General features: G+C 43.9%; 1 protein-coding gene across 2 annotated transcripts; it reads left to right on the forward strand.

Annotated features, from left to right (window-relative positions):
- The first annotated feature begins 8,540 nt into the window (after window positions 1-8,540).
- LOC112252511 (excitatory amino acid transporter 2) lies at window positions 8,541-55,843 on the forward strand. 2 transcript variants are annotated; one of them, XM_024423790.2, is made up of 11 exons: window positions 8,541-8,796; window positions 35,183-35,322; window positions 45,434-45,586; window positions 45,866-46,116; window positions 46,312-46,462; window positions 46,769-46,895; window positions 47,084-47,317; window positions 47,507-47,701; window positions 48,080-48,214; window positions 48,967-49,204; window positions 51,210-55,843. In XM_024423790.2, exons 2-11 carry the CDS (start codon window positions 35,193-35,195, stop codon window positions 51,294-51,296), a joined length of 1,701 nt encoding a protein of 566 aa, XP_024279558.1. In that variant the 5' UTR covers window positions 8,541-8,796; window positions 35,183-35,192; the 3' UTR covers window positions 51,297-55,843. The 2 variants fall into 2 exon arrangements, with proteins under 2 accessions (XP_024279558.1, XP_024279559.1); XM_024423791.2 differs by having other exon boundaries at window positions 8,542-8,796; window positions 48,967-49,155.
- The last annotated feature ends 12,707 nt before the right edge of the window (window positions 55,844-68,550 follow it).

The following is a 68,550-nucleotide window of genomic DNA, read 5'->3' on the forward strand; positions in this document are numbered from 1 at the left end:
CAGACAAACAGAAAACACAGGTATAAGTACACAGGTGATAATGGGGAAGATGGCTGACATCTGGAGGGGGTTGAGAAAAGCACAAGGACAGGTGAAACAGATCAGGGCATGACAGTCACCAGTGAACACAGTCATGGATGGTACTGGTAACTCTAAGTCTAGCTCAAAATGCACTGGGAAATATGCAAATAAGGCTTAAAACCCTACAGCATGGCTATTCAATTCCGGTCCTGGAGGGCCGAAAAATATCCAGTTTGGGATTTTTGTAAGAACCATCCCATTTATGGTTCTTCAGAGACCCTAAAATGGTTCCCCTACGGCATTGCTATCAAGAACCTTATTTGGTTCCAATTTGCACCTTTATTTTTAAGAGTGTACGTGCACACGTAACACACACACACACAACACATACAAACATGCAACACAGACATTGGCGCTCCAGGGACAGGGAATTACACAACAAAGAGATGGCTCTCTTTCCTGACAACACAGGAGAGCTGTGGCAGTAGTCTTGTGATGTTCTCAGGGTTTTGCTGTGTCCATGGAGACCATGCATTTAATCTCTTCTCAGGTGTTCTGTGATGTGTTTACCTCCCCTCGCTATATCTACCACACGACACACACACACACACACTTAACCACCACCACCCTAGCTCCGGATCTACCCCTCCCTCCCCTCTCCATCTTCACCTTCACCCTCTGCTTGGCAATGAGGGACTTTAGGTACCAACAGAACACATACTGTACGCAGTATATTATTCAGTCTAATACTGTACATGCACAGACAAATATATTTGCACACACAAGCACAAGTACTGTATATTCACATATTACTGCACACACACGCACACACACACGTTTTGTTGTGCGTTTTAAGCCCAGGATGTGATTTCACCATCATCCATATGCAGGCCTCTGATGGAGGTTCCCAGGCAGAGGCAACAATGTAACTTAGGGCTCTATTCAAGTCAAATCCCAGAAGGTCAGCTTTAAATCGTGATAAAAATTTAAAGGCAATGTTCCCACTTCAGCATTCACGATAAATGCTGCGTTTGTCGGCTCAATAGGAAATTACCTTCATATTTCAATCGCAGAATCTGTAACGCTTCAGCTTTACAGATTGAATAGATACCTTAGTTTATTTGGCTTCCACCACAGCCATGTATGGAATTCTGAAGCAGGTAACTGCTGCTCACAGAGAGGGATAGAGAGAGAGAGAGCGAGAGAGGCCCTGGATACCTTGAATATAAACACAGCAACAAACCAGAGGTAGCCTAGAGCCTACCCTTGTACTGGTTAACAGTAATACACTCTGTACTCCTGATGTTGGTATTGGTTTTAAATCACCCATTCAAAGATGCGGCTTAAGCTTATGGTTCAGTCTTGAGCTACACCCACCTCACAACACAATATCTATATCTTCCTTCCCTAACCACTACCAGAGGCATTCCCCGGGAAACGATGGCTTTATTCCTCTCTAAGGCACTTCCGTGATTGCCCCTCGGAGGCCACAGGCCATGGGGGCCCAAGCCCATTAAGGCTAAGGTTACTTTTCCTTTCATTACAGAGTCATCTAGACTGAGTATACAATACATAAAGAGCTCTTTCTATGACATAGACTGACCAGGTGAATGCAGGTGAAAGCTATGATTCCTTATTGATGTCACTTGTTAAATCCACTTCAATCAGTGTAGATGAAGGGGAGGAGACAGGCTAAAGGAGTTTTAAGCATTCATGCAATTGAGACATGGATTGTGTGTGTGTGTGTGCCATTCAGAGGGTGAATTGGCAAGATCCAACTCAATATCAGAAAGATGTCCCTAATGTTTGGTATACTCCGTGTATATAGCTGTGTAGCCTTTATCACCCCTCCCCTTAGACATACAGTACATTAAACATATAGGATATTCAACAATTATTATACATTAGTAAAATCAGCACAAGGAACAGTACACCTACCTCACCCATAAAGCACTTGCGCATGAACATTGCTCAACCGTTGCCAGCCGTTGCTCAACTAGCTTAGAGACGGAAATGCCAATGAATATCCACCAACAAACTTTATTCTCGATCTGGCTGAATATGAAAATGGAAATCCATTCTTGAATAAAATCCTGAAGTGGTATCGATATTGACCACATTGTTTCCATATGGGGAAGAATGGTAGAAGAGCTGTCAGACTTTATTACATTACTCAATGACATTGACCCTAGTCTCAAATTCACTACTTAATGTGACACTAAGCGTGTTCCCTACCTCGCTATGTGGATTGAGAAATCAAATGGAACCCAAACTCTGTACCGAAAAGAAACGGAGAGAAATACTATATTACAGGGGGACAGCTTTTGCCCAGAGCCATTAAAAAGATGACTTCAAAGAAGCCAGTCTTTCAGGCTGCTCCATTTATGCCACTCGACAGAGGTCTATCTAGAAAAAGCAGTGGAGATGCGCAATAGATGCGCAATTTCTAATAAGAGGCTACCGTACAAAATGCTGGATGAAGCTCTTAATATGGCACTAGGGAAAACACGAGATGAACTGATACAAAAGATACCCACTAGCGCTAAAGAATATTCCGTAATGTTCAACACCACATATATTTTGAACCCGAGCAAAGTGGGAGGGAGATGCTGTCAAGAATCACTGGCGTGTTTTTATCATCTGATGCAGCTTTGCCAGCTAAATTTAAGAACCCACAATTTACAGTATATAGGAGAGGTTGCAATTTACGCGTCGTTGGCCCAAGCTAACCGCCAGCCACAAAATAAAATGTATGCCCTCTTCCGAACAGTAGCTATAAATGCAGAGGCATAGTGCAACAATATGAAGTGTGAATATTTCTGCCACCCACATACAGGAAAACGGTTCCAAATAAATGGCAGTATTACGTCCAACCATGTTATCGACATGATTAAATGTTCATGTGGGCTATGTTATAAAGGAAAAACCTCTCGTTCTCTCAAACAGAGAAATAGTGAACATAAAAGTTAAACTAGGAGAAATGACAGGGATTGTCATGTCGCAGTAGATTTTAATGACCTAAAACATGGCATTTCTACCTTTTTAGATTTTGTGGCATAGAGAAAGTTAAGATATCAGACAGGGGAGGTGATATAAATAGTACACTGAGCAAAAGAGATTATTTAGGGATTTTCACCCTCCAGGCATTATTCCCAAAAGGTTCTTAATGATGATGCCCATGCATGTACTGTTCTAAATGTGAACATGAGCTAATGTCTTGTCATTAATCATTTCAGCCTACTCTATACCAAATGATTTGATAGGGTGAAGTCCTCGTTGTGGTTTTACAAACGTCTTTGATACGTTTTATATACACACTTTATTCGAATATTTATGAAATGCACATTGTTATAGTTGGTAACACGTTCATATTTCCTTGATTGTGGGTGGAGCAATGTCTACATAAGGGCGCAAATTAAAAATACCCACAAAAGCTCTGACAACAGCCTTGAGGCCAGTACATAAAGCTTAATAAAGAACAGGGATACATTGCACCTGCAACAAAGTAAGTTCAGATGTGCAAGTGCAGTTTGAATTCAGTTGCAAATACAGTGATTTTACTGCAAATACAGTGATTTTAGAAAGTATTCAGACCCCTCAACTTTTTCCACATTTGGTTATGTTACAGCCTTATTCTAACATTGATTTGTCACGCCCTGACCTGAGATATCTCTGTTTTCTTTATATTTTGGTTAGGTCAGGGTGTGACTGGGATGGGTACGCTAGTTTTTTGAATGTCTAGGGTTTTTGTAGATCTAAGTGATTTGTATGTCTCTGGTGGCCTGATATGGTTCCCAATCAGATGCAGCTGTTTATCGTTGTCTCTGATTGGGGATCATATTTAGTTAGCCATTTCCCTTTGGTGTTTGTGGGATCTTGTCTATGTGTAGTTGCCTGTCAGCACTTGTTTGTATAGCTTCACGTTTCGTTTTGTTATTTTGTTTGTTCAGTGTTCATTCTTTAAATAAATAAGAATGTACACATACAAGGCTGCGCCTTGGTCCGATCCTTATAACGAATGTGACAGAAGATCCCACCAACAAAGGCCCAAGCAGCGTGTTCAGGAGGAATGGACCTGGGAGGAGATTCTGGATGGAGCAGGACCCTGGACGCAGGCTGGGGAGTATCCCCGTCCTAAGGAGGAGATAGAGGCAGCGAAAGCAGAACAGCGATATTACGAGGAGTTGTACCAACGAGACAAGCACGAGATTCAGCCCCCAAAAAGTTTTGGGGGGCGGCACACGGAGTGGTCGACGGAGCTGAGGGCTGAACCAGAGCCAGTCAGGGAGTCGAGTGAGGAGCTCGATGCAAGATTCTGGAGAGAAGTGCTAGCATTGAGAGGTTATGCAGTGATGCGCACGGTGTCTCCAGTGCGCATTCATAGCCCGGTGCGCTCTATTCCAGCTTCCCGCATTGGCCGGGCTAGAATGGGCATCCAGCCAGGAAGGATGGGCTCCTGGTCTCCAGTACACCTCCTTGGACCAGGATATCCTACGCCGGTTCTATGCACTGTGTCTCCGGTGCGTCTGCACAGCCCAGTGCGTCCTGTGCCAGCGCCCCGCATTTGCAGGGCGAAAATAAACATCCAGCCAGGACGGGTTGTGCCAGCTCTACGCTCCAGACCTCCAGTGCGTCTCCACAGTCCAGTACATCCTGTGCCTCCTCTCCGCACTCACCCTGAGGTGCGTGTCATCAGCTCGGCACCACCAGTACCGGTCCTACGCATCAGGCCTCTAGTGCGCCTCCACAGGCCAGTATGTCCTATTCCTGTTCCTCACACTCGCCCTGAGGTGCGTGTCATCAGCCCGGTACCACCAGTGCCGGCACCACGCATCAGACCTCCAGTGCGTCTCTGCAGTCCAGTACATCCTGTGCCTCCTCCCCGCACTCACCCTGAGGTGCGTGTCATCAGCCCGGTACCACCAGTGCTGGCACCACGCATCAGACCTCCAGTGCGTCTCTGCAGTCCAGTACGTCCTGTGCCTCCTCCCCGCACTCACCCTGAGGTGCGTGTCATCAGCCCGGTACCACTGGTACCGGTCCCACGCATAAGGCATCCAGTGCGCCTCCACAATCCAGAGCTTCCGGCGACAGTTCCCAGTCCGGAACCTCCAACAACGGTCCACAGTCCGGAACCTCCAGCGACGGTCCTCAGTCCGGGATCTCCAGCGACGGTCCCCATTCTGAGTCTCCAGCGAAGGTTCCCAGTCCATAGCCTCCAGGGATGGTCCGGTTCTACAAAGGCGGAGTGATCAGCGTAAAGAGGGGGGGCTGCGTCCAGAACTGGAGCTGCCACTGAGGGTAGATGCCCAACCGAACCCTCCCTTATAGGTTCAGGTTTGTGGCCGGAAGTCCGCACCTTTGGGGGGGGGGTACTGTCAAGCCCTGACCTGGTTAGGTTTTTGTAGGTCTAGGTGATTTGTATGTCTATGGCGGCCTGATATGGTTGCCAATCAGAGGCAGCTGTTTATTGTTGTCTCTAATTGGGGATCATATTTAGGTAGCCATTTCCCTTTGGTTTTTGTGGGATCTTGTCTATGTATAGCTTCACAGTTCGTTTTGTTATTTTGTTAGTTTGTTCAGTGTTCATTCTTTAAATAAATAAGAATTAACGCATACAACGCTGCCCCTTGGTCCGATCCTTATAACGAATGATTAAATCGTTTTTTTCATCAATCTACACACAATACCCCATAATGACAAAACAAAAACATTTTTTTTTAAACATTTTTAAAAATGTACATAAAAATAAAACTGATATCACATTTACATAAGTATTCAGACCCTTTACTCAGTACTTTGTTGAAGCATCTTTTGCAGTGATTTCAGCCTTGACTCTTCTTGGGTATGACGCTACAAGCTTGGCACACCTGTATTTGGGGAGTTTCTCCCATTGTTCTCTGCAGATCCTCTCAAGCTCTGTCAGAAAAAAAATCTGTCAATGTGCCCTTGAGCAAGGCTGTTAACCCTAATTGCTCCTGGGTTGTGGTTGATAATGGCAGATCCTTAATGTGACCCCATTCTCCAAGGGTATCTCAGGGAGAGTGGGATATGCAAAACTCTCATGTCCAATTAATACACACCTAATTATGATAACTGTCTTTTCATGCTAGGCAAGGATAATATATTCTAACTGTATTTCCAGGTGCACCATTGAAGCCATGTGTAGACTGTTAGACCATAAAACTTCTTATAGCACAAGGGTGTTTATGGTACGCTGTAGTTTGCAATTTTGGCTGCTGTCCATTTTGTATTTAGCACATGTCCTTTAGTCCATAGGCACCTGAGCAATGAGAAAACGGAGCAGCTGCATCCCCCCTTTCAAAATAAGGGAGCAAACATATGTTTTTGCACCCCCCACTTTTTACCAGAAAATGATCATGATCTGTTGGGTCATCTGTCATTTTCAATGGCTAGTAATGTTTTGAGCTAGTCTGTATTAAAATATATATGTCCATTTTATTGATGATATAATAATTAACAGATTGCATCAAGATGAATGGTTTTGCTTTGCTCCTGCGCGCTGCTGTTATTGTTCCTTGCAGTCAGAATGCACTAGTTGTACCACTGGTGTTTAAAATGTAAATGGCACCTGCAAAAGAAAATTGTCTTTTGTCTTTAAGAACTATGATAAGCACGGGTCTGATTACCCTTTGCTGTAGTGCAGACTACAGCCTACCAAAGGATGCACCTTAGCAGAAAACTGCATGCTCCGTAGCTGGCAGGCTGTCAATGAGTAGCTCACAAGTAGATAGTGAGAAATAATCAGTAGGCCACAGGAGGCTGCTGGGGGGAGGATGGCTTGTAATAATGTTGGAACGGCGCGAATGGAATGGCACCAAACATACAGTACCAGTCAAAAGTTTGGACACAACTAGTTATTCAAGGGTTTTTCTTTATTTTTACTATTTTCTGCCAGCTACGACCTTTCGGTTACTGGCCCAACGCTCTAACCTCTAGGCTACCTGCCAACCTATAACCTAGGGGCGATCAAACACCCCATTGGGCCCCTAGCACTCACTCTCACATCAATTGATCATGTTTCCTTCATCATACTCCACATAGCTAAAACGACTTTGATAAAGTTTCTTCTGCACTCAACATGTCTGTGCCTATCCCACTGTCATCAACCCTTTCCTTCTTTCTGTCCATATTCATTACCACCAAACATCACTGTCTCCCCAGAGTCTTTGTAGGACCTATGAGTTATCACATAATCTACATGAGGCCACATTGTGTGTGTCTGGTAAATATGTTGTGGTTCCTGCACTTATGTTTTCCTCTATGGTCATGGGTCAGAGACGGAGGATGTGCCAGAACAATGTCGCAATAGACCATGTGGATGTTGTTGTGCTACTACTGTAATTGAATCCACATGGTAAAGTACCAATGAAATCCACCTGTCAGGAATCAGTACTGTATGTCTGTGTGAGGAACCACCAAACTGTCGTACTATTTATTTATTTATTTTGTCAGTTACGAAATAAATTCTTACTTTCAAAGACGGCCTAGGATCAGTGGGTTAACTGCCTTGTTCAGGGGCAGAACGGCAGATTTTTACCTTGTCAGCTCAGGGATTTCATCTTGCAACCTTTCGGTTACTAGCCATACTATATGGCTATGATAATGACAAATGTGACACAGTGAATCCACTGAGCTAAAGCTTTCAGGCAGTAACAAGGTAAGCTAACACGAGTCATCAGGCTGCCTTAATCAATGTCATCTGCGCCCGGTGAACAGTTGTTGTTGGGGGTTAACTGCCTTGCTCAAGAGAAGAAGGGCAGATTTCAAACACCAAGCTACCTACCACCCCCAAATACATATTATAATAATGTACACTGCCTTATTGCCTAATAAGGTATACCAACTTATTGTATCCCAACAATGGGATTTACACAGGGTATTAGGAAACTCATATACTTCTGTAATCATCATTGAAGGTACAAAAATGTAAATAAACAGGAATGACATTTAATCTCATGGGTGGCCAAAAATAACTATCTGAAAGCCACGCCCCTACTAAACTACACCTCCAGTCTTCTGATCTGAACGTCTGGGTCATATCTCAATAACCCAGCACCAATAACCCAGCACCAATAACCCAGCATCAATAACCCAGCTGTTTCTAAAGAAAACAAATTAACTAAGTAACCCAACGCCTGCAACTCAGTAGTTGAGTCAACCAAACAACCCAGCATTTTTTAGAGTGCAACTGCCAGTTCATTCCATACCCCCAATATAGCCATTAGTGCTTGCAATAGAGAATAGTGAACTTGTTGTTAACCTGACAACGCTACACCTGACCTCATACTGACACCCCTAGAACAAACACACACGCACACACACACACAGAGATACACACAGACACAGAGGAGCAAAAGCATGTGTTTCAAGAAGGTAAAAGTGTTTTAAACATTAATAAAGATGGGTGGGGGCATCAAGATTGTACCGTCAACCAACGAGGATCGGCATTCAGAGAAGAAAAGGGGTGAACAGGAGGAGGGGAGGTGGGGGAAGTGAAAGCGCAAAGGAGCAAAAGGAGCAAAGTAAGGCAGAGCTCATTCAGTGGGATTGTTGAGCACAGAGCTCCACGGATTACTGTGATAGAAATCTGTCTGTTTGATTTCTGGTGCTGCTCTCGCTCATGCCCTGGACGCACTGAAGGCTTGCATTTCAGCAGTCGAACATCTCTGAAGCGGATGCACAAGACTCGGAGAAGGGAGAAGAAGAGAGACTGAAACTTATTTTCCAATAACTCTAAGATTGAATACAAAGGTGAGAGGCAATTATTATTATGTATGCACATTACATGTTTACAGGACATATGCTTTTGGCAAAAGAGGGTAGGATAATAATAATAAAAATAAGAATAATTATTGCAGTAGGCCTAATATTACATGACAAATTATAATCATGATGATCAGAACACGGTAATTAATTCTATAGGCAACCTAATTATTCTAATTCTAATTGTTATCATTTTTACAATTATTGTCACTATCATCATTATTAATATTATTATCCATGCTTCTTTACACCAACTTAAAGTAAAGTTGCAATGTGGTTAGCTATCAAAAGGTCAAAATGTTCATATACTGCAATTATAAGAGCATGGTTAGGATCAAAGTGTTGGAGCTCGCTCCTCCTGAAAACAATAGGCTGCGCTTCACATTACCGGCATGGGCAAAACAGGTGCACGTGGACACAATTTTAGGCAGCACGGCAATCTGCACTCCCTATAGACTCCAAAAAACACTTCACAATTGCTACATTGTCTTCATATTGTTTTATATCATAAATTGTTGACCTGCAACTAGTAAAAGGAACAGTAGGGTAACAAAGCTCGCCCCACACCTGTAATTGTCACAAAAACCACATTATGCCACAAAACTACATTTGAACACTTTCCCTGCAGCCACTGCTCTTGCACAACTAAAAATGTTCTGTCTCATCAACATTTAAGTCACTAACAAAACAATTCTAAGGAAAATGTTATATGTATAATCTAATTAAATTAGATCTATAAATGTTATATATATACAGTATATACCATTAGGGGAGCCTAAAGATAAAGAACCCACTTGTTTAGCGATAAACATTGAATTACATTTTTAATAAAGCAGTACAAATTTAAGGTGAGTGCAAGTCAATAGTACTTAAATTAGCATTGTCCAAATCATTACCCCGGTACTTGGGAAACACACCCCTTTTCCAAAAACAACATTAGAACAAAAACTTTAGCCACTTATTTCCCTTCATAGTTTGTTTGCCTATGCATGACCATCATCCACATACCACATTTTTACCAAACTTTGCTTGTGTCAGTAACTGGACATTGGTTTTACGGGGAGCTGGTTACCCCACGTTACCCTAAGGGTGCGATTCAAGGTGTACGTCTGTCATAAAACACGTATCTAGTCTACTACTGAGGAGGCAATGTTTGCAAACAGACAATGTGTGGTAATTACATACCGATATATCTTGCATCTGGGTTTCTAATCCCGTTAATATAATTTCTCTACCAAACGGCTCCGTGCCTGTGTGCCAAAGCGCACATCTTTCGCGAGCTGCATCATATCTGCTTTGCCGCAAGGCATTCCCACACGCGTGACTCTAGGTATCCTGCCAGGTCTTCTCAACGCAAGCCAGAGAGGACTACGATGAAGAGAGATCATTGTTGTTTTAGATGTTAGATCTTTTATTGTTCATTCAGTATCTTATCAATAGTTTACAACACAGCCATCCGTATCCGTTGCGTAAATCGTAAAAAGAAACGTGTTCAGTAACATAGTTATCTTGTGGTGTCGTGTTATCAAAAGTGGTTTGTTGTGAGCGATGAAGTCATTTTTCTAGTCCCAGGTCTGTTTTTATTTTAGACAGATGAATGCTCATCAAACCATAATTTGATTTAAATGTTCACTGTTTTCACAATTGTCAACTTCCTCTAGGAGAGTTTAAAATATTTGTTTTGGAGATATTCTCCAGATATCTAAATTCACGGTCTGTATTTAACTGATAATCTACTTTCGATAAGGACCCTTATCAGTACTTACCATACTTAATCAAGCAAAAATATATATCAACTACAGTACATGATCAAAAGTATATGGACACCTGCTCATCGAACATCTCATTCCAAAATTATGGGCATTAATATGGAGTTGGTTCCCCCTTTGCTGCTATAACAGCCTCCACTCTTCTGGGAAGGCTTTCCACTTGATGTTGGAACATTGCTGAGGGGACTTGCTCCCATTCAGCCACAAGAGCATTAGTGAGGCCGGGCACTGATTTTGGGCAATTAGGACTGGCTCACGGTCGGCGTTCCAATTCAGACCAAATGTGTTTGATGGGGTTGAGGTCAGGGCTCTGTGCAGGCCAGTCAAGTTCTTCCAAACCTTTTCTGTATGGACCTTACTTTGTGCACAGGGGCAGTCTCATGCTGAAACAGGACAGGGCCTTTCCCAAACTTTTGCCACAAAGTTGGAAGCACAGAATCGTCTAGTATGTCATTGTATAATGTAGCTTTCCACCACTCCAGCCGATGCTTGGCATTGCGCACAGGGATCTTAGGCTTGTATGCAGCTGTAGTTTTAGGGGCTCCCGAGTGGAGCGGCTGTCTAAGGCACTGCATTTCAGTGCTAGAGGTGTCATTACAGACCCTGGTTCAATTCCAGGCTGTATCACAACTGGCTGTAATTGGGAGACCCATAGGGTGGTGCACAATTGGCCCAGTGTCGTTAGGGTTTGGCTGGGGTAGGCCATCATTGTAAATAAGAATCTGTTCTTAACTGACTTGCCTAGTTAAATAAAGGTTAAACAAACAGTTATTGTGCTGAAGTTGCTTCCAGAGGCAGTTTGAAACTCAGTAGTGAGTATTGCAACCGAGGACAGATCATTTTTACACACTACACGCTTTAGCACTCGGCAGACCCGTTCTGTGAGCGTGTGTGGCCTACCACTTCGCAGCTGAGTGGTTGTTGCTCCTAGATTTTTCCACTTGACAATAACAGCACTTAGAGTTGACCGGGGCAGAAATTTGATGAACTGACTTGTTGGAAAGGTGACATCAAATGACAGTGCCACGTTGAAAGTTACTGAGCTCTTCTACTGTCAATGTTTGTCTATGGAGATTGCATGGCTGTGTGCTCGATTTTATACACCTGTCAGCAATGGGTGTGGCTGAAATATCCGAATCCACAAATTTGAAGAGGTGTCCACATACTTTTGTAGATAGAGTGTAATTTGCATTCTTCCTTCTACATGTCCTCTTGTTTGGTTATTTTTATATATTTTATAAGTTAAGGCATGTGCCTTGTTATTTCACTGATGATGTTAGATTATTCATTCTGTAGCTGACCCTGTCAATATATGTAAAGATAAAGTCACTTTTTGTCTTGACCTATACACTTCATGAATGTTTACCCTAATATTTAGTGGGAATAACATGTTCATTTTCCTTTTGTGCAATTTGCCAAATGTATACATTTTGTGAAGTTGGAAGTGGTATATATTCACCACCCCTTCCTTAAACCAATTACTTCACACCCCATACTCCCCTGCCCCCACTTCCCGTCAATTATGCACGCACGCACGCACACACAAACACACACACTATCGTCACCATGGAAACACACTGTCTTGGCATTTGATTGCATTCACATTATTTTCACAGCCTGTCATTTGAACAAAACCAGAGGACATGTTTCCAGATGTAACGTCAATCGCTGCTTGATTGATGGTGGTGATCGTCAAAACTGGCAGAAGGGGTGTGTCTGTCAGGACTACAGGGGCTTTGATAAGAAGACTATTAATGAATATTTCATCCTCCAGTGGGAGTCAGTCTGTAAGGACTATGGGTGTCTGGAGATGTATGTGATAAATGTCCTCAGGCCAGGATCTGGTGAAATGTGGCCTTGTGTAATTGGAAGGAGAATTTGGAGTGGTAAAGTAGAAAGTGTCCATGCAACTAATATGTTCTGTCCTGAGCCCGGAGGCTGCTCTCCTATACTACAGCACTCGCTGGCTGCTGCCTTACATGAATGAATACACAGCAGACATTTGGGGAGAGCTTAATGTACTGTCTGCTCAAGTGCACAATGTGCCATTTCATGTGTGTACCTGGACAGGGATTGGTTTGTCAACAGCCATTTACAATAATCTACATGAATGTGTTTCTGTGAGAATGACTAAAGAAGAGACTCACATTATTGTCATCATGGGAAATAGATTTGATGGAATTCCAAAATCCATGTCTTATATCCTTGTTGTTTAGTATTGTCTTTATTGGGGACTCCAGTGCAGTAGAACAGCTTGACCAACATCGACCCCAAGCCAGGTTGCTAGTGTCACGCACAGACACACACACACACACACACACTAGACACAAAGTTAAACCCTGGAGGGGTGCTGATCTACATATGTCTAAAGCCATATTTATCAGAATCTATTATCTGAAACATCTGCGAAGACATGTTAGTTTAATTATGGTACATGTCACTCAAGGTACAAGGTCGGTGTATGTACCGTATGTGTATGTACCGTATGTGTGTGTACAGTATGTGTGTGTGTAGAGATGTGTTAACCAAGGCCAGAATAGGGAGGAGCTGCTCAAAATAAACATAACATACAATCGTACATGCTTTGTTTGCCCTAATTGATAGATACACTATATATACAAAAGTATGTGGACACACACATTTGTGCATTCGGCTATTTCAGCCACATCGGTTGCTGACAGGTGTATAAAATCAAGCACACAGCCATTCAATCTCTATAGACAAACATTGTCAGTGGAATGGCCTTACTGAAGAGCTCAGTGACTTTCAACGTGACACTGTCATAGGATGCCACCTTTCCAACAAGTTAGTTTGTCTGCCCTGCTAGAGCTGCCCTGGTCAACTGTAAGTGCTGCTATTGTGAAGCGGAAACGTCTAGAAGCAACAACGTATCAGCCGCAAAGTGGTAGGACACACAAGTTTACTGAACAGGACCGCTCAGTGCTGAAGCATGTAGCATGTAAAAACCCTCTGTTCCAAACTGCTTTTGGAAGCAACGCATGCACAAGAACTGTTTGCCAAGAGCTTCAAGAAATGGGTTTCCATGGCCGAGCTGGCTAACACATGCCTACGATCACCATGCGCAATGCCAGGCGTCGGCTGGAGGGGTGTAAAACTCGCCGCCATTGGACTCCGGAGCAGTGGAAACTCGTTTTCTGGAGTAATGAATCACACTTCACCATCTGGCAGTCCGACAGACGAATCTGGGTTTGGCGGATGCCAGGATAACACTACCTGCCCCAATGCATAGTGCCAACTGTAAAGTTTAGTGGAGGAGGAATAATGGTCAGGGGCTGTTTTTCATGGTTAGAGCTAGGTCCCTTTAGTTCCAGTGAAGGGAAATCTTAACGCTACAGCATACAATGTCATTCTAGACAATTATGTGCTTCCAACTGTGTGGCAACAGTTTGGGGAAGGCCCTTCCTGTATCAGCATGACAACGCCCTGTGCACAAAGTAAGGTCCATACAGAAATGGTTTGTCGAGATCTGTGACTGGCCTGCACAGAGCCCTGACCTCTTCCCCATCGAACACCTTTAGTATGAATTGGAACGCAGACTGTGAGCCAGGCCTAATCGCCCTACATCAGTGCCCAACCTCCCGAATGCTCTTGTGGCTGAATGGGAGCAAGTCCCCGCAAAAATGTTCCAACATCTAGGGGAAAGCCTTCCCAGAAGTGTGGAGGCTGTTATAGCAGCAAGGGGGGAGGGGACCAACTCTATATTAATCCCCATAATGAGATGTTCGACGAGCAGATGTCCACATACTTTTGGTCATGTAGTGCATCTAATGTACAGCTGTAGGATCTTAATTTGAGCCAGTTTTCTACAACAGGAAATGTGAGTTATTATCTGAAATGTTTTTGAAAGGATTTATACAGGGAAAATCAAATCTGACATTTCAAAGTGGAAATTAAAAACTTCTGAAGCTTTTTTAAACCTCAAATACACTAAAAGTGTAAATGTCCTGCATTGCAAGAAAGATCTCATGCAACAGGGTGATTAAATGAGGATCCTACATCTGTGTAAAAATAACATACATATCTAATATAGCAGGCATCCAATGACTATTTGCAAAGCTTTTCCACCCTAATTGAAAAAGTGTGTCTTCCCATGTGATGGTGTGGATGTAGGGGTGGAGGAATTCCACTGCAATATTACTGGCTGATAGACTTGGAAAGGGCCAGATGGTGGATTGGAGTTAAAAAATAAACATGAAACAAATCAAATAATTGAAACTGCCTTCACGCTGGTGCAGATGTTGTACTAGAAAGACTAGTAAACATTTACATCAATAATAGGTTATCCACATGGGGTAGACCACAAAGAGTATTTCATATATTATTATAACAGCCAGGCTTGATTGCGCGGCAAAAATTACTCACATTAGAGTGTGTGTGTGTTTGTGTGTGTGCATGAATGCGTGTGAGGGCTTGAGAGTGAGAAATGATCCTCACAGCTCATTGTTCTGAAATATGATTTGTTCTGACACCTTGCTCTATATTGTCATCCAGATGCTTTACAGTGTAACACAATCCTCACTGGAGAATGGAGTTCAGTTAGAATTGAGGGAAGTGAAACACTTTCATTTTCCGGCAGCGGAGGAGAGAACTTTTCATTTGAGAGAGAGAAAGAGAGTGAGAGAAAGGCTTGGAGAGAGGGCACAGAGAGTGATCTAACAGGTATTTTCTTTGGAGGAGAGAAATGGGTAGAGGGGTAATAGTAGTGGTAATGGTGGTGGGTAGATAGACAGTGGGGCACTGTGTGCTGCTGAGAGGATGAGAGACTGAGCCTATGAGGGGGTCACAGGGCAGTGCCAGCCTCCTGGACGTCAGGCATCTGTTACTTGTCACCAGGCAGCCAGGCTAGGGGTAGTCAACCTCTATCTGCTGCTTCTCTGAGACCCAGCCAGCACTGGAGGAGACTGCTACTGAGAAAGAAAGGGAGACGAGAGAGACAGAGAAAAAGAGATAGAGGGTGTAGAGGGCAGGGGGCAGGGAAGAATAAAAAAAGAGACAGTTAAATATGCAGAATAGGGTCAGAGGAGCGAAGGACGGAAAGCGAAGATGAGAGAGTGTGTGTGTGTGTGTGTGTGTGTTTCTGTGTGTGTGTGTGTGCATGTGTGTGCATGCGTGTGTGTCTTTGTGTGGTTCCATTCATAGGGCTTCACTGTGGGCTCGCTGCCATTCTGTAGCATCTAGCACTTGAGTAATCCCCCTGGGAACATACAGAAGCTGCCAAAGTACCATCCAGATCCTTCTCAAACTGTTCACAACCCTCTTCTATCCGTCTCTCCCTCTACTATCCCCTGTCTAGCTCTCTGTTTCTTCCACCCCTCTCCCCTGTCTATCTTGCTGTCTCTTCCTCTACTTTCCCCTATCTATTTCTCTGTTTCTTCCAATCCTCTCCTCTCCCCTGCCTTACTCTCTGTCTCTCCCTTTTCTAGCCCCTGTCTATCGGTCTGTCTTTTCCTCTACTCTCTTGTCTCCTGTCTTTTTGCTTCATCTACCCATCTGTTTATGCTCCTCTCGCTCCCTCTCTTCTCATGTCCTTCTCTGTCTGTCTCACTCTTTCCCCTGGTCCTTCAATTTCATCAATCAATTGCTTTTTCCTTTTTCTCCCTCCCTTTTACTCTCTCTTCCTTTTTCCTTCACTACCACTTTACTTATCCTTATCTCTAGAACTCTATGCTACTTCAGATGTAGGATCTTAATTTGGTCCACCCTGTTGCAAGATACATTTCCAATGCAGGAAATGTAAAACGTGTAGTGTATTTGAGATTTAAAAAGGTTCTGAAATTTGACATTTCAGACTTGTTTTTCCCTTTACGAAAAATGTATCACCCCCTACACAAATGTACATTAATTATAATACACATAATAATTCACATTTCCTGTTGCTGCAGGATTATTTTCCTTCAGAAGCAAACTGGCTCAAATTAAGATCCTACATCTGTATTCCTATCTGCTTCATATGACACTCCCTTTTCTAAAGGATACTTCCTCTCTCCGCCACTGTAGTCCTCCCTGTAACTCCAGGGTTTCAGACGTCAGTGAGCTGAGAGAGAATGAGAGCCGATTCCCATGGATAGGACAAACAAAAGCCTCCTTCCTTTCTGTTTGACTGCACCAGAACAGACACACAGGCATTCACCAGCCTGCCTACCCGCCTGCCTACCCGCCTGCCTGCATGCCCATAGAGCTCCGCTGGTCACAGCGAAAACATTTTTCTCTAATTTAGAATAACCTTTGGGTCCCTGTGTAGTGTAGTTAGTTGCAGTTGCAAGGGAAAAGAATATAGTCCTGAGTGTGTTTTCATGACTGTTTGCTGTTTGCTTTTCCTCGCCTTCTCTCGGCAGTTGGAGGCTGTCTTGAATAATCAATTTCCTTAGGCTTGCTTTCAAGTGTTTGCTAGATTGTTATAAACTGTGTTTCTAGGAAAGATGAATGGCATTACAGCTCACAACTCTAAATATATTCTGATAACGTGATCTATCGCATTAACAAGCTATTTGGGTTTTATCTTCCCTGGTTTGGTGCTCAGGAGAGGGGCAAAGTACACAGGTGGACAGCTGTCACATGGACATGGTGTATTTCCTTCACTTCGACAGAAAAATACACACGTTTTCCTTGGGCATGTACACCGAGTGCACCCCCCGCGCCCTCAGAACAGCCTCAATTTGTCGAGGCATGGACTCCACAAGCATTCCACAGCGATGCTGACCTATGTTGACTCCAATGCTTACTACGGTTGTGTCAAGTTGGCTGGATGTCCTTTGGGTGGTGGACCATGCTTGATAGACACTGGAAACGGTTGAGCGTGAAAAACTCGGCAGCGTTGCAGACACAAAATGGATGCGTCTGGAACCTACTACCATACCCGTTCAAAGGCACTTGTATCTTTTGTCTTGCCCATTCACCCTCTGAATGGCACACTAACACAATCCATGCAATTGCATCAAGGCTTAAAATACCTTCTATAACCTGTCTCCTCTCCTTCATCTACACTGATTGAAGTGGATTTAACAAGTGTCATCAATAAGGGATCATAGCTTTCACCTGGATTCACCTGGTCAGTCTATGTCATGGAAAGAGCAGGTGTTCTTATTAATGTTTATACACTCAGTGTATTTTACGGTAGTCTGCCTTAGCTGAACATGATAGTAATGTTTAGTCAAATTGAAAGGCTGCCCCTTGAATTCAGTCCAACATGCTTTCCTATTTACAGTTTGTAGGATAGCTGATAACGGCCAAAGCCAAACTAAGAGTTCAATGTCAGTCTGTCATGTCCCGTACAAAAACTAAGATAGCTAGCTAAATGAATCTGTTTATGGAGTTCCAACAAACTCTTTCAGATCAAACTGTACAAGATGGACAAAATTGATACATTTTCCTCATGTAGATTATTTGCGTCAGACCCAACTTTGTACTGTACCTATGTATTGGTCAATATTTCTGTTTTAGAGGAATCTCACTGCACTCTAAATGTTTTCAAGATTTCAAGTGTGCTTCTTTTGAAAGGCATCCTGTCGTCTGACTTAGATAACCATCATCTCAACGACGGAAGTCCAAGATTAGTATTTGTATGGAGGGGTGGCGGGGGTGTGCTGGGGGCTAGTACAGGCCAGGGAAGTGTTATGGTGGTCAGCATTCCCCCCACTTTCCCAAGCGCTCTCTCCAAACCCTAAACCACCCACAATCCCCTTGGCACCCGCTCCAGCGGAATTCAGGTCAGCGGGGAGTCACGAAAGGGCCCACGGAGGGGTTGGTGAAGTAGGGGTGCTGGAATGGGGTAATGGAGGGGAGGGGTACACTTTTTGTTCCCTCTCTTGGCACCAATGCCCATGCCACTGAGAACAATCCCCCATTGTGGGGCAACAAAAGAATAATCATAATTAAAGCAGAATTAAGGAATCATTAAAACAAATGTAAGACCTCATCCAAACAATTGTCCCAATATGCACCACGTCAGGCTCCGAGCAGCCATCAGATGTACACAACATTGAGAGTGTGCATTGTTTTTGGCACTCATACTCTTTTACACATCAGCATACTCCTAAACATACACAGTCACACACTCACAAACCAAGCATGTCAGCATTTTTGTTGGTGAGTACCAGATGTTGTTGGGAATTACAGAAAATTGGTTGGAGTTTAATGTCATAAATCCAAAGCCAAGTATCTGTTTAAAAACTGATACTTTTCAACATTTACATGTTTGCATGAGGCCTCCTGGTGATGTTCAGTAGAGTGAGTGGATTTCATAGTAGACAGTAGGAACCCAGTCCCTCTTGGCCATCCTCTCTCTCTCCAGTGAATCCACTCCACTCCTTCACAGGGAACAATGGTGGTGTCTCCACAGCCACTTGGGAGCTGTAAAAAAATCTGCCAAGCAATATCGCTGAGACTTTTCTCCACCGCTGTGGTCCAAGTCGGTAGCAAACGGATAGTGAAAATACACACCCTTCTCCTCCTCCATCACCCCCTCTCCATCTCTCCCCTTATTTCTCTTCCTTTCCTCCCTTTTCTCTCCCCCCAAATCCTCAATTTAGAGCCTTAATGGGCCTGTGAGGCAGGTTTGTGTGCTGCTTTGTGCAGCCCAGGGGGATCGGTGGGCATTAATGTCCCTCTTGACTATGTAAATAGCCCGGGCTGTGGGAGCGCAGAGCTGAACTGCCGCTGCTTAATCGCAGAGAGCTCCATCACTTTCAGACACTCCGGGAGCCAAAAGGGGGACATGCATGAGAACTTCAGCACCAAGGACAATGGCCTCACTCTGAAGAGTAACCTCAACGACCTGCGCCCACTTCCCTCTCCTTCCGGAGGACCCCCCTTTCCCTCTTTTCACCCATACCCCTCTCCCCTCGCACCTCGCTCCCCGAACCCCTAATACTCCCCTATCATCAATACCCCTCAGCCCTCAACCTTCCTCTCCTGCCCCCTCCTCCCCTCCCCGCCCCCCGCCCCCATCCCTCAGCCTATCCTCAAGCCGAGCCGATGGAGCATACAGCCATGTTTTGTTTACCTCACCGCTTGTCCAGTGGAACACACAGCAATCCCCTTCATCGCCTGTTTGTCAGCCCCCCTTTCAGAACTAAAAGAGGAGAGAGAGTGAAAAAAAAATGAAAAAAAAGAGGAAACAATTAAAAACCTCTTGTGAACCCTGCAATATAGCGGTTTCCCAGCCCTGGGCCTGTGAACTAACTTGGAGGACTCTAAAGTGGCCCATTATTCCAGCAAGGGTGGCGTGTTCCAAGAGCGCCAGGCCTCAATGGCTGACCAACACAGATGGGGTTTTGTTCCTGGCTTCTTGGCTCACCACACCATGCACTGGTTAATTAGGACCTGCATTCATTTATCTATCTATCCATCTATCTGTGTACCTCTCCATCTGTCCACCTTCACTAGGCCTCGTTACTCCCTCTCTGCCCAAATCGTGCACATTTCACCTGTCATTATTCAATCGATTATTAGACACATTTGGAATTGACAAGTGTACCAGTGTGTGCTGCTGTGAGCACATAGCGTCTACTGTACATCAGAGTAGGGAGCGGCAATGGGAGGAGTTAAATGTGTCTCCCTTCTCCCAACAACTGTTGAGTTGTGCGGGGCCCTCCAGGACAAGATTAGCCTTCTGGGATGTATATTCTCCTTTGTTTATGTGTTCCACAGGAGGTTAGAACGGTTGGCTTATGCTGGTACAACAGCAGTTAGTGCTTGATGAGAGGAATGCACAGTTTTCTACGGTATAAGCTATTGGCCTTCTTATGATAGTTGGATGGTTTGAGTGTAGATGGGGTGTGAATGGTTCTCTCAGAATCGGCTATAATGTGCAGATGTAAAGGTTATCTTCCTGATATGTCTGTTATAAGCTCTGAGAGTTGACATGGCAGCAGTAAAAATAGATGCTATCCATGTCATTTTATTGATTGATTGATTGATTGATTGATTGACTGATTTCTTACCAATCCTTTCAACAGCATGTATGGAGTGTAGTAGCAACCACCAAGCAACCACATACATTGGGGCAAAAAAGTATTTAGTCAGCAAATACTTATTTTCCACCATAATTTGCAAATAAATTCATTAAAAATCCTACAATGTGATTTTCAGATTTTTTTAAATCTAATTTTGTCTGTCATAGTTGAAGTGTACCTATGATGAAAATTACAGGCCTCTCTCATCTTTTTAAGTGGGAGAACTTGCACAATTGGTGGCTGACTAAATACTTTTTTGCCTTACTGTAATTGACATGTCTCTCGCAGTTAAGGACCTTTCAAAACTTGTGTGGGTCTGCTGTTGCCTGGGTTTTGTGGCTTCTGTAATTAGTGGGAAGCAAATAATGCTGACGTCCTTCGATATGAATCTATTGTAATCATATCGTATTTTGCACCAACTCCCCTCCCTGGGCTTGGGCCTTTACTAATATATCTGTCTGTGTTAAAAACACCGAACTAACACTGTGAGATAAGTGTAGCTGTGTCGAACGCACAAGCAGGCCCGTAATGATGGTGAATGAAGAGACAAGACCAACTCGTCGGCGGGAAATCACTAGGGTCTTTCTGATTCAGATGTCATAGATGTTGTTTGAAATCAATTACACACTGTTTTGTTGCAGAACAACTCAAACTTTCCATAGAAGGTTGCTGTCTGTAACTCACTGAGAGTCTGGCAGTTGAGAGAACAGCGCAGGGAATCACACAAAACGGGATTTTTAGGCTGGGGTATTTGGGGGAATTTTAGTTTTGTGGCTCAGACCTCGATTCAAGGATATAACACACCCTTAGAGGATTCCCTGGGCGTGCATTTGGAGATTACATGTGTGAGTATCAGACACTTGATGGGAGAAATACATGTTGGTAAATGTAAGTAATTATGATGGACTTCCACTGGTAGTAGGCTAGTTGACATAAATGAGAGGGAAAAAGCTGCCCTCCCTCCCTCCCTCCCTCCCTCCCTCCCTCCCTCCCTCCCTCCCTCCCTCCCTCCCTCCCTCCCTCCCTCCCTCCCTCCCTCCCTCCCTCCCTCCCTCCCTCCCTCCCTCCCTCCATCCCAACAGCATTCCATAACTACGTGAGGCTGTAGAAATATCTACACAGTTTGACAAAACATGCAGCGAATCATGACATGGAAAGAAAAACAATGAACCAGGGACCAGCCCCCAAGGGCATTTCACATGTTCAGCAGGCGGCAATAGGCTACCCAGTCTCCAACACATTCAATATGCCAGTAGACTGTAGATGATATGCCTATTCCTATACTGTGAGTCTTCGGGCCTCGTGCCTACTGTACGCTATAAAATCCTGTATGGTGTTTGCCATCATTGTTTTTCATGTAAAACTCTGTTTTCACTGAAGGTTTTGTGCAGCCAGAGTCGGATGGGGTTCTGAAAGAACAGCAGGCGGTCGTCCCGCTCAACGTGGTTCTGAAAGGACAGCAAACTTGGCGTGCCAAAGTATGAACCGAAAAAAAGTAGTCATAAAGCACAGGCTTTTAAATGCCAAGCAAATCGTGCTTACCTGCAAGCCCTAGGGTCCTACTTCAAAAGACATTTGGTATATAAATTGTCGTTGAGTTATGTACTGTATGTCCCCAACATTTTTTTGAATTGAGTGGAAGGCACAGTGCTAGGCTAGTCATTAGGAAAGCTGATCTGGTCCAGCTAGACTTTTTCCCATCAATGCAATAGGTTTATTGGTATGCTCTGCACTTGTTTGCTCAGAATCCAGTCCAGTGTTCCACATTTTTTGGCAATGGGATCTTGGCTAAGAAATGTATTTCTTACCCAGGGCTATTTGTTCAGACACATCAGGACAAGCAAGGCAATAATCAGCAGCATAACTAGTGCTTATTGCAGAGATGCAGATAAAATACATTGTATAAAGAGATGTATAGATTAGAGAATGAGAAAGGAAGGAAGGAAGAAAGAGAGGAGATGAGTCTTCTGAGCAAAACCTTGCTACTCTACTGACAACTCTGTCACACTCTGCTGCATCCCTTATACCAGCCCTCCTCTCCCTCCCTCCCTCCTCTCCATCCTCTCCCTCCCTCCTCTCCCTTGTTCCTCTCCCTCGCTCCTCTCCCTCCTCTCCCTCGCTCCTCTCCCTCATCCCCTCCCTCCCTCCCTCTCCATCCTCTCCCTCCCTCCCCTCTCCCTCCCTCCCTCATCTCCCTCCTCTCCCTCGCCTCCTCCCTCCCTCCCTCCTCTCCCTCCCTCCCTCCTCTCCTCTCCCTCCATCCTCTCCCTTGCTTCTCTCCCTCCCTCCCCACGGTGCTTGCTGGTATTGATCTGCATCCTGGTTTAAATGCAATCCAACACAGACACAGTGTCACAATTAGAGAGACAAAATACAAAATGAATACTTGTGCCCTCACTGTCAACATCTATTAGCCTGGTTCTATTAGAGTTTACACGTGTTTACCAAGGATTTAAGTTTGTCACAGAACAGTATGAATGTTCAGTGCACTCTTTCCATATAGTGTTGTACTACTGTGGTACTTGCTGTTTAGTGAGCTTTACATTTTTTCTTGTCGATAGATGCCATATAGTGCTTCTGTAGGTATGTATCTCGAGTAACGGTAGCAGTATGATATGTTGTGTGTTGAGGAATCTATAATAGAGTCTTTGGATACAGAGCAGCTGGTAGATGACAGAGACTGTCTGCACTAATGAAACACATTCCATATAAGGTTTGTATAGACATCGCGTGTATAGTGGATATCTCTGGATGTCTCTGGGTTATTGTCAAGCCTGTATATGAACCTCAGGATGCTGCTGAGGGGAGGACGGCTCATAATAATGGTTGGAACTGAGCGAATGGAATGGCATCAAACGCATGGAAATCCTGTGTTTGATGTACTTAAAACCATTCCACTTATACCCTCCAGCCATTATTACGACCCATCCTCCCCAATTAAGGTGCCACCAACCTTCCCACTTTGATATGAACAGTTCAGCATGGAGCTGGATGTATTGACTGTGCACTAGGTATTAGCATATAGGGCTGCCAGTATATGGTGTAATGTGCCTGTCTATGTGTGTGCCTGCACTTACATGTGTCTGTATGTCAGTGTGGAGGAATGCTGGCTGTCTGGGGTGGTGTGAAGACAAGAAAGGAGAGTCACACTCTTAGAAACAAAGGTGCTACAGTATATAGAACCTTAGAGGGTTCTTCAGCTGTCCCCATAGGAGAACCCTTTGAAGAACCCTTTTGATTGCAGGTAAAACCCTTTTGGTTCCAGGTAGAACCCTTTTGGGTTCCATGTAGAACCCTTTCTACAGAGGGTTTTACATGGAACCCCAAATAGTTTTATCTGGAACCAAAAAGGGTTGTTCAAAGGGTTCTCCTGTGGGGACAGCAAAAGAACCCTTTTAGGTTATATATAGCACCTTGTTTTCTAAGAGTGTGACTCCTAACAGCTGAAAAACCCTTTTGGAACACTGTTTTCTAAGTGTAGAACGATACCGTGGGGTGAGGAGAGTAGAGGAGAGGGGAGCTATGCTGGGTCTGAAGGGTTGTCCTCAGACTGGAGTTTTTAATTAGTAAAAGCACATTCATCCTCCCTAGTCCTCTTACTTTCTGTGTGTGTGTGTGTGTGTGTGTGTGTGTGTGTGTGTGTGTGTGTGTGTGTGTGTGTGTGTGTGTGTGTGTGTGTGTGTGTGTGTGTGTGTGTGTATCTGCACACATGTATTTGAGAGTGTGGCCCTAGTGATGTATGAAACAGAAGTTGTTTTGTAGATGCAAAAATCTAATTTCACAGGGTGAGCCTTCTAACACAGATGTCAGCCTCTCCTGTAACCCTCAGACTGGATCCCTCTCAGATACAAATACACTTACAGTACATACTCCATCTCCACTTCAATTGGTTGCTTTAATCTGGCCTCTCTATGTTACACTTGAACCATCCACTCCCATTTTCCCCTTCACTCTCTTTCCATTATCGCTTACTCTCTCTCTTTCTCACCCCCTTTCTTTGTCTCCCTCCCTCTTCCAACACCCACACCTTCCCTCATGTTCTCCTCCTCCTCCCATCTCTATCTCCTGCCCCCTCTCTTCCTCCATCCATCCATCTATCTATCCCTCCCTCCTTTGCTCCCTCCTTCACCCCCCCTTTGCTCCCTCCCTCCCTCCCACCCTCTCATTCTAATAGATCAGTGCAGTGTAGCGGTGTAGGAGGGGTGTGGTGGGCCTGCCTTCCGGATTTAATGAGATCCTGTGGGGATCGGACTGAAGCCATCAAAAGCTGCGTTCTTCTCTTCTGTGCTCTACAGCCAGCTCTGTTAAACAGATGCGCCAGCACTAATGATAGCAGCACTGCCTCATGCAAGCGTGAACACAGGGATGGAGAAAAGTAGAGAAACGAGAGGACAGAGAGAGGCGAGAATAGAGGTGGAGAGACGCTCTAGCGTAGGAACATAGCCCCTCTCTGATTAGGCGGAGGGAACGAGGGATAGATGGAGTGAGGGATAGATGGAGCGGGAGAAAAGGAAAGTGCGATGAGGGAAATCTCCTAGATTCGCTGCTGGCCTTTCATTCTGCAGCATTTTCATCCAAGGGAGGGAGTTGGGGAGAGATGGAGAGAGGTGGAGGGAGGTGGAGAGGTGGAGGGATGTCTGGGAAGAGATGGAGAAAGGTGAGGAAGTGAGGGGTGGTTGGGGGAGAGGTGGAGAGCGGTGGAGGGAGATGGACAGCCCAGAAACCAAATCCCTGGGGTGTCTTTGTGAGAGCCAACAAAACCACAAGCTGACAGCAGCATCAGACCATAAAAGACTGTAAGGGAGAGAAGCGTGAGAGATGGAAATTGAGAGAATGTATTGTTTATTACGATCTATGAGTATGGAAGAGAGAGAAAGAGAGAAAGCAGGGGGGGAGCATAGGAGAGAGAGTAAGAGGTGGAGAGAGGCTGAATAGCAGTTGGAGGGAGCGAATAGGAAAAGGGATACAAGAATAGAGGAGGAGAGGGACAGAGAGAAAAACTGAGAGATTCATTCGTTCACTAATTTATTTACTCTCCCTCTCGCTCACTCATTCACTCACTAACTCATTCACTCTTACTCACCCTTAATCACTGTCTTTGTTTTTCTTACTCACTCTATTAATATGGCACAGACGAATTGGATTCAGCCAGCTCTGCCAGCTCTCTCTCTCTCTCTCTCTCTCTCTCTCTCTCGTTAAAAAATGGAAGTGCCATGGCAAAGCTTTTTTACAGGACTTAGACGTATCACATTTCACAGGCCATGTCACATGACCTGAAAGAGCCATATTGACTGAAATAACTCAATGTTGAAGTGGCATCCCATGTGTGCAGATCCAGGATAATTACAATGAGGGTGATATGTTTTCTCTAAATAGTGTGTGTGTGTGTGTGTGTGTGTGTGTGTGTGTGTGTGTGTGTGTGTGTGTGTGTGTGTGTGTGTGTGTGGCCTTGGCATGAAGTAGGGAGAGGGAAAGGGGAATATGGGTACAGGGGTCACACCATGCCTGCAAGGGGGAGAGAGAGAGGGGGAGGGAGAGGGGCAAGCAGCTATCCCTGTTCTTGGCTGGGATCTTGTGAAGCTCACTGCTTCCCCTCTTCTCCCTCTGAGGGGCTAAAGTGGACAGTCCTCTTGGTCCAGTGCAGTAGAACAGCTTGACCAACATCGACCCCGAGCCAGGTTGTGACACACACACACACACACACACACACACACACACACACACACACACACACACACACACACACACACACACACACACACACACACACACACACACACACACACACAGTCCCGCTCTGGCTCTGTTAATATGAAGAGGGGGCACAAACAGGGAGAAATGTTCAGTAGCCGAGTGTGCAATTTGGTCTGATTGGCAACTGGAGACCATTATGTAGGCAATATCAGATATTCTCTACACCACATAGTTATCAGATCTCTCTGAGCACCTCTGACACAACCATTCAGTTGTTTCCTCAACAGTGACAGTGTCTATACATGTCCAACCATCTACATGTCTTGGAATCCATTCACTCTATCCACCCTCGTGGAATAATGAAGACTTGCTAACAACTTTCCCCTTTCCTTCACTTTGAAGAATGTATCTCCTTCTTTTTACGCATGGCATAACCTTACGTGTTTGCTAAGAGGTTCATTTAAGCATCATCTTTCACAGCCATCCAGGGTAGTGTGTGATCCCATCTCCCACTGCATGGGAAGTGGCTGGGAGGCCCCAAAGGGGTCAACAGATATCCGGGGCCTGCCTGGCCCACCTCCAGCTATCTCTACCTCACAGCCACATTGTGATGCTACAGCCATGAGAACGGGCATGGGGCCCCTCAGAGCCCACTGGGAAAATGCAGGTCATTTACATCTCCCTGGCCCTCCAGCTCTGGCATCACACACATTATAACCAGCACACTGGAGAGTGTTTGAAAGCAAAAACTCTGGAGTCACAATGTAGTTAGATTCACACCAGTGCCTTGCCTTACGTGCTATACAGAAATGTCAGTGCATTGTCCTGTGTGGAGTACTGTTGTACTGTATTGTGCTGATTTTAATTGGGATAGTTCTTTGGTATGTGAGCGAGGTGGTGTGGGAAAAGCCTAGTTAAGCTGCTGTGGTTTTAAAGCTGTTGCCATAGTGTCTGGGTGTATTTGATGTTTTTTTTACACACTGTTCCTTGAGGTCTTACCTTCTTTAGTTGAAATGACAATCTAAGGTGCCTGCTACCTCCATTAATCTATCAAGTGTGTGTGTGTGTGTGTGTGTGTGTGTGTGTGTGTGTGTGTGACAGAGAGAAAGAGATTGCGTGTGTACAGCAGCCATCGAACCTCCTCTCTTCCCTTTCTCTCTGGTGCGCGGTGCGTTGCTATGGCAACTCCTCTGGGTGCTGACTGCACCACAACGGACCTCTGAAAGCCAGAGCTCGGGGAACCTCCTCGCCCCGGGAAAGCAGCATAAAATTGGGATAAACGCCTTCGATTATGGGACACAATGGCCTGCCGCTCCTGAAAGATTCATTCATTCCGGAAAAAGAGAACTGTGGAGGGAGGGGTGGGGGGGAGAGAAAAGGGGGCCTCACCCCCCTCCACTCCTCTTCTCTGCTCTCCCACGGTGGGCATAGGCATGACATCAACGGCCCTCAATGGGACTGGCATTCTTGACATGCCCACTGCCCCCCTCCCACCACTCTTAACCTCTATACCGCCTCCCTCCATCTCTCCCTTTCTCGCCACTGCCAGCTTGGACTCAGCGCTTGGCCGGGCGACTTGGGGCCAACACCACTGTTTGCAGGCGAGACAAAAGCCCCTCAGAGGGAGAAGAGGGGAAGCGGAGAGCTTCACATGGTCCCAGCCAAGAGCAGGGATTGCTGCCTCCCTCCCACTGCCCTACCCCTTATAGGCCCCAATTTTGGCTTGGTGGTGGTGGTGTCACCCCAGTATCTGCGAATCCCCCTCCCCAAAATGGTCTCTTTCCTCTCCGAGCTAGAAATGTCTGATAGAGTATGACAAGTCAAGGAATTTGGGATGAGTGATATCTCATGCCACAACCTCTGTTGGCAGTGACGCCATTCCTCTGGCTTTTGTTGGGCTGATGGTCATTTGTCTGTGAGAGGAAATAGCTTTCCAACACATTTCCTAGATTAGAATGATGTAATAGTACTCTATACTGTAGGTTGTGAAATCCAGTGCTGCTGGGAGACAGGGGACAAACCAGTATGATGACAACCCTAGAAGTATTCTCCTTCATCTGTGAAGTCAACTTTCAGTCTGAATGCAGTGATATCTGTTATTTCATAGATTGAGATTGTTTTATTGTCATAACGTTACCTAAATGTATGTATGACTTCTTCGTCACGTATGAAAATGTTGATTCCGCTTGGATGGATATAGCGTTCTTGATATAGTGCTAGAATAAAAAAAGGATTACTATTCAGTACTTACTGACACATACAGTACCAGCCAAAAGTTTGAACACACCTACTCATTCAAGGGTTTTTCTTTATTTTTTATTATTTTCTACATTGTATAATAATAGTGAAGACAACAAAACTAGGAAATATCACGTGGAATCATTTACTAACCCAAAAAGTGTTAATGTCACGATTTCCGCCGAGGTCGGTCCCTCTCCTTGTTCGGGCGGCGTTCGGCGGTCAACGTCACCGGTCTTCTAGCCATCGTCGATCCACATTTCATTTTCCATTTGTTTTGTCTTGTTTTCCCGCACACCTGGTTTCATTCCCTCATTACTCGTCTTGCATTTAACCCTCTGTTTACCCCCATGTCTGTGTGTGGAATTGTTTTTGTAAATGTATGTGTACTCCAGGCTGGTTTGTGCCGGGTTATTGTAACCCATGTGTGTTTAGTTTTCTGAGTGCCGTGTTTTGTTCGCCTCAATAAAGGGCTCCATTTGCTACCTATTTCTGCTCTCCTCCACCTGACTTCCCTGCAGTCAGTTACGCACTCCTTTACAGTTAAATAAATCAAAATACATTTTATATTTGAGATTCTTCAAAGTAGCCACCCTTTGCCTTGATGACAAATAAAGAAAAACGCTTGAATGAGTAGGTGTGTCAAAATGTTTGACTGGTACTGTACATGGCAACTATTATATTATATTTTAGAAACATACTGACATATGATATATACATAAATACATGATATATAGGATTAGGATTCCTGATCAGGAACCGTGGTGATGGGACTTAATCCCTCTATGTTGTGTATTGACCCTGATATCCATACATAAAGTTAACCACTTGTGACCTCCACATTACCAGGAACCAGAGGTTTTCTGATGCAACATTTCACCCTGAACCAGTATCGGGATGCTGGGTGAAGTATACAGCATATTGTCTGATGACATAGCTGGACACTGCTACACGACAACGTTAAACATTGTTTCCATCCATAAAGGGACAGGTTTACAGAAGCACTGACCATCCCGTGCCATAAACTAGCTCATCTCTCCAGCAGAAGGTCTCTCAGACTCTTCCGCTGGCCCATCCAGAGGTTAAGAAGCCCAGATTAGAGAGTGCTTGCTGGCTAGGACCATCCAGAGGTTATGAAGCCCAGATTAGAGAGTGCTTCCTGGCTAGGACCATCCAGAGGTTATGAAGCCCAGATTAGAGAGTGCTTCCTGGCTAGGACCATCCAGAGGTTATGAAGCCCAGATTAGAGAGTGCTTCCTGGCTAGGACCATCCAGAGGTTATGAAGCCCAGACTAGAGAGTGCTTCCTGGCTAGGACCATCTAGAAGTTATGAAGCCCTGATTAGAGAGTGCTTTCTGGCTAGGAAGATCCAGTAGGGAATGGATTGAGGAACCCCCTAAGGGATTTTCACTTTGAAACTAGGCTGTTGAGTCCTCCCTCTAGCCATCTGTATGGTGTGTGTGAATCTGTGTGTTAGAATGTGCATCCTTTGGACACTAGTCTGGTCCACTTCAATGGTAGTGACAGACATCAGGACTGACTGGGCAGCTCTGGTCAGTGTGGCTGGATGCTCTTGTCTTGCTGGATGCTAAAGAGGAGTTGCTGGCCTACAGTGAACTGTAGCTGAGTTTTTGGGAAAATCCATTCGTAGCCCTCAGGTTAATGTGCTGGGGTGTTATATCTTCTGACATACATATGACAGTGTCTGATGAAGCAGAAGGGATTCCACCTTGTCTTTCTATTGGCTGTCTGACTCCTTCTATAGAGCCTAGCCTGAGGCTGAAGATTATCTAACTTTGGTCAATGTACACAGCACTCATCTCGACCGCACCAGAGATGAAGTAAGTGCATTCCTGCAATACTCTGCTCATCTCTTTTAATCTCTGGCACAGAGATCCTATTGTTGATTGATGGAAGGGCATCTGTGGTCTGCTGGTGTCGCTAATGAGCAGAGAAAACCTGCACTTTTGGAACATGGAGATGTTTGAACGTGTCTAGTGCATTTTCTACAGGCAGCTTATACTCACAGACAGGGTTATTGTCATAACAGTTGATGCTAAGTGGGAAAAAAGTCAAGCCAGGAAACCCAGAGAAATCTTTTTGCATGGGAAGATCAGACCTGTGACGTAGTGTTTTAAATCACTATGCACAATGTGAAGGTACCGTCTGTGCCTAGAAAGAGACTATAGGCCTGAAGGTGTGTTCACATGGCATTAGCCATAAAGTGATATGATCACAGATGGCATGTCTGGCCATGGTGATTTGAAATCAATTTCATTATAGAGGAACTAAACAGAAACAGAAAATGGATGTTCAGGTTTTCTACTATCCCCATGTCACCTCTCAGTTCTCACCTAGTGTGCATCAAGCCTTTGGTGGCCTAGTGAGAAGTGCACCTACCTTTTGTGATATTAGGGAACCCAATGATCTTTCCATGATTAAGAATACATCAAATCAAATCAAGGTTTATTGGTTGCATACACAGTTTAGCAGATGTTTTAGCGGGTGCAGCAAAATGTTACTAGCTCCTAACAATGCAGTAAAATGTCAAACAAGTACACAAATAATAAAAATCTAAAAACAAGAATAATAATCAAGAACGTCGTGACGAATCCAATAAAAATCTCAAATAGCACTGTAACAGTAATCAAAATGAAATCAACACGTATGTACACTGGAATCATTTACACAAGAAATACAAAGAATGATGTGTACAGCCGTAGATATATTGGAGTGAGCTATGTCAAGAATCCAGTATATAAATAAATATCTGGTGTGTATAAACATTGTAGCTTGATACAAAGTACAGTAGTAACATTACAATAAGATATGCTGTACTATGTAATACAGTACTAATGTATAGTATGTGTGACAATGCACACATATCGTATGTGGCATATACTGTCATATACTGAAATGGCATTTTCTTACCCTATCAGATCTGATGATACAAACTTGAAGTTAGATGTGCCAAAAAATATGGATATGTGATATAGACTGGGTGTTTTCAGCTGAAAAATGAAATTGCCACCAATGCAGGAGAATGGAAATGCCATTAAACCTGACATCTCCAGGGTGAGATGATTGTCATGGTAATAGGGGTGATAGTGATGGGAGGGGTTCACTACTATATAGACATCCCCCATGTCCTAATGTATGTTACCTGAGGTCACAGGGAGTGGATCCATGCCCTAGTTTAGTGACTGAAACGTTCATGACACCTGGGCCAGCAGCCGCGTGCTACTGTTCTGTAACTCAATTACTCTGACCGAGCTCAGTATCTGGTTTATCTGACTATCCCATCAGACAGAGGAGGAGTGAACAATAGAGTAGGGATGAATGGGAGGTAGCAGGCAGGTAGCCTAGTGGTGAAGAGCGTTGGGCCTGTGACTGAAAGGTTGATGGTTTGAATCCCCAAGCTGACTAGGTGAAAAAACTGTTGATGTGCCCTTGAGCAAGGCAAGTAACCCTCATTTCTCTGCATAGGAGTGTCTGCCGAATGACTAAAATGTAAATGTCTGAGAAAGAAAGGAACTGAGTTCCTGTAACTATTATTGTGCTTGCTCTAATTTGCTAGTTATTCTGTTGAATCGGATGGCTCTTGTCTGGACAGATCTTGTATCGGCTAGTACTGTGACAGGAGAACTAATGCGAGTGCCATTCATAGTTAAACATAATGTCACAACCCTCCCCACTCGCCCTCGGTCTAACTATAATGAAAAGAGAGGGAAAAGGATTCAATTAACAGCAGTCATGCAGTAGATCTCTCCATACTACGAATTGATTGTTTTGTATTACGTTTCCTTCAAATTAATATGGCTTCTCCTCCGACAACCCAAAGCAATAATAACAGCTGCGATGATAGTGTGATGATGACTGATGCGTGCCTGTGCATGGTGTTTACATGTCCTTTCTGCTTTTCACACGTATGAAATAGGAAGTGAATAAGTGGGAGTCTTCGCTCCGTCTGTGTGCCTAGGAACAGGCCAGCTGTTCTATCCTATAGCCAAGGCTTAGACACATCGTTATAGAGGCTGAGAACCCCTTTCTTACATCTTCTCCTCAGCACGTGTAGTTGTGTGTGTATGTGTGTTTGCCTGTGTGTCCAATGAATGGTGTCCCATTGTGCAACACTGAACCTATAAGGTTGTTTAAAAAAATGTGTCAATACTTTGGCTTCTTCCCAAAACAAAATACAGAATCTTAGCTACGTTGCTCTCTAACTGTGTTCTGGCCGTCTTTTGCTCTACCACTGTAAAAAAAAAAAAAACTTGATGAATGATGACTAGGTTGAAGTCTCTCAATTCCGTTTAGCCATTAGTGTCCATGAGGGTAAGGATGTGAGCAACAGAGGTCTATTGAGGAGACTGGGACACCCTCTGTGTATTTGTGACTGTGGTACTGCTAACCCCAGGGGTACGGTCAAAGTTCAGAATCACTGATTCAGTTTGTTTCCTCTTCGTCCTTTTCTGTAATCTATTAACTGTCATGCTTCATGAATAGGGTCAGTGTGCGCATGGTGACTGACAAATTAAACAATCATCTCTGTGAGATAATTGACTGATGTTTTAAAGTGAAATTCTAAAGATGTTTTTCAAACAAATTGCTGGGACAGTGGATTGTGAATGACATAATAGAGATGTATGAATTGAGAAACAAAGATGTGTCCGTCTCTCTAGTAAACCATTCCCTCTCCTTCCCAACATGTCATCGTCATCTTCCTTCACACTTGTGTGAGTGTTGTATGACAGCCACAGCTGTCCCTCCTCTCATTTCTCCAATTAACACAAATAGTCTCTTGTTTAGACTGCTCTAATGAGCAAACACTTCAATTTGTAAAGCTACTTTAAAAGTCTAGTTGATGCCCAACATTTTTCTGGCACTGAGCAAATTTCAGGTCTGCTGAGCACGAACTTGAACTTTGTGAAATATTTCCAGTGCGTTTACTGCGAACACTGAGGTTGTATCCACTTTGAGTTACAGTTTCAGACAAGTGGCTATTTGATCATAATGTAGGCCTACCAGAGTGGCCTACCACCAGAAACAATGGAGAAAATGCATCCCATAACATTTTAACTTGGAAATAGCTGTTGTGTCATTCAGCCTATAGTAGCAGCCAATGTTTGGTGCTCAATGTAGGCCTATATTCCATGACATGTTTGGAAAAAAAACATGTAGGGCTTGACATTAACCTGTTTATCCACTTGTGCTTCAGACAAAGAGGTGACTGAAAATGTTGTGTTGTTTGATGCAAGAAACCACTTCACAAAATAAAATGCATTATTGTTCCCATACCATTATTACAGACAGATATTTACTGGTCAAAAGCCCCATTTCAGTTCCTGTAGGCCAGCCATACTGAGTGGAACCTCCGGACATACGATAATGGAGAAATTGAGAAAATAAGAGGTAGAGAAGGAACATGTGAGAAAAAGAAAGGAAGAGAGATAGATTGTCCAGATAAGTTCAAACTGTCAGTCAGTCTGTCTGTTACTCTTGTACCATTCCCCATCATCTCCAATAGGCCTTGTTATAGACTGCCTCCTCCACCTCTCTACATCCCCTCTTTCCCTTCCTCCCTCCATCACTCTCTCTTCCTCTACTTCTCTCAGTGAAGGCTCAGAGGGGGACCATGGCCCACCCCTAGGGGAACCTGTGTTGTCCTCTGGGCTACTGGATACTTCAGCTGAAATCAGTTCATGGTTAAAGTCCCCCTCCCATTAACTCAGCGGGGACCACGCTGGAGAGATTGTTCTCAAGTTGGTGTTTCCCTGGCTGATTTTGGTTGTGTCTTAGAATATTTGTCTACATTTGACTGGTTGATGTTTAGGATACATTTTCTTCACACTGAAAGTAGGGGTTCATTTCATAGCTCCTTAGAGACTATTAAAGAAGAGTGAAGGGTGATCCCGTCATCAAGAGTGACGATATAAACCCGTCATTGTTTCTATGATGTTTGTATACAGAGCATTTGATTTTATGACATGTCCATTTTATCTCTGTAAAAATAGGGTTGCATGTGTAACAGTATAACTTTATAGCGTCCCCTCGCCCATACCGGGCGCGAACCAGGGACCCTCTGCACACATCAACAACAGTCACCCTCGCCCATACCCGGGCGCGAACCAGGGACCCTCTGCACACATCAACAACAGTCACCCTCGCCCATACCCGGGTGCGAACCAGGGACCCTCTGCACACATCAACAACAGTCACCCTCAAAGCATCGTTACCCATCGCTCCACAAAAGCCGCGGCCCTTGCAGAGCAAGGGGAACCACTACTTCAAGGTCTCAGAGCAAGTGACGTCACCGATTGAAACGCTATTTAGCGCGAGCCGCTAACTAAGCTAGCCGTTTCACATCCGTTACACATGTACAGTAGGTGGTACGCTGGACCAATCGATAGGCAGGCTATTCAACCCTGAACATCCAAAACAAAGGCTGAGTTGGATTGGGGATGGTTCATCTATTTTACTGTGAAGACCCAATCTAACCTCCTTCCTCACACTCACAATATGAGGATAGTCACAAGGACATGCGTTATGATCATATAATGTATATCTATAGTTTCGCCAGACATGTGACTGATGTATCAAACTGGGGGCCTGTCAAATGCAGATTATGCATGTTTAAATAACTTTCTCTCTCTCTCTGGCTCCCTCTTTCTCTCTCTGTCTCCCTCTTTCTCTCTGACACAGTGCCAGCATCATGCCTAAGCAAGTGGAGGTGAGGATGCACGAAAGTCACCTGGAGCCCATCGAGGCCAGGCCCAGGAACAAGTGTATCAGCTGCTTCTCTTCTCTTTTCAAGAACCTACTGCTCACACTCACTGTACTCGGTCAGTACAATCATCAGCTGTTTTACCAAGCACAATATCACAATCTCTCTCTCTATCTCTTTCCCCTCCTTCCTTTCTCCCAACCTTCTTTCCTGTGTGTGTGAGCATGTGTAATATGTACATCACAGACCACTTGGCAGAACACTCTCATAGCGGCTCCCATAGCGGCATTGATCAATAGCGATCACAGAGAGGGTTAGAGATGTAGGATGCTCCCTGCACAGGAAAACAAGTGCCCTCCTCATCCAGCAGGTGTACAGCATCAACGGGGTGAGGTTACGTTTCTGAAGCTGTGCTTGAATCGAAAACAGCTTACAGATATCAGTGAGCTTAAAAGGTTTGTATTGCAGACTGTGTTGTGAAACAGCCTCCCAGGGCCTGTGATATTTGGCAGGGATCTAGTAGCAGAGAAAGTGCTGCTTACTAGGGAGGTAGTTTGGGGTCTGGGCCTAGTTTTGTCTGGCCTGAGCAGGACAGAGGGAGACAGAGCCAGGGACAGGAACAGAGACTGACCACAGGGCCAGTGTGCAGACACAGCTACAGGGGGCAGGAGCACTCAGATGCCAGCTCTCTGGAGAATAGGGGTAGGAGGGGTTGGGAGTGGAAGGACATGGCTGGAGAGGTTGGGGTGTTGGGGGCTAGTTTAGGATACACTACCGTTGAAAGGTTTGGGGTCACTTAGAAATGTCCTTGTTTTTGAAAGAAAAACAATTTTAATTGTGAAAACATTTTTAATTTTAATTTTGTCCATTAAAATAACATAACATTGATCAGAAATACAGTGAGGGTTGCTAATGTTGTAAATGACTGTTGTAGCTGGAAACACTTTTTTATGGAATATCTAAATATGCGTACAGCAACCATCACTCCTGTGTTCTAATGGCACATTGTGTTAGCTAATCCAAATGTATAATTTTAGAAGGCTATTTGATCATTAGAAAACCCTTTTGCAATTATGTTAGCACTGCTGAAAACTGTTGTCCTGATTAAAGAAGCAAAAAAACTTTCTTTAGACTAGTTGAGTGTCTGGAGCATAAGCATTTCTGTGTTTGATTACAGCCTCAAAATGGCCAGAAACAAATAACTTTCTTCTGAAACTCGTCAGTCTATTCTTGTTCTGAGAAATTAAGGCTGTTCCATGCGAGAAATTGCCAAGAAACTGAAGATCTCGTACAACGCTGTATATTACTCCCTTGACAGAACAGTGCAACTGTCTCTAGCCAGAATAGAAAGAGGAATGGGAGACACTGGTGCACAACTGAGCAAGAGGACAAGTACATTAGAGTGTCTAGTTTGAGAAACAGACGCCTCACAAGTCCTCAACTGGCAGCTTCATTAAATAGTACCCGCAAAACACCAGTCTCTACGTCAACAGTTCTATTTGTCACCAAGATGGCATAGCAGTCAGACGTCTTTTGTCCTCATCTTGTCGTGTCCCGTATATTTATATATATTTACAACTTTCCTCGCATACATTTTTATATATTTTTTTTATTTTCCATATACTCACGAAAACACTCTCCTGCAACCCGCTTCACCAATTTATATATTTTTTTAAAGAAAGTATTATTTACCTCAAATCTGTAATCCTCCATTCAGGCTAGCCAGAAGCTAATCAGAGGCTAGTTAGCTTCTTTACTGGCTAATCATTAGTATTCAGCTAACCACGGTTTGTGGTCATCAGCTATCCTTTAGCTCGAAAATCTATCGGCAGTTTTGTACGGCGCGGCTCGGACCGGAACATACCGGACCTATTTTTCTCTCCATGTCCCCGGATTTCAACCACTAACTCTGGACATTTGTACCTGGATCTCGCAGCTAGCTAGCTGCTATCCGTGTGACTATCGGCTTACGTCGATTCCGGAGCAAACATCAATTATTCCGGAGCTAGCCAGCTATACGCCAGGAGTCAGTCACTCCTGGGCTATAATCACCTATACGGACCCGTTTTACTGGCAACGCAGAGCCCCACTGGGCCTTCACAACTGGACTACCGACGTTATCTACCCGAGGGAGTTATCCGGCTGGCTCCTCCGTAGCGACGTTACCTGAATGCCCATCTGCGGTCCGCTAATCGTTAGCTGTCTTATCGACTGCTATCTGAATAGACCTATCGGACAATTTTTTTTAATTATTTTTTTTTTTTTTTCTTGGGCCTCCTATAACTATATCTATTGGTTTTTTTTGTGAATTGGATTGATCCCCTCTACCACACGGAACCCCACTAATCCTACCGACGGAAACGCACGAGGTGGCTAAAAACAGACCTCCATCCTATGTTAGCTTGCTACCGATGGCTAGCTGTCTGAATCGCCGTGACCCCAACCAACCTCACTACTCACTGGACCCTTTTGATCACTCGACTAAGCATGCCTCACCTTAATGTCAATATGCCTTGTCCATTGCTGTTCTAGTTAGTGTTTATTGGCTTATTTCACTGTAGAGCCTCTAGGTCTGCTCACTATACCTTATCCAACCTATTAGTTCCACCACCCACACATGCGATGACATCTCCTGGTTTCAATGATGTTTCTAGAGACAATATCTCTCTCATCATCACTTAATACCTAGGTTTACCTCCACTGTATACACATCCTACCATACCTTTGTCTGTACATTATACCTTGAAGCTATTTTATCGCCCCCAGAAACCTCCTTTTACTCTCTGTTCCAGACGTTCTAGACGACCAATTCTTATTGCTTTTAGCCGTACCCTTATCCTACTCCTCCTCTGTTCCTCTGGCGATGTAGAGGTGAATCCAGGCCCTGCAGTGCCTAGCTCCAATCCTATTGCCCAGGCGCTCTCTTTTGATGACTTCTGTAACTGTAATAGCCTTGGTTTCATGCATGTTAACATTAGAAGCCTCCTCCCTAAGTTTGTTTTATTCACTGCTTTAGCACACTCTGATAACCTGGATGTTCTAGCTGTGTGTGAATCCTGGCTTAGAAAGACCACCAAAAATTCTGAAATTTTCATCCCAAACTACAACTTTTTCAGACAAGATAGAACTGCCAAAGGGGGCGGTGTTGCAATCTACTGCAAAGATAGCCTGCAGAGTTCTGTCCTACTATCCAGGTCTGTACCCAAACAATTTGAACTTCTACTTTTAAAAATCCACCTCTCTAAAAACAAGTCTCTCACCGTTGCCGCCTGATATAGACCACCCTCTGCCCCCAGCTGTGCTCTGGACACCATATGTGAACTGATTGCCCCCCATCTATCAGAGCTCGTGCTGCTAGGCGACCTAAACTGGAACATGCTTAACACCTCAGCCATCCTACAATCTAAGCTTGGTGCCCTCAATCTCACACAAATTATCAATGAGCCTACCAGGTACCTCCCCAAAGCCTTAAACACGGGCACCCTCATAGATATCATCCTAACCAACTTGCCCTCTAAATACACCTCTGCTGTCTTCAACCAAGATCTCAGCGATCACTGCCTCATTGCCTGCATCCGTAATGGGTCAGCGGTCAAACGACCTCCACTCATCACTGTCAAACGCTCCCTGAAACACTTCAGCGAGCAGGCCTTTCTAATCGACCTTGCCGGGGTATCCTGGAAGGATATTGATCTCATCCCATCAGTAGAGGATGCCTGTTTTCTTTAACCATCTTAAATAAGCATGCCCCATTCAAGAAATTTAGAACCAGGAACAGATATAGCCCTTGGTTCTCCCCAGACCTGACTGCCCTTAACCAACGCAAAAACATCCTATGGCGTTCTGCATCCTACCAATCCTCGACTTCGGCGATGTCATTTACAGAATAGCCTCCAATACCCTACTCAACAAATTGGATGCAGTCTATCACAGTGCAATCCGTTTTGTCACCCACCATTGCGACCTGTACGCTCTCGTTGGCTGGCCCTCGCTTCATACTCGTCGCCAAACCCACTGGCTCCATGTCATCTACAAGACCCTGCGAGGTAAAGTCCCCCCTTATCTCAGCTCGCTGGTCACCATAGCATCACCCACCTGTAGCACACGCTCCAGCAGGTATATCTCTCTGGTCACCCCCAAAACCAATTCTTTCTTTGGCCTCTCCTTTCAGTTCTCTGCTGCCAATGACTGGAACGAACTACAAAAATCTCTGAAACTGGAAACACTTATCTCCCTCACTAGCTTTAAGCACCAACTGTCAGAGCAGCTCACAGATTACTGCACCTGTACATAGCCCACCTATAATTTAGCCCAAACAACTACCTCTTTCCCTACTGTATTTATTTAATTTATTTAATTTGCTCCTTTGCACCCCATTATTTCTACTTTGCGCATTCTTCCACAGCAAATCTGCCATTCTAGTGTTTTACTTGCTATATTGTATTTACTTTGCCAACATGGCCTTTTTTTGCCTTTACCTCCCTTATCTCACCTCATTTGCTCACGCTTATACTGTATTATTGACTGTATGTTTGTTTTACTCCATGTGTAACTCTGTGTCGTTGTATGTGTCGAACTGCTTTGCTTTATCTTGGCCAGGTCACAATTGTAAATGAGAACCTGTTCTCAACTTGCCTACCTGGTTAAATAAAGGTGAAATAAAAATAAATAAATAAACAGTGAAGAGGCGACTCCGGGATGCTGGCCTTCTAGGCAGAGTTGCAAAGGTTAAGCCATATCTCAGACTGGCCAATAAGAATAAAAGAATAGGATAGACAAAAGAACAGACACTGGACAGAGGAATATTGGAAAAAAGTGTTATGGACAGACAAATCTAAGTTTGAGGTGTTCGGATCACAAAGAAGAACATTCATGAGACGCAGACAAATTAAAAGATGCTGGAGGAGTGCTTGACGCCATCTGTCAAGCATGGTGGAGGCAATGTGATGGTCTGGGGGTGCTTTAGTGGTGGTAAAGTGGGAGATTTGTACAGGGTAAAAGGGATCTTGAAGAAGGAAAGCTTTCACTTGTGGGAGGTGCTTCTGATTACCTCAACAAATTCACAACTAGAATGCAAAAGGTCTGCAAGGCTGTAATTGCTGCAAATGGACGATTCTTTGACAAAAGCTGTCACGCCCTGACCTTAGAGATCCTTTTTATGTCTCTATTTTGGTTTGGCCAGGGTGTGAGTTGGGGTGGGCATTCTATGTTTATGTGTTCTATGTTTTCTATTTCTGTGTGTTTGGCCGGGTGTGGTTCTCAATCAGAGGCAGCTGTCTTTCGTTGTCTCTGATTGAGAACCATACTTAGGTAGCCTGTGTCTTGTGGGTAGTTGTTTTCTGTTTTTGTGTCTTCACCAGAATGGAACTGTTTCGTGTTGTTACATTTAGTTATTTTGTCTCAGTGTTCAGTTTTTAAAATAAATAATCACGAACACTTCCCACGCTGCGCTTTGATCCACACCTTCTCCTTCCAACAGCCATTACAAAAGCAAAGTGTGAAGGACACAAATATTATTTCAATTAAAAATCATTATTATATAACCTTGTCAACGCCTTGACTATATTTCCTTTTCATTTTGTAACTAATTTCATGTATGTTTTCATGGAAAACAAGGACATTTCTAAATGACCCCATATTTTGAACAATGGTGTACATGTAGATAGGATTTGGAGAGTGGGTTAGGGATGTTAATCAAGGTTGAGCTATGGGAAGCATTTGAGGTCAGGTGGGGTTTAGGGCACAGTTATATAGTCAGGGCCAGGATAGGATCAGAGGAGAGTGTCATTTTTTCCCTCAGAATTCCCCTTGGTTATAGACCAACTCTGATGCTAACTGACTGTTTCCTAGAGAATCTGCCATCCCCAGAGGGAATATAGATGCTCCTCCAAGCACTGTAGGAACCTATCTCTGTCTGAAGCTCCACTCCCTTCAAAGTGATCTCCTCTTAATCCCTGATCAGACTAAATCAACCTCTTTCACACTGAGACTGTTTTATGTCCCCCATCCACCACTACCCAATGGCCCCTATACATGGCATTTAATCCACATCCACTCATAACCAGTTCCAGACTGATTAATTAATATGAAACAAGAAGCAGTGATTTAAGGCAGAACTATGGAATTGAAATATTGTTATGATCTGTCTGTCAAGGTGTGTCTAAAGGCAAAGTCAGGTGCAGGAGAGCAGAATATGATAAATAAAGCGCACTTTATTTAAATCCCAAAATGGGAGCACACAGGGCGATCCGGCCGGCGACAGTGAATCCCCCGCAGTAGATCCAAAATATCTGCAACCGGAACCAATCACCTCTCCTCTGGTCCGTACCCCTCCAACTCCACGAGATACTGAAGGCCCCCCACCCGACGCCTTGAATCCAGGATGGAATGAACGATGTACGCCGGGAGCCCCTCGATGTCCAAAGGGGGCGGAGGGACCTCCCACACCTCAGATTCCTGGAGTGGACCAGCCACCAACGGCCTGAGGAGAGACACTTGGAACGAGGGGTTAATACGATAATAAGAGGGAAGTTGTAATCTGTAACATACCTCGTTCACCCTCCTCAGGACTTGAAATGGCCCCACAAACCACAGACCCAGTTTCCAGGCAGGGCAGGTGGAGGGGCAGGTTACAGGTCGAGAGCCAGATGCGGTCCCCCGGTGTGAACACAGGGGTCTTACTGCTATTATGGTCCTAGCTGAATTTCTTACAACATACGGCTTGCTGGAGATGGACATAAGCGGCCTCCCATGTCTCCTCCGCACGCCTAAACCAGTCGTCCTCCACAGGAGTATCGGTCTGACCCTGATGCCATGGTGCCAGAGCCGGTTGGTACCCCAATACACACTGAAAGGGGGAGAGGTTAGTGGAGGAGTGGCGAAGCGAGTTCTGTGCCATCTCGGCCCAGGGCATGAACGCTGCCCACTCCCCCGGCCGGTCCTGACAATAGGACCCCAGAAACCTGCCCACATCCTGGTTGACTCTCTCTACCTGCCCGTTACATTCAGGGTGAAAACCAGAGGAAAGGCTAATCGAGACCCCCAGACGTTCCATAAACGCCCTCCAATCTCTGGACCTGAACTGGGGACCCCGATCCGACACTATATCCTCAGGCGCCCCGTAGTGCCGGAAGACGTGTAAACAGGGCCTCCGCAGTCTGTAGGGCCGTAGGGAGACCAGGTAGAGGGAGGAGACGACAGGACTTAGAAAAACGATCCACAACAACCAGGATCGTAGTATTCCCCTGTGAGAGAGGAAGGTATGTTAATAAATCCACTGACACATGTGACCAAGGTCGTTGTGGAACGGGTAAGGGATGTAACTTACCTCTGTCTCGGAGCCTTACACTGGGCACACACTGAGCAGGAGGAAACATAAACCCTCACTTCTTTTGCCAAAGTGGGCCACCAGTTCTTCCCAGTCAGACAGCGCACCGTCCGACCAATCCCCGGATGACCAGAGGAGGGAGACGTGTTGGCCCAAGAGATCAACTGGTCATGGACAGCAGACGGAATGTACTTACGCCCAATGGGACACTGGAGGGGAGCGGGCTCCGTACGCAGCGCCTGCTGAATGTCCTCATCCAGGGCCCACACGACCGGCGCTACCAGGGAGAAGGCCGTGAGTATGGGATTTTGATCCATGGGCCGCTCCTCTGTGTCATACAGTCTGGACAGTATGTATGCCTTCTTATTCTGGGAACCTGGTCTATAGGATAAAGGCAAACACAAAACGAGTTAAAAAACCATGGCCCAACATGCCTGACGAGGATTCAGTCTCCTCGCTGCCCGGATGTACTCCAGGTTGCGGTGGTCAGTCCAGATGAGGAAAGGGTGTTTAGCCCCCTCAAGCCAATTTCTCCCTGCTTTCAACGCTTTAACCATAGCCAACAACTCCCGGTCCCCTACATCATAGTTCTGGTCCGCTGGACTGAGCTTCTTCGAGAAGAAAGCACAGGGGCAGAGTTTTGGTGGCGTGCCCGAGCACTGTGAGAGCACAGCTCCTATGCCAGCCTCGGACGCGTCCACCTCCACTATAAATGCCAAAGAGGGATCCGGATGGGCCAGCACTGATCTGGACTTTCCACCGTAGTAGCACCAACGGAAACCACTACATGCCTTCCTGAGTACTCCCGCGACCACCCGTGAGAGCCCTCTGTTGCTAGGAAATAGTGGGGTTATGCAGAGCCAACCAGGGAAGGCCTAGTACCACAGGAAATGCAGGTGAGTCAATGAGAAAGAGACTGATTCTCTCCTCATGATTGCCCTGCATAACCAGGGCCAAGGAGATGGTGGCCTCCCTGATTAGCTCAGACCCTAATGGTCGACTATCTAGAGTGTGTACCGGGAAAGGTCTTACTATAGGTAAAATGGGGATCCCTAACCGAATGGCTAATGCTCTGTTAATAAAATTACCAGCTGTGCCTGAATCGACAACTGCCTTATGCTGGGAATGTGGGGAAACTCAGGGAAACAAACAGGCACAAACAGTTGATCAACAGAGGACTCAGGATGAGTGTGGTGCAAACTCACCTGGGGTGATGCCAGAGTGCCCTGTCTGTTGCCTCAACTCCCAGAGGAACCAACACAGCACCGACCGGCAGTGTGTTCTCTGCGACCACAGATGGCGCACGTGATGGCTCCTCCTCCCGTCTCCCTATGCGCCGCACCTCCTAACTCCATGGGCACCGGAGCGGGGTTGCTGGATGATGGAACCAACAGAGCCTCCTCTGGACGTTCGCGGTTGACCAGCAGGTTATCCAACCGGATGGACAAATCCACCAGTTGGTCAAAGGTAATGTTGGCATCCCTGCAGGCCAGCTCACGTCGGACGTCCTCTCGTAGGCTGCATCTATAGTGGTCGATGAGGGCTCTGTCGTTCCAGCCCGCTCCGGCAGCCAAGGTTCAATATTCAAGGACGAAGCCCTGAGCGCTCCTCGTCCCCTGCCTCAAATGAAAGAGCCTCTCCCCCGCCGCTCTGCGCTCAGGTGGATGGTCGAAGACGGCTCTGAAGCGACGGGTGAAATCCTTGAAGTGGTCTGGAGCTATCTCTCCTCTCTAAACATGTTTTTCCTCACTCCCATACCCTCTCCTGTGAGGAAGGAGATGAGAGCGGCCACTCTCTCCCCTCCCAAGGGAGCTGGGTGCAGAGTGGCCAGGTAGAGGTCCAGTTGTAGTAAGAATCCCTGGCACTGTGCTGCCGTACCATCATACTCCCTGGGAAGGGAGAGACGCTTCCCCCCGGAATTACCTCCGGATGGAACGGGTGGAGACAACCCCGGTTTTGCTGGGCGAGGCACTAGAGAGACCTCCTGTCTCTCCCAGCGGTCCATGGTCTGGTGAACGCGATCCATCATGGCAAGATGATGATGATGATGATGATCAAGATGATGTAGCATGGCCGAACGGACGCGTTCCTGGACTCTTCTAACCGCGATACCTGTTCCTGCTGACTCCATATTCACGGTGTATAATTCTGTCAAGGTGTGTCTAAAGGCGAAGTTAGGTGCAGGAGAGCAGAGTATGATAAATAAAGTGCACTTTATTAAAGTTCCAAAATGGGAGCACAACAAAACAAACGCGCTCAAAAACACGGAACAATAAAGTAAAGCGCTAAAGAACATTGTATGAAATAAAAATAATTACACATAAAACATTATGGAAAACAGAGGGTTAAATACAATTAGATTGATTGGGGAAATGAAAACCAGGTGTGCATGAAAACCAAACAAGACAAATGGATATATGAAAAATGGAGCGGCGATGGCTTGAAAGCCGGTGAAGCCTATCGCCGAACGTCTCCCGAACAAGGAGAGGAGCCGACTTCGGTGGAAGTCGTGACACTGTCAATCTTCTTATAGATCGCTTTTTATCATAAGCAAGACCCATTTGGAAATCATTCTTGTTATTTCCAAACTCTCTCCGCACAGAATTACAAAACGTTTTCTAAATGGAGAAAGTCCCCATGTTATCCCAGACCACTCTAGGGTCACTTTCCAATCCCACCTGCTCTCAACTCCTTGGCTGGCCTCTGAGTTAGGGACCTATTGCCTTCCCTGCTCTATGTTTGTTATGAACACTGCTCTCTCTCTCTGAACTGCTCTGTCTCTGGTCTCTCTTTAGCATTGGTTCCCCTCTCGTCTTATGGTGTGTCTCTCATTCCCAGACACAGCATTTTTTTCACACCTCTTCATAGCAACTGACCCCCTCTTCCCCCTCTCGTTCTCCAGGTGTGATTCTGGGGGCTGTGTCTGGGATGCTGCTTCGTTATGCCTCTCCCATCCACCCAGACATCGTCATGGTGATTGCGTTCCCTGGAGACATCCTGATGAGGATGCTGAAGATGTTGATCCTGCCTCTCATCATCTCCAGCTTAATCACAGGTACAGTATGGTAGAGTCATGTGTTCAACAGAAGAGAGAGAATTGCTGTTTCTCCTAATATATACAGTAACTATAGACCAATATTTTATTGCCGATATAAAACATTTCGTTTTTTTAAATACAGTTTATTATTTATTAATTGCCACAGTATCAATCATCGTCTTTCACTATTAGCACTTCAAAGTAACTTAGTACACTTATTTCACACTTCTATATCAACACATATTAGATACAATAGAGGAAAAATGCAAGGCCTAAAAATGCTTGTTTTGGCTGCAGGTCTGGCTGGGCTAGATGCCAAGTCTAGCGGTCGCCTGGGCACCAGGGCAATGGTCTACTACATGTCCACCACGGTGATTGCTGCAGTGCTGGGAGTCATCCTAGTGCTGGTCATACACCCTGGAAACCCCAAGATGAAGGAGCAGCTGGGAGATGGCCAAAAGCACGATGATGTGTCCAGCCTGGATGCCTTCTTTGACCTCATCAGGAACCTGTTCCCTGAGAACCTGGTGCAGGCCTGCTTCCAGCAGGTACAGTACACTAAAACACCCAGAAATATTTAACCAGGCGAGTCAATAATGGCCTGGGTGAGGCACTCTCAGAACGATTCAGTTATATGAAGAACACATTTTATCTTTGCTTCCTTAACGCTAGTTACCAAAAGTTAAGATGGATTGAGATATAAGATATTAAAGACTTGTCTGTCTTCTCTTGTCCAACCTCAGATCCAAACGGTAACTAAGAAGGTGGAGAAGGTGATTGAGGAAGACATCAATGCCACCACCACCTTGGAGGGCCTCCTGTCCAACGCCACCAAGGAGCCTGAGTTCATCATCAAGAAGTCCCTCCAGTTCAAGAGTGGCATGAACGTGTTAGGTATGGCGGCTTCTCTTTTGGACCAGGTCGCAATTGTTTCTACAACCGCCCAACTGAAAGAAACAGCACTTTTAAATTGTCTTTACTTCTTTGTCTGAGAATAAACCCAGTGCATCGCATCATATCACACCTCAACGGAACCCTGGGTGCAGCCCATTCTGCCTCACTAACTGTGTCATATTTTTGTGCTTCGTCATAAAAATAGATTCTCCATTCACTAGGATCCTCTCTCTCCATATCTCTCTGTGAGCCCATTTACTCTACTCATTCCCAGCTGTGATTCTCTCTCCTGATTGTGTGATGCAGGAGTGATTGGCTTCTTCATTGCCTTCGGCATCTGCATGGGGAAGATGGGAGAGAGGGCCAAGCTCATGCTGGAGTTCTTCAACATCCTCAACGAGATTGTTATGAACCTGGTTATCATGATCATGTGGTAAAAGAGCTTTAGCCTTTCAAGCACATTCTGTATGAACTTATGCTAGTCATAGACATGTGCGTCCACTTCAGGAGTGTTTGTACATCTACATTTGATAATCTGGCACATATTGTAGACGTTGACTGAGATGGATACATCTTTCTCATCAGAATGTATATATTGTTAAACCTCTCCTCTGCCCCTAGGTACTCTCCCTTCGGTATCTGCTGCCTGATCTGTGGTAAGATCATCTCCATTGATGACCTGGAGGTGGTTGCTAGGCAGCTGGGGATGTACATGGTGACCGTGATTGTGGGCTTGATCATCCACGGAGCCATCTTCCTGCCTGCCATCTACTTTGCCATTGTCAGGAAAAACCCCTACACCTTCTTCATGGGCATCTTCCAGGCCTGGATCACTGCCTTGGGGACAGCCTCCAGGCAAGGGCCACAAACATCGATGCCTCACTATTTACGCTATCTAACTGCTGTCACTGTAAATGTACAGATAACCTTCTATAGAAAAGTATTAAATCTGTCAAATCTTTCATATCTGTGCTGAATGTTGTGGAATATACTGTATGCAACAGCATTACTCTCTCCTACTGTACCTGTGTTTGTCTCTGTCAGTGCTGGTACACTGCCTGTCACCTTCCGTTGCCTGGAGGAAAACTTGGGCATCGATAAGAGAGTCACCCGTTTCGTGCTCCCTGTCGGCGCTACCATCAACATGGACGGAACCGCCCTCTACGAGGCCGTGGCAGCCATCTTTATCGCCCAGATGAACAACATCTACCTGGATGCTGGTCAGATCGTCACTGTCAGGTAGGGACTGCCATTGAACATATTTTCTGATCAGGGTGGGAGTTTCACTGCCTACCTTCTTAATGTAAGTAATGACATAAACATGACATTACATTTAGCGGACACTATTATTCAAAGACACGTACATTTAGCATACATAGTTATGTGTTAATGGATCATGCAGGAACTGAGCACACAATCTGTGATGCCAGTCCCAATATCCTAAGTCACTATATTATTATTATAGTCACACCAACTCAGTCTGAAAGTGTTTCATGAAGTAGCTGTACCCATTAGCTCTGTAATTAATTAAGACAGTCCTTGGCCTTTGAACTTAATCTGTAGAGCAATTTTAACCATTAAGTTGTTTCTCTCTTGTCTCTCTTTCTCCCCATGCAGTCTGACAGCTACCCTGGCCAGTGTTGGTGCGGCCAGTATTCCCAGTGCTGGACTGGTGACTATGCTTCTAATCCTCACTGCAGTCGGCCTGCCAACTCAGGACATCAGTCTGCTGGTTGCTGTTGACTGGCTCCTGTAAGTTGATCTGCATTGCTAGTGATGCAGAACCAAGTGCATGTAGTCATATGCATTCAAGGTCAAATGAGCTTATTGTATACACTGAGTACTGTATACAAAACATCAAGGACATCTGCTCTTTCCATGACATATGACCAGGTGAATCTAGGCGAAAGTTATGATCACTTATTGATGTCACTAAATCCTCTTCAATCCGTGTAGATGAAGGGGAGGAGACAGGTTAAATAATTATTTTTAAGTTTTGAGACAATTGAGACATGGATTGTGTATGTCTGCCATTCAGAGGGTGAATGAGCAAGACACAATATTTAAGTGCCTTTGAACGGGGTATGGTAGTGGGTGCCAGACACACCCGTTTGTGTCAAGAACTGCAATGCTGCTGGGTTTTTCACAGTTTCTCGTGTGTATGAAGAATGTTCCACTACCCAAAGGACATTCAGCCAACTTGACACAACTGTGGGAAGCATTGGAGTCAACATGGGCCAGAATCCCTGTGGACCGCTTCCGACACCTTGAAGAGCCCATTCCCCGACAAATTTATGCTGTTCTGAGGGCGAGGGAGGGTTGAAGGGAGGAGGGGGAACAACACAATACTAGGAAGGTGTCCTTAATGTTTGGTACAGTCAGTGTATGTACACCATGCTTTCAATGGTTGTTATTTCAATTTGTTCTACCCCTATCCAAACCATTTTGTTTTTATCTCCACACAACACTGGTGTATTCCCAACCATTCCTATTTCCTATCCCAGGGACCGGTTCCGTACCTCGGTGAATGTGGTGGGAGACTCGTATGGCGCGGGTATCGTGTACCACCTGTCCAAGGCTGAGCTGGATGAGCTGGACGCTACACATGGCAAGTCAGGCGACATCGAGATGATGAACAAGACCTCGTCCTACTATGATGACCTCAAGAACCACCACGAAAACAACTCCAACCAGTGCGTCCAGTATGCCGCTCACAATTCAGTCGTAGTAGATGAGTGCAAGGTACAATTCACGCTTACGCACATAGATACTTGTATATAGACGCCTAACATGCTGCATGCTCGAACTGCACCTTTTCTTTTCTCTCTTTTTTCATGTTTTTTCATTTTTCATGTTTGTATGATGCCACTGTAAATACTCACAGCGTTATTTTAAAGAAGAAAATCTGAAAAAGACCAAAAAAATACAAATGTACTGTATATATTTCAGTGTGCATTCGCTTAGAGTAGCAGCTTTTGTGTCATTTTTCTGACTAAGAATACATTCCAAACTTGCAGAAGGTATTTCTGTTCATGTAAATGCCACAAACACCTCTTGTGAAAAATTGCAAGACAGAAAAGAGGCAACCCACAAAGTGAGACAGCATCACTCACAAGTACAAGTGCAAATCCAAATCCGTGTGCTAACCAAAACTGAACAAATGTAAATGCTTTTTTCATAATGTCAAATTAAAGCAGTGCAATCTTAGCTCTGCCCTAATGCCCCCCTTAGCTCTGCCCTAATGCCCCCCTTAGCTCTGCCCTAATGGATCTGAGAGAGAGGAAAAACAATCTAAGCTAGGACCTCAGGACATTACATGAAGAGCCCCAGCAAACCTCTACCCCCTTCACTACACATGCAGGTTTCACCCCCACATCTCTGGCCCCAAATCCCTTGTCAAATGATGGGGCTTAAGGTCTTTCCCCGGGCTGCTTCAGAGTCTGTGCTGGATTCCTCCTGCTGCTTCGGGGCATCATTTATCAATTTGTGATCAAATTAGCTTTTGTGAGGTTTATGAGAAAGATGCTGTAGCAGTGCATTCTCTTCATACTCTGTCATATCCCTTAAAATGACTTAAAGTCATCTGTCTAAATGTGTAATTTTAAAGAGAATGTAATTTGTGTTGGGATATAAATATTCAGAGAATGCGATATAGTCCTTCATTAGCATTGCATATATTGACTGAGACCTGGCACCCTCCAGACTGGGACTGAGTGATTCTCAGTCTTTAGAGTTGAGATGCCTTTGCATTTACACACTAGCTATTCTTGCTCATTGTGAGAAATCTGTCTTGCAAAATTGGAAGATGCAAAGTAGCTCATGCAGAATCTGAAACAGTAACACTTTGAATCCACTGTTTGAATAGATCAAGGAAAGTGTTGGCTGCTATTATAATGTGGAGGAATTTGGGCTGCTTGTTTTCTAGTGCAGCAGGCCTTACTATCAAAGGGCCTACTGATGAACCCATTCATTTATTACAGGATCAAGGGTGTTGCTTAGCAACACCGAGGCCCTTGCACTCCAATGGTCAGACCAAGACAATATATCCTGACATTTTTGTATCCATCCATTAAACGAGCGAAACATGGCACAAAGGCTGTTTTCTTCCAATGTTTTCTCTCTTTATTTTCTTGTATGTCTTGGCTGTCTATAAATGACCTCAAATAACATTTATCCAAAGACGCAAACCATTGTAGAACGCTTTGCAAAATAATGTGTACAGACTAAAACATAACATTGCACTCATTTTGTTGTATTTTGTACCTTGTTTTCTTTGTATCTTTTTCTTTGTATTTAAGAAATGTTATATATGTCACTGCATGCTAAAGTTGTGATTATATGTTGACTGTTCTCAGGTCAGTAGAAAGGGTTGGTGCTCGTTGTTAAGACTTCCATGCTTCCATTAGCATGATCCTCAGTGGTTGTCCAGGGCTTCCTGATACCTTCAGAATACACATGTCTTCTCTATTATCTTACATGTTATCATTGGAGCACAGAACCTATTTTTTCTAATGATAGTTTCTTTTATAAAATAAAACCATTGCAAATGATTTACCATTTTAAAGTAAAAGGCTTTAAGTATATACTGTATGTGCAATCAAATCCAAACCAAAAGATCATAGTTGTTTTACAGTTCTTCTGGTGTCTGTGCTCAAAAGCATTAAGTCCAGAACATGAAGCATGCACTGTGCCTGTTCACGCAAATGTGTGAACCTGCTGTTTAGATCTCCATGGTGATTGCTTTCAGGTAACCTTGGCCACTAACGGCTCTACTGCTGCGGCAGCCGTGGCGGAGCGCACACTTGTTGAGGAGGAACCCCGGAAAAGTGAATAAAGCCAGCACACAGAACCCCAGCTCCACAGGCTTTCTTATCTGGTGAAAAAAAATGTGAACAAAAAAAAGTCATGCGAACAGAACTACTAATTGTTTTTCTTATGTATCTTTATTTTGCATTTGTATTAGTCCCTTTACAGTGTTTCTAACCATCTATCTGACTGACAGATGAATAATACTAATTAACTTATCAGTGAAACGATAACAGAGGTATGTTTTACCTGTTAGAACACTAATGTGTGCATCATAGCAAACACTTGAACAACGGACATCAAGGCTTGGGAGGGAGGGTGGGAAGAGAAAAACAAACTGTTACTTAAATTATTCCTAGAATTGTTTCTATGAGAGCACTGCATTCAAAACAGGGGGAGGGTCAGTGTGTGGGGGAGTAACACTGGAACAACAGTCCTTCAGAGTGTGATGGTAGCTGTGAGTTTGACACTGGCAATCTGGAAGTCTAACAACAGACTGAGTGTGGGACATAATCATGCTAAACATAAGGTATGCCTGTATCAAACTCCACATTATATTTTTAGCAACGTATCATTACTATTATCAATGATACCACAGTAGACAGCTGTTATTTGACCCCTGGCCCCTTTTACCTTACAAGATAACCTTTTACCTATACCTGACAGAGCCCCTGTAACCTATCTGAGTGTCTTTGCTACCTGCTATTACCCACAATCGCATGGGGGAACCCCATTGGTGATAATGTAGAATGTAGAGATAAGGCAGGGTCTGCAGACTGAGCCTTACTCCACAAGCACATGTTCTCTGAAAAGCACAAAATACAAAAGAAACATGGAACCTCTACTCCCTTTTTAATTGTTATACATTTTGTTGACTACTGTAAGGGAGAGGGACTTTTTCAATGTCGCCTCTAGTGTGAGATTATTTACTGTATCTGTGCGATTTGTGTGTGTGTGTGTGTGTGTGTGTGTGTGTGTGTGTGTGTGTGTGTGTGTGTGTGTGTGTGTGTGTGTGTGTGTGTGTGTGTGTGTGTGTGTGTGTGTGTGTGTGTGTGTGTGTGTGTGTGTGTGTGCGCGTGTATGGAATGGGAGTGAGAACATGACATATCTCCCCATTACTGATAAGGACCAAACAGGCATATGATAAATCAAGCCAGAAGCCTTCGAAACGCCTCCATGACACTTACAGTCATTGATATCGTCTTTTGGGGTTTCTTACTCTGCACACAATCCATTTGTAGCTAACTCCAGGTAGAAAGTGTCTCATCACTCATTTAAAATTCCAAATGAGCTATTAAGAAATTGATAAAGCTCTCTGCCCCGCAATTACTGCAACACATGAAAATCAAAAGTAAAGGTAAAATTTGTCTCCAAATACAAATATATCAATATCTTCAGTTCAGGACTGTATTTCATATTAATTAGTTCAAAGTACTAGGAAGTATTTATTATATCCATCCCAGATATTCTGAAGCTATCAATTTCATGATGTTGAGAACCAAGAGTTAATTGGGAAGTACCTAGAAATATATCTAGAACCATGATTAGTATGAAAATATAAAGCACAAATTAAGTTGTTTTAAAACAGAATACAAAAACAGAATATAAATTGAATACTGAGTCCATATAGCACAATTGCAACTTAGAGTATAAACTAGTTATGTATGATTTTTTTTAATCCCTTTTTGACACTGATGTCTTTTCACATTCATCATTCATACTTTGAGGAACCCAATAAGGGAAACTATACTCAGGCTTTAGCACAAACTCCTTGGATTTGAAAGAGACACTTTCACAAAGTCCTCAACACGTTTAGCTGCTCATGAAAGAAAATAGGCCATTGACAATTGCCTTGTATAGCACAAGTTGGATATGAATGCTTGACTTTGAACACGTGGACTGTTTACCACCTTGATATTTTTTAAAGAGATTTTTTGTATACTTGAGCCTATATGACAGAGACAAAGTTTCCCTTTACAACTATTCATAAGTAAGCTACTTTTATTAAGGGATTCTTGTTAGGAACAGCACACAAAAACTTGCCAAATTTTCCAACATTAACATTCCAGTGACTCAAACTTTCTTGGGTTCCCTTTTTGCATGAAAGCACAAACACATATTTGATCAAAGATGGTACAGAACAACCACAGAGCTTAAATTAAAGTGCAAGTTTCAACAGGTTGATAACTCCCTGCGCAACTAGTGTCCAGGTGGAGGTATTACATCCTTACTATTTTTTTCCAGACCCTTAGAGGGGTCTTCTTAGTGATTAAACAACTCTAACCTCTTACCACAGATGCTGACGACTGTTCTCAGAAACCCTGAATGCTGCAGCTATGTGTATCATTGGTCTCATATGGTTACTACTGTAGAGCAGTCATCTGGATGCATGGAATGTTCACTGCATACTTCCCAACTATTAGGTAGGAGAATTCTATCCCCCTAATGGAACCTAAATGTCTAAAAAGTGAAACACACACAAAGTTAGATCACCGGCTGCTAATATTTAATGCGCGTATGTGATTGTATGAGAGATGATTTGTGCAGGTGAGGCGATCTGCAGGTGTGGATGTCATTTCTTTATCCGTGTCGTGTCCTGCTCTCTTGTCTTGTTTTGATCATTTTGCTCAATGACAACCTTGCCTTGAAGATGTTAACTCTAAACTGTGCAGTCAGTTTGACCGTCAGGACAATGCTGATTAAAGTAACCGTAGAAAAATGAACACTCACATTCATAGTGCAGTACACAGTCCCTTAGTTACCTTAAACACTTTCTCAGTCAGAAGATCTACGCCATGTTGCTTTTGAGTTTGTATAACTGCCATCACACACAGACACACAGACGCAAATACACACACATGCATGCACACTTGCGCACACACACACGCACACACACGCACACACACACTTAAACCTGGAAGGTCACCACACACATTCTTACATGCAATGAGTGTGCTGAAGAGCACAGCATTGAAACCCCCGATGGCCCTAGGGCCTAACCTTTGACCTTGTGACCTTCAGTAATAAGTCCTCCAGTAGGGAGAGGATGCAGACCAGTGATTCATCATGGGGATTGAGTGTTGGACCATTATTATGTTCAAACTCACTGTTTGCATGAAGTAAAAAATGAGTATAATTTTTATACACCACTATCTTAAAAGCATGATATTGAAGTGCCTCCTTGCACTTTGTGTATATATTGTAGGTAACAGATATTTTTTTTGTTTGTTTTATTTGGGGGGGTGTTGACATGGTATGTAGAAATAGAAATGAATTGCTGTGACATTTTTTGTAATCCTCTAGAAAAATATAATCTATGTTCTGAATAAAAATAGATTAGTCAAAATGTATAGAAAATAATGTGCAAGAAATTGTTTTATTTTTATTTTTTAATAGCTGTTAACTAGTTGTCTCACTTAGCTGTCACACATCAATGTATAAATATATTGTTTTGTATCTAATGTAAGCGTCTTGAATGTTTGTTCCATGGAGTTATGTCGCGTGCATTCCTTTTCACTGTACATAAATATATATATATATAATTACTCTGTTCAATGGCACTGCAGAACGTTCCAGAGGATACAATGATTTTGAAGCAAACATGTTGAACTGGAAAGACAAAGTGAAAGAGGAAGGAAAGTATCTGATTAAAGAAGGGAGTCCACATGGGGTGGTGGGCTCTTTCTAATTTGGTGAGATGTGGATGTAATCATGACTAGGTTTGCAGAAGAAGAGAAAAAGATCAAATTTACCCTGTACGTACTATTAACTAATGAAACAAGCACAGCCGAGCTGTTAGTTTAGTTCATTACGACTGAAATAGCAAATCTGATCAGAATGTCAGGTGTAGTACCTGCCAAAATATATCTCCTAAGATGATCGCCCAGATCCTGGTCAAAAATTCATTCTAGACTTTCTACCAGAGAACACCAACACACCTTTAGTGTCCACCATCTTGTCTTGTGCAGTATGCACTATGCTGTGGCAATTACAAGACATGGATATCTATACCAAACAGTCAAGGTTCATGTTTAGATTCTGCCTAAGAGTTCAACTGTAACAGTAGTGAGTCCAAGTGTCATATCCATGCACTAGCCTCTGTCGAACCAGCACTTTCAAACCACCAGCACCATTTCAATAAACCCTCCAGACACATATTGATCATTTTGCCTTTTTGCTTTTCCTAATTGTCATCACAATTGTCTGCATGCACCAACAAATCCAATATATTAAGTAAAGGATGTCAAAATGGAAATGGATTGGCACAGTATTTCTAAGAGTAGCCAGTAGATCTTTATATCTATAAGTCTGTATTCTACAGAAGTCTCTGTCTTTCTGATAGGATCATCCTGAGTATCCTGATAACCTATCTATTTGAAATGTTGTTGTTGTAATATTGATGTAAAGGGAGAGCTTATGTGGGGGGAGATAGAATATTAAAAAATAAAGGCAAAACATATATGAATTATATTCTTTACCAGCTCTGTGGTATAAAAGTATGTTCATATCAATAAGTGTTGTACCTTTGGTGTACATATGATTATGATAACTAATAAATGTTGATTCATAACTAAACATGGTCTGTCCTTTTATATTTTTGATGAACACAACTTACAAGACTGAGACAAAAAGGGAATATTGTACTGTATATATGCTACCTTTATACATTCTCCCAACTATAAAGTCATGACTTTTCATGGCATACTGTACTGTACTCTGAGGGTTGACTGTCAGTTGATTGACACGCACACACACACACACACACACACACACACACACACACACACACACACACACAAGCACGCACGCACACACACACACACACACAAGTTTTTTACTGACAAGTTATGAATAATTCACTGCAGCCTTTTGCTCTGGCTCTACTGGACTCCTGTCTCTGTGGTGCTTCTCCAATTAAAGCTCAGTAATTATGAGTGTCCTTCCCCCACATCTCCTCTGAGACAGAGAAAGAGACATAGACAGATTCATTTCGACAAAAATGATGAATTATTATTGTATTGATGAAAATGAATAAGTAGTATGGACACATTTACTTAATTTACTGTATTGCTCTGCATTTCTAGCATTAAAGACAAGCCAAACATACAACTGGAGGACAAACAGAAAACATGGATACACAGGAGTAACAATATCAACTGAATGATAGGCGAGCACACTTGGTGTAAACTGATTGACACTTCTCTATACACCTGCTTCACACCTAAACCAGGTTAAAGTTTAAACCTAAAACCACAGTGCAAACAACAGAAGACAAACCACCATCATGACGCACATAATACTTACAGTTTAAAGTAGGTGATGCATAGAGAAAATCTCTACAGAGAGAAAATCCCTGCTGTTGTGTATTTAAAAAATATTTAATTTCACCTTTATTTAACGAGGTAGGTTAGTTGAGAACAAGTTCTCATTTACAACTGCGACCTGGCCAAGATGAAGCAAAGCAGTGCGAGACAAACAACAACACAGAGTTACACATGGAATTAACACGCGTACAGTCAATAACATAATAGAAAAAAAGAAAGTCTATATATAGTGTGTGCAAATGGTGTGAGGAGGCAAGGCAATACATAGGCCATAGTAGCAAGTAATTACAATTTAGCAAATTGACAATGTAATGATAGATGTGCAAGTAGAAATACTGGTGTGCAAAAGAGCAGAAAAGTAAATAAAAACAATATGGAGATGAGGTAGGTAGATTGGGTGGGTTATTTACAGATGGGCTATGTACAGTTGCAGCGAACGGTTAGCTGCTAGGATAGCTGATGTTTAAAGTTAGTGAGGGAAATATAAGTCTCCAGCTTCAGCGATATTTGCAATTCGTTCCAGTCACTGGCAGCAGAGAACTGGAAGGAAAGGCGACCAAAGGAGGTGCTGGCTTTGAGGATGACCAGTGAGATATACCTGCTGTGAGCTGAGATAAGGTGGACATTTACCTAGCAAAGACTTATAAATGACCTGGAGCCAGTGGGTCTGGCAACGAATATGTAGCGAGGGCCAGGCGTTTAGAGCATACAGGTCGCAGTGGTGGGTGGTATATGGGGCTTTGGTGACAAAACAGATGGCACTGTGATAAACTGCATCCAGTTTGCTGAGTAGAGTGTTGGAGCCTATTTTGTAAATGACATCGCCGAAGTCGAGGATCGGTAGGATAGTCAGTTTTACTAGGGTATGTTTGGCGGTGTAAGTGAAGGAGGCTTTGAAGCGGAATAGGAAGCCGATTCTAGATATAATTTTGGATTGGAGATGTTTAAAATGAGTTTACAGTCTACTGTTTACAGTCTAGCCAGACACCTAGGTATTTGTAGTTGTCCACATATTCTAAGTCAGAACCATCCAGAGTTGTAATGCTAGTTGGGCAGGCGGGTGAGGGCAGGGAATGGTTGACAAGTATGCATTTAATTTTACTAGCGTTTAAGAGCAGTTGGAGGCCACGGAAGGAGTGTTGTATGGCATAGAAGCTCGTTTGGAGGTTTGTTAACACAGTGTCCAAAGAACGGACAGATGTATATATACAGAGAAAAGAGTGTTGTATGGCATTGAAGCTCGTTTGGAGGTTTGGTGCGTTATGGTGCGTTATGCCCAGGAATCCACCGGAAAGAGCGGTCACGACAACGCAGACAAAAATTCAAAATTATATCCATAATGTCCACAGAAAAATGTCAAACGTTTTTTATCATCAATCCTCAGGGTGTTTTTCAAATATCTATTTGATAATATATCAACCGGGACAGTTGGCTTTTCACTAGGTCCGGGAGTAACAATGGCCGCCTTTCTCTTTTGTGCACAACTCACGCAGAGAGCCCCCACCTGACCACTTATGCAATGTGGTCGTTCACGCTCATTCTTCAAAATAAAAGCCTGAAACTATGTCTAAAGGCTGTTGACACCTTAGGGAAGCCATAGAAAAAGGAATCTGGTTGATATCCCTTTAAATGAGCAATAGGGATGCATAACAACAGAGAGATTTCAAAAACAGGGGCACTTCCTGATTGGATTTTCCTCAGGTTTTAGCCGGCAATATCAGTTCTGTTTAACTCACAGACAAAATGTTGACAGTTTTGGAAACTTTAGAGTGTTGTCTATCCTAATCTGTCAATTATATGCATATTCTAGCATCTGGTCCTGATAGGCCGTTTACTTACGGAACGTCATTTTTCCAAACATAAAAATAGTGCCCCCTGGCTTGAAGAGGTTAACTTGGCTTTCGATGACTTTAGAAAGGCAGTGCAGGATGGACATAGGTCTATAACTGTTTGGGTCTAGAGTGTCACCCCCTTTGAAGAGGGGGATGCATTCCAATCTTTAGGGATCTTGGACGATACAAAAGAGAGGTTGAACAGATTGGTAATAGGGGTTGCAACAATGGCGGCGGATAACTTTAGAAAGAGAGGGTCCAGATTGTCTAGCCCAGATGATTTGTACTGGTCCACGTTTTGCAGCTCTTTCAGAACATCTGCTCTCTGGTGAAGGAGAAGCTGGGAGGCTTGGGCAAATAGCTGCGGGGGTGCAGAGCTGTTGGCCGGGGTTGGGGTAGCCAGGAGAAAAGCATGGCCAGCCGTAGCAAATAACTTCTTGAAATTCTCGATTATTGTGGATTTATTGGTGGTGACAGTGTTACCTAGCCTCAGTGCAGTGGGAAGCAGGGAGGAGGTGCTCTTCTTCTCCATGGACTTTACAGTGTCCAAAAACGTTTGGAGTTAGAGCTACAGGATGCAAATTTCTGTTTGAAAAAGCTAGTCTTTGCTTTCCTGACTGACTGCGTGTACTGGTTCCTGACATCCCTGAACAGTTGTATATCGCGGGGACTTTCGATGCTATTGCAGTCCGCCACAGGATGTTTTTGTGCTGGTCGAGGGCAGTCAGGTCTGGAGTGAACCAAGGGCTATATCTGTTCTTAGTTATACATTTTTTGAAAGGGGCATGCTTATTTAAGATGGCGAGGAAATTACTTTTAAAGAATGACCAGGCATCCTTGACTGACAGGATGAGGTCAATATCCTTCCAGGATACCTGGGCCAGGTCGATTAGAAAGGTGTGCTCGCAGAAGTGTTTTAGGGAGCGTTTGACAGTGATGAGGGGTGGTCACAGAGTCCCTCCTCAGGGACCTTCTGCAGAAGATAGTGGAGCTCAGCTTCAGAGAGGACTCAGACCTTGAGGAGGGTGAGACGTTTGCCTATGTCTGTCCCAAATACGGGAAAAACTTGGTATTTTGGTTCCAGGTATTCTGTATGGCACCAGATTACCTGTGCCTGGATTCTAAACCAGGCACCCTCATCCACGAGGTTTCCCACCTGTTGGGAACGGATGACATCCCCTATGGGCTCCTGACAGTAGAGCTCTATGAGTTCTGTGGAACATTGCTGGGGAGGTCCCGTTACATTACAGACGAAGATGGGAAGGGACCCCATCGAGAGGTGGTGGCCTAGGTCAATGCCAACTGTCTGGAGCATGAGTTTGAGATCATTATCAACCACGTGAAGAGCAACCAGTTTGGCAGAAAACATGTGCTGTGAGGAGACCAAGAGGAACTCAGTCCATAGATTCAGATCTACAAGGCATTAACTTTAACATCAGCGCATTGGTTAGTATGACACTCTAAGAATGCTCTCTATTTTACCCAGGCATGGACGGTCTCCTATTCTAAAGAGTGATATAATATACTGTATTTTGCATAAATCACCACCAATACATCATGCCAAGTCATTCTTCTACATTTTCCAGTGACAAATAATAATGTTGATGAAGTGATGAATTCATGAACATGTTTGATGAAAAGATCATGATCATTAGAATGCAAATTACAGACGTTTCTTTGAATCTGTGTATTTCTCCCATGCTCAGTTGTACTGAGTCTGCACAGAACTGCCAGGACCTAGAATCAATAAAGACACTCAAGTTGTTTAATCCTGTATGTCTTGACATGTTCATGAAAATAGTAATCGACTCTAAACCTTCAAGTTGCATACTGGACCCTATTCCAACTAAACTACTGAAAGAGCTACTTCCTATGCTTGGCCCTTCTATGTTGAGCATAGTAAATGGCTCCCTGTTGTTAGGATGTGTACCAAACTCACTAAACGTGGCAGTAAAAAAGCCTCGCTTGAAAAAGTCAAATCTTGTTCCGGAAAATCACATTCCTCTCACATTTTGTTGATAAAGCTGTTGAAGACAAATAATGTATATAAAATGTTTCAGTCTGGTTTTAGACCCCATCATGAGACTGCACTCGTGAAGGTGGTAAATTACCTTTTAATGGTGTCAGACCAAAGCACTGCATCTGTCCTCGTGCTCCTAGACTTTAGTGCTGCTTTTGACATCATCGACTATCACATTCTTTTGGAGAGATTGGAAACTCACATTGGTCTACATGTAAGAGTTCTTACCTGGTTTAGATCTTATTTGTCGGAAATATATCAGTTCGTCTCTGTGGATGGTTTAACCTCTGACAAATGAATTGTAAGTTTCGGTGCTCCTCAAGGTTCCATTTTAGGACCACTATTGTTTTCACTATATATTCTACTTCTGGGTGATGTCATTCGGAAACACAACATAAACTTTCACTGCTATGCGGACGACACACAGCTGTACATTTTGATGAAAGATAGTGAATCCCCAAAATTGAGTACCTGCAAGCCTGTGTTTCAGACATAAGGAAGTGGATGGAGGCAAATGTTCTACTTTTAAACCCGGACAAAAAAGATGCTAGTTCTAGGTCCCAAGAAACAAAGAGATCTGCTGTTGGATCTGACAAATAATCTTGATGGTTGTACAGTTGTCTAAAAAAAACTGTAACGTTTGAACATCTTGAAGAACAATCTGGACTTAACCTTTTCATGCTTGAGTTCCAAATACTTCTAACCGTTGCCCCTGCATGAGTTTATTCATGTCAGAATAATCTCACTGTTCCAAAATGTGATTGTTATGCAACAGGACAGTTACCCGCACTGCCCTCAAACCAAAGCACACTACCTGCTAATTATCAATAGGCTATGTTATGTCAGCAGCATACCACCCTGCATCTCACTGCTGGCTTGATTTTGAAGATAAGCAGGGTTGGTCCTGGTCAGTCCATGGATGGGAGACCAGATTCGGCTGGAAGTGGTGTTGGAGGGCCGGTAGGAAGCACCCTTTCCTCTGGTCCCAAAAAATATTCAATTTCATATTGGCTGGGACATTAAATGGGTTTCCTGACTCTCTTGTGGTCACTAAAAGATTCCATGGCACTTATAGTAAGAGTATGGATGTTAACCCTGGTGTCCTGGCTAAATTCCCAATATGGCTCTCATACAATCATGGTCACTTAATCATCACCAGCTTACAATGGGCTTATTCCCCAGGTTGTTGCTGTAAATAAGAATTTGTTCTCAGTCAATTTACCTGGTAAAATTAGGTGATAAATTAAAATGTTTCAAATTATTTTCAAACAGTTTGAATTGAGGTGTGTTTCGCATAAGAAGTAGCCCATCTCACTCTTGCAGACAATTTATGTTTGAGGCTTTACTGAGTGGACAAACCTCTCTCTTTAACGTGAGCCCTTCCCGAGTGTTTCTCCAGATCAAGTACAAGTACAAGACATTGCACATTTAGTCAGAACAGGTCTTGCACAAACGTTTTTCCCAGCACATTTTATGGCTGGCGCCCACATGGCCATCATCGTTGTTTGTCTTACAAATTGGAGTAAGTGGCTTATTTTCTGTATATCGTGTTGTGACTGTACTGTAGCACACCACATGTATGTATGGATTGTAATGTATTTACTGTTTTATTAACATGTTTTCAAGTACTGGTTACAAATAATGCATTCTGATTATTGCATAGTTTGTAATAGACACATATGATGTGTTTAAAATACTTGAATGTTGAACTGATTATGATAAGCTAATGCTAAGCTAATTGCGGCGCCATGTTTGTTGACAACATACAATGCATTCTGTTTGTCACGTTAGCGTCTGTCAGACCAAAGATGCTATAACAAGGGATAGTTCACTTGACTAACTTATGGTGTTTTCAAAACCACTGTGCACTCTGAAAAATACTAGTTAAAATCATGACGGCAATGCTCTTCAGGTCGGAAAGTCGGAGCTCTAGAAAGAGGCCAGAGTTCCCGAGTTAGAATTCCGAATTGGATGACCATTCAATTTTTTTTAATGAGTTCCCAGTTGTCTTGAATGCGGCATCAGATTGTAATGTTAGTATCTCAGGGTTGCCAGCTTAATTTGTATTATTTGTATTATTTTTCTCTTGTGTTAGCCCCCCATTTATTGATAAATCCCCAATCATAATAGTATTTCCTGCATCATATCCCCCCATGATACCTTCCCCCATTTCTACACCCCACAAACTCAAAAAAAAAAAAATTTAAAAAAATGAACCCCCCACAGACCCCCTAAAATGGTTTCATACCTGTTTAACTTTTGCGCTTCGGTTAGACTAGGCAGTAGGCTTGTATTTGATGTGATGAACTGTGAGGTGATGCGCCTTCTTCACCACGCTGTCTGTGTGGGTGGACCATTACAGTTTGTCCGTAATGTGTACGCTGAGGAACTTAAAACTTTCTACCCTCTCCACTACTGTCCTGTTGATGTGGATAGGGGGGTGCTCCCTCTGCTGTTTCCTGAAGTCCATGATCATCTCCTTTGTTTTGTTGACATTGAGTGTGAGGTTATTTTCCTGACACCACACTCCGAGGGCTCTCACCTCCTCCCTCGTTGTTGTTGGTAATCAACCTTACCACTGTAGTGTCGTCTGCAAACTTGATGATTGAGTTGGAGGAGTGCATGGCCACGCAGTCGTGGGTGAACAGGGAGTCCAGGAGAGGGCTGAGAACACATGGGGCCCCAGTGTTGAAGATCAGCGGGGTGGAGAGGTTGTTACCTGCCCTCACCACCTGCGGGCGGCCCGTCAGGAAGTCAAGGACCCAGTTGCACAGGGTAGAGTCGAGACCCAGGGTCTCGAGCTTGATGACGAGGTTGGAGGGTACTATGGTGTTAAATACTGAGCTGTAGTCGGTGAACAGCATTGTCACATAGGTACTCCTCTTGTCCAGATGGGTTAAGGCAGTGTGCGGTGTGATTGTGATTGCATCGTCTGTGGCCCTATTGGGGCAGTAAGCACATTGGAGTGGGCCTAGGGTGTCAGGTTGGATGGAGGTGATATGGTCCTTGACTAGTCTCTCAAGACACTTCATGATGACGGAAGTGAGTGCTACGGGGCAATAGACATTTAGCTCAGTTACCTTAGCTTTCTTGCGAACAGGAACAATGGTGGCCCTCTTGAAGCATGTGGGGACAGCAGACTGGGGTAAGGATTGATTGAATATGTCCGTAAACACACAAGCCAGCTAGTCTGCGCATGCTCTGAGGACGCGGCTGGGGATGTCATCTGGGCCTGCAGCCTTGCGAGGGTTGACACCTTTAAATATTTTGCTCACGTCGGCTGCAGTGAAGGAGAGCACACAGGTTTTGGTAGCGGGCCATGTCAGTGGCAAAGAACCTTCAAGCGAGCAAAGAAGTTGTTTAGTCTCTCTGGGAGTAAGACATCCTGTTCCGCGACGGGGGTGGTTTTCCTTTTATAGTTCGTGATTGACTGTAGACCCTGCCACATACCTCTCGTGTCTGAGCCGTTGAATTGTGACTCTACTTTGTCTCTATGCTGACGCTTAGCTTTTTTGATTGCCTTGCAGAGGGAATAGCTACACTCTTTGTATTCGGTCATGTTTCCAGTCACCTTGCCCAGATTAAAAGCAGTGGTTCGCGCTTTCAGTTTTGCGCGAATGCTGCCATCAATCCGCGGTTTCTGGTTTGGGAATGTTTTTAATAGATGCTCTTGGGTACGATGCACTTGCTAATAAACCCGCTCACCAAATCAGCGTATTCATCATCGTTGTTGTTCGCCGCAATGCGGAACATATCCCAGTCCACGTGATCGAAACAATCTTGAAGCGTGGAGTCAGATTGGTCGGACCAGCGTTGAACAGACCTGAGCGAGGGAGCTTCCGGTTTTAGTTTATGTCTATAGGCTGGAAGCAACCAAATGGAGTCGTTTGTCAGCTTTTCCGAAAGGAGGGCAGGGGAGGGCGTCGCGGAATTTAGAATTACAATGATCTAGGGTTTTGCCAGCCCTGGTTGAGCAATCGATATGCTGATAGAATTTAGGGAGCCTTGTTTTCAGATTAGCCTTGTTAAAATCCCCAGCTACAATGAATGCAGCCTCAGGATATGTTGTTTTCAGTTTACATAGAGTTAAATGAAGTTCGTTCAGGGCCATCGATGTGTCTACTTGGGGGGGATATATGCGGCTGTGATTATAATCAAAGAGATTTCTCTAGGTAGATAATGCTGTAGGCATTTGATTGTGAGGAATTCTAAGTCAGGTGAACAGAAGGACTTGAGTTCCTGTATGTTGTTATGATCACACCACCTCTCGTTAATCATAAGGCATACACCCCCGCCCTTCTTCTTACTAGAAAGATGCTTGTTTCTGTCGGCACGATGCGCGAAGAAACCAGCTGCCTGTTCCGACTCCGATAGCGTGTCTCAAGTGAGCCATGTTTCCGTGAAACAAAGAACGTTACAGTCTCCGATGTCTCTCTGGAAGGCTACCCTTGCACGGATTTCGTCTACCTTGTTGTCAAGAGACTGGACATTGGCGAGTAGTATGCTCGGGAGCAGTGCGCGATGTTTCCGACATCGGAGACTGACCAGAAGACCGCTCCGTCTGCCCCTTCTTCAGCGTCGTTGTTTTGGATCGATGGCTGATCCATTGTCCTGGGTGGTGGGAAAAACAGAGGATCCGCTTCGGGAAAGTCGTATTCCTGGTCATAATGTTGGTGTGTTGACGTTGCTCTTATTTCCAATAGTTCCTCCCGACTGTATGTAATAAATCCTTAGATTATCTGGGGTAACAATGTAAGTTGTTAAATAACACATAAAAAACAATACACTGGACTATGTGCAAACTGGAGACCTCATATTCTGAGGCTGCATTTCATCTTTAATCCCTTTGAAGATTTAATTTTAAATTGTGCAAGGGTTGTGTAGACTTTCACAATTTTTTGTGTTGTATTGTCACCAAGAATACTTAGCCTACCTATTTTAGAATATTGGATGGCTTATCTTAAGTGTAGCCATATGAGACTGGTTTAGCCTTTCACAATTAAATCACAAACTCACAGACACATACAAGAACATGCCCATTCCAGCTTTCAAAATGGCTGTCTTCGTCTTGTTGTCTCTCTATCTTTGCCTGGGTTAAACATAGTCTTACATCATGACATGGATGTCATGGCAACCATACTTCCTCCTGCTCCCGAGCAGCGCTCCAGGCCTTTTCTTTCCATTCCCTCTCTATTTCTTTATCTCTCCCTCTCTCCCTCTCTCACCCTTTTTCACTGAATGAACATCACAATCAATCATTTCCTCTATACACATTTATTTCATCCATGACTTTACAAATCTTTATCATTAACAAAGTTTTGTTAATTCATCATTATACAGTCCTACACTAAATGATTTTCACATTTTTCTCAAAGTGAATCGCATGAAAGCAACAAAATAAAACAACAAAAATGGAGGCAAAAAGTCCTCCAAAATCTTGGGACACAAAGAGTGATTCAAATCGGTTGCCTCTTACTGAAAAGGCATGACAAATGTACTGTCACAATACCCACACAAAACCACACATAGAAGTGATTTGCCTACGAAATAAAAATTCATTTGTTTTGATTTGATCCCTCCATCTGGTGCACATAAAAGGGAAAGCCACAGAAACAAGATGGCCTCCGTTCCTTTGTTACAAAGGAACCCAGAGAATTACAATCCAGAGCTGTTCTTGGAGTTCTACTGTACTGCCATTTCTGTAATATCTGTGTGTCCTGGTCATTTGTAATAGTTTAGTCAGTGAGGGAGGTAGTCACTCCTCAGGGTTGTAGATTGGTTGTTATGTTGGCAATTGTTATTGGGTGCCTGGGCAATGCACAGACCTTTGATGGAGCAGGTGTTCAAAGTCAAATAAAAAATCTACCTTAATTCCATTCATACATTTCTACTGCTCCTGTAGCCAGACTAAATGTTTTTTTCATTTGACAAAAAAACCCAGAAAGGGAGTTAGAAAGAATCTACTTCTTTGCGTGCCTAGAATCACTCCTGTGGTGGGTAGTCTATATCAGCTGATCAACGCTAATGTACTCTCTTAGAAGTAAAGTTGCCTGGAAGAACCATTTGGGTTGCCACACTGGCGGAACCTTTCCAGTTGAAAGGGGTATTCAATGAACTCTTGTGTTAAAGGTTCAAGCCAGATCCTTTTTATGATGGGGGGGGTTCAATTATGAACCTTTTGAATAATATATTGTGGAGGTGGCAACCTATCAGATTGGAGGCATGGCTTATTGGAAGCGTGGCTTTCAGATAGATAGGGCCACCATTTAGCATACATGTAATTCCTGTTTATCATGTTAATAAGTTTGTACACTGCAAATATTTATGCATATTACATATTGTAATATAATATTATAACAGGTTGGAAGCTTGTGCATGTGACGAGGACAAGCGCAGCAACGCACTGTTCCGGTGGCAGAGGACTTTTTTTCAAGATTAATGAGTTCATGAGAAATTATCTACTTTTAATACGAAATTCATTGCATTTAAAGTTACAAGTGAGAAAAATAAACTAGTTTTTAAAAACACCACCAACCAAAAGGACACATTTTTCATAGGAGGGTAAAAGGGCAGGTGTTCCAGCACTCCTAGGGCTCTATCTGTTAGGTGCCACTGGATGATATTCATCACAGTTTAATGCATTACTACACAATGCTAGGTCATTGTAGACTGCACGCTTCCGTCAATATAGTATGAAGTGAATTATATGGTACAATTCATGTGAACCCCAACATCCAAATGTTCTATACAATCCTGTGTGCTATCCAACATGACTTAATCATGTATACAGACCATGTTAATTGACATCATAATAAAGGTATTTAAAATGCACAGTCTTGAATACTGTACATGAAGTTGATTCATACAATATCCACTCTACTGCAAATGCTCTATCACAACTGAACACCTCCTTAAATTCTGCATTTGATTAAATAACTCAAATATGGCAGATTTTCTTTAATCATTAAAGGGCATGTGCATGCCAAAATGATGATTGACCACTATTTCTAAGCCATTTGGAAAACACGCATACATTATTTACAGAAGCAAAAAATAATAATAATATCCAAACTGCACAAATTTAAATAGTAATATTGTGTTTTCTTGTAAAAACAAAATAAAACCGCAATCCACAGGAAACAAGTGAAATATACACAAGGTTAATATCAAAAGAAACGACATCAGTGGGCCACAACATCTCACATTTATCCATCATCAGAAACAATATGAATCCCATGAACATCGAGCCAAATTATCCACCCATGTCTGTTTAGTTTTCACATTTCTGTGAGTGTGTGTGTCTATTTTCCAACCCAATGCCTCAAAAGCTTTGAGTGACACAGTATCAACAATGTCCTTCAAACCTGAATCCCCTATTGAACTTGGAGGGCATCCAAGCTCCCCCATCCCCCACCTTTAAAACTCACACCCATATCCCTGTGACTTTATGAACCCACTTTATCTCTCCCCCACACACACACACACACACACACACACACACACACACACACACACACACACACACACACACACACACACACACACACACACACACACACACACACACACACACACACACACACACACCATCAACATCTCCACTTAGAGCAAAACATACATCAGGCTTTAGATCAGGGTTGTCATTGTCAACCTCCAGTTATCCAGGGTCTGCAGGGTTCATTTCAACCTGGCACTCAAATGTTTTATTAATGTTACCTATTGGCTAGAGAAGCCAGTATGATTTTCTCAGATTTAGATTAGACCCTGATTGAAAGGCAGGGGTGAATATCAACAGGTGTGTATCTCTGTGTCTTTCCAGAAGCCTGGGTTGACACCCCTGCTGTTGAAAGTTATCCCATTCTAACCACCGTGACATAGGAAGCTATAAAGCATAATTTTGCTCCTCTTGGTTTTAAGGGACTAACTAGCTCATCTGACAGACAGGGAAAGGGTCGGTCCAGTTTCAGATGTTGTACCTTAGTAAAAAGTAGGTGGGGCAAACCAGCCATACTCACCAGAATAAAACAACAAACAGAATCAATACAGCATTACCCACCACTTCCATTTACAAAGCACCCACCCCAACCCCAGCTGGTATGTTCAGCG

The sequence above is a fragment of the Oncorhynchus tshawytscha genome, linkage group LG06 (genome assembly GCF_018296145.1).
Source record: "Oncorhynchus tshawytscha isolate Ot180627B linkage group LG06, Otsh_v2.0, whole genome shotgun sequence".
NCBI lineage: Eukaryota > Metazoa > Chordata > Actinopteri > Salmoniformes > Salmonidae > Oncorhynchus > Oncorhynchus tshawytscha.

What these genes read in the sequence shown, in the direction of transcription:
- LOC112252511 (XM_024423790.2), top strand. Translation starts at nt 35,193, where the DNA reads ATGCCTAAGCAAGTGGAGGTGAGGATGCACGAAAGTCACCTGGAGCCC. An exon ending in GTTGCTGTTGACTGGCTCCT is followed by an intron (nt 48,215 to 48,966) that starts GTAAGTTGATCT and finishes TTCCTATCCCAG; the next exon opens with GGACCGGTTCCGTACCTCGG. An exon ending in TCGTAGTAGATGAGTGCAAG is followed by an intron (nt 49,205 to 51,209) that starts GTACAATTCACG and finishes GATTGCTTTCAG; the next exon opens with GTAACCTTGGCCACTAACGG.